Consider the following 72089-nt stretch of genomic DNA (forward strand, 5'->3'; position numbering starts at 1 on the left):
AAGTGACTGAGCTTTAATAAGATTTTCGATTGGAATCACAAAAGGTTTGCATTTTATACAAGTTCAATACGTAAAGATTTGACTATAATTTATCATTCTACTTTACAAATGAAAACATAATGTATTTTTGTTATTATATGTGAGTGACTATGTGGTTATAAGGTAAGTTGTTCTCACTCGAGTTTTAATGGTATGGTATGATAAATATTGTTATGAATTGATAATTTCTTTCTAATCTCATGTTGTGCAAAAATCATGGCTATATGTTCATTTTGGAAAGCATGGATCAGCATGACTATTGAGATTTATATGTACATGAAAGCAAGATTATCATGCCTATTGATTTGCAATTAGATTTGTATGCCATGATGCATTACATGGGGTTGGGACAATTTGTAAGAAGGTGATAACTCTTGAAAAGAGTTATATTTCATTCCTTTAGACCTAGTTAAATGTTTGTACTTAGGTACACTTAGTGGCATTTTAGGACATTTTATTAGTATTTTTACCATTTGCATTAGGAGCTTGGACTATGTTTACATGTTACATACTTTTAATTGCGTGTGGAAGAGTTATGTTTGGTGGTTTGGCAGGTGCAGGATGGGAGAAAGAAATAAAGGAGTAAAGGTTTGTCGGGGCAAAAGGTTGGACAGTGTGCCACTTTGAATACCATGGCAATTTAGGAGGATGACCGAGTCAACATTCAGCGCATACTGGTCTCAGCCCAACTCTACTTGTACCAGAAAAAATTTGCCTAAAAAAGAGGAAAGGATATCGTGGGTTGTTGAAGTTACCCTAGGAAAAAATGCTTATAAAAAGCCAAAGGAGGAAGCCCTCAGGGAGAAAGGGGGAAGAGAGTCGAAGGAAACAATAGAGGATAGTGGCTAAGTAGAGACGGAAAAGAGGAAACCGAAGGCAATCCCTCTCAGCCACCATAGGATACTATGCTATTGGATTGCAGATTGATTTGGCGACAGCTATCTTCCTAAGTTCTTACTTTATTTCTTAATTTGTTCTTACATGAATTAATTTGATCAAAATGATTTTGGATGTTATTTCGAACTTGAATTTTAATAACTAATCTATGAGCTAAATCTCATAGGGTTAGGATTACATGATGAAAAATTTTATATTTTTTAGTGGTTGAAGCGTATATTTTATTTAATCTACTATTTCATTCAATTGTTTTTATTTTCTAAATGTATATGTATATCCTCTAGACATAGATCAATGTGCAACATGCCCATAAACTTAATCAAATTATGAAAAGGTTGGATTAGTTTGGACCAAAATTGAATGATACAAGTGAGTATTCGACCGAATACTCACAGCATACTCTAGACATAGAGCAATGTTTGTATAAAATAAAGACAAAATAGTGCAAGGTACTGTGATAAAGCCTATAGACACAGGCTAGGTAACTTGAGATCTTGCTCTCAAAAGAAGCAGGTCATTTTAGGTCTCTTCTGAGCAGTAAATAAAGTACAATTATGTTGAGGCATTACTAAAAGTAAGGGTAGATTCTTAGTAGTTCCAATCTTCCAAATCAACATCGTATACCTTCAATCCATTGCTACAGCATCTTTGCCATAGCATTCTTAGTTAATTAATTGTTAGTTCAATTATTCACATAATTGTCATTGCATTCTTATTCTTGTTTTGCCTTAGCATTTTCCAATATTAGTTAGTATACATTTCGCACTCATCCTTCTTATTTTAATTCATCATTGCATACTTAACTCAGTTTTGCCATGACATTAATCATTATCATAACTTGCCCATCTTACTCATCACTTTATTACTTGATTCAACGTGTATACTTGCACAATTTACATATCATATTCACACGCGACATAAGGAAGATGTGGCCATTTAATTGCATATTGATAAGTGTAACACTTAGGTTTGTGCAAGTGTACATAGTTGTTATCAAGTAATAAGTAAGTATCGAGTTATCGTCTCCACAGGGATTGTATTTGTGCTAAGTCACTTAATTTGTAAAATTATATTAATAATTTGGTACATAAAAACACAATATAGTTGAGAAGTGGTGATTAAAATATATTTAACTAAATGCAATGATCCCTAATGCCAATTATCCTAAGTATGCAAACTATATGATTGAAATAAATTTTAGTAAAATTAAACACAAGTTGCAACAATTATAACATAAATAAACTAGGACAATTACTTTAATTAAACTCAATTTATTATCAACATGCTTAATAACATTAGGAAAAACATTCCATGGCAATTCAACCTTTCATGAGTTTGGAAACCATATTAGGTTCTTTTGGAATCCTTTACTTAGTAAATATGCCTTTTACTGATCCTTATTTACTAAGGGTTTCTTAGCATTCGTATGAGCTAACAGGGACGTGTTAGGTTTGAAACAATTTAATCATACAAATCCAAAAACTATGCAGATAACAAAGCTTGGTTAGAGTTGTTATGCAACCTACAATTTAATCGTGTTAGGATCTAAATTGAGCATGCACATTTCACTTATGTGTCCATTAGCCGTCGTTTGGTTAGGATCGCTCAGCTAATTCAGGTGCATTTCAATCACGTAAGAACGAAATACAGACTTGATTTTAATTTAAAACATGATCGATTGAGGCACAAACATTATAAGCATGAATCAAATAAATATTATTTAATCAAAGCAATCATCCTAGCTTAAATAAAATTAAGCTAACATTGTTGTAAACAAGAACAAAGAACACATAGCAAACATCTTTATATTAAGTTAAAAAAAAGAAAGATTAAAACCAATTCAGAGTGGCTATCACCCAAGACTCTGACTGACGAGACTCCTTCGTTCCTTTGCTTTGCTCCTTTGTTGATGGTTTTCCAAGGTGGCCGACCAAGATTTCTTTAAGAGTCTTAATTGCTAAAATCTCTATAAAGAGATGATGCTAGGCATGGGAATGGAAAAGGCTAAGAGCAAAAGAGAGAATGATGCTTGATGGATGCTTGAGGGATGATGAATGAAGGAATGAGAGAGTCTTATTTATAGGTGAGGAGGCAGAGATAGTTTGCTAAAAATAGGAGTTTCCATCTTTTGAAGCATCTTCCATGGGTGGCCGACCATAAATTGAGCAAGTTGAGCTGATTTTTCCTTGATTTTTGGTCAATTTGAGTGCCACAACAACTCAGGACTGGGACTCGGTCAAGTGCAAATCTTCAGGTAAATCTCTAATTTCTTTAACTCTTTAAGGACCTTGTGCAATTAAACCAAAGAATGGTTTATGGACAACCATGTGCAGCCAAATTTTGGGGTTGACTTGGTCTCCAATTTGGACGGTTTTGTAATCTAACAAAGCTATCAGACCTATCCAGAATAAATCAACAAGTTAGAGGACCAAAGAATAAAATTTATCCAATTTAATTAATTAATTAAAAACCCAAATTATTAATGAAATATTTTAAAATTACTTATTAAATATAATTTTATATTTTATTATTTAATTTAATCATGCATGGCCTACTTTATGTCTTAAAAAATATAACATATTCAAATTAATATAAAATAAGTCATTTATTGCATGCAAACTATATAATAAAGCATAAAATCACATTTTAATAATTTCTATCTCCTAATTTCATATTTTCACATATTTAATTAATTTATTAAACAATTACTTAGTTTTAACAATGACTTTAAGTAAAAAGGTGATAAATTACATAGGAAAAATCCTATATATTTTTCCGTTTACAATAAGCCATCATTGTCAAACAACCTGGGGTGTCGGTTCATCGTTGTTGAGCAACCAAGGATGACTTAAATCTGATGGTTTATCCACAACCTACATGTTTTGGTAGCTTGTCTGCAAACTTGGTGGCTTTGTCCAAAACTATATGTACTGGCAGCTTGTTTGCAAATTTGGTGGCTACGTCCACATATAGTTGGTGTGTTTTGCATGGATAAGTTTCGAGGAACTCCTTTTGGTGTGTAGTGGTGATTGGTAGGATGTTTTAAAAGAAATTGCATAATGGTTTTATCAAATTTTCATGGCCATAATTGTGTGCCAAAAAGATGCAATTTTGTATATTGTGTATGTGTTTATTGATATTTAATTTGTTATAAAATTCACACTAAGCTTTTATTTCACTCTTTAAGTTTTCATAAACATTTTAGATGATTCATGAGTGTAGGACTTAGATTCAGCATATGGAGGGGTCTCTCGGATGAAATATTTTATAAAATGGTTAATAAACCTTTTGGGTTGTTATTTTGGACATTAGACATTGGACTATTTACGGGTTCTTTTTACTTATATTTTATAAACTGTCATGCATGCATGATTGATGAACTTATAAGTGCTTCAAATTGTTTATATCAAATATTTTAATGATTTTATCGAATTTTTAATAAACTTATAAATTTAAGTTTTACTTCTATGTACTTTCAAAGTTCGCTGCGAAATATTTTACCAAAATCATTTTTAAGAAATAATTAAATTAATTTAAGTTTTAATGATGCAAATATTTTACCAATATCAAACTTATAAATTCTTTGTTTTACTTTTATGTACTTTTCAAATATTTGTGTTGTAATAAATGTTATTCAAAAACTAAATTATTTAGTATTTAAATTTTAAGTTTTTATAAAAACGACTTTAACTTACTTGTTTTTAACAAGTAAAAGTTTCACAACGAATTTAATATGGCTTCCGAAATTTGGCCATAACGTCTAGGTTGGGTTTGGCAGTTACATTTAATGGTATTAGAGTCGAGTTCAAAACTCAGACTGTGGATTTTTAATCGAGTCTCCATGAATGTTTTAAAGATTATTTTAAAAATATGTATTATTGTTAAATTTCAAAACCAAATTACCGAGACTTTGAGACTCCGATGTTGATTCCTCTTTAAATGATGTACTTATTGAGATTTAGATTGAAATTTTATGCTATTAAAGTTCTTGAGCATAAGACTGTAAATACATGTGAATAATTAAGAATATTTTTTAAATTGTAGATATTATAATTGAAAATTTTTAGGTAATAATTAGTCGAGGTTGTACACTCGAGGTTGTTAAGAATAGTCGATGGCAAAACCGTGAGGTTCAGTGTCGTGTTGCTCAAGAAGAGTCATTTGCTTCTCAAGGACTTGTGCCTGACCCTGAGACAAATGACACTATGGATATGCTTGTCACTGGAGAAGAAAACCAAAAGACTAGGGATGATGCATGTTAGTGATAATTCTATAGATAGTTCCTCAAGACAATTTGTGATAGTGAATAGGAAGTCCGTTGGTAGTTTAAGGCGAAGTAATGTCTGGAACTGTATTGGAATTAGAGTTGCGCAGTGGAAGCATGGTGGTCAGTTTGGGAAGAGGAGTTACGAATTTTATGTTAAGTGTATAGCATGACAACAGGAATTTCAAGGACAAAATTTTTTTAAGGAGGGGAGAATTGCCACATCCTAAAAATCGGGTTAGTAGAAATTGATGTTAGTGAACCAAGAGTGGCCATGCCCCAATTTTTAAAATTTATCTTTGTGCATTAGATAATAATAAGTATCTAGTCTAGTGATAAAGTAGCGATGGAGTTGTCCTTGAAGATCTGAATTCGAGTCCTTTCCCTCACATCATTTTCTATTTTGAGCGATTTTGCTTCAAAATCCTAGTTTGTGTTATGCCTTGTTAAAAAATAAATGTTGTTAATTCTTTAACAAAGCAATTGAAGTGGTCTAATGGTTAAGTACCTTAAGTAACTCCTAAATGATCCAACTTTAAGTCTCCATGCTTTCAATTTTTATTAATTTTAATGCACAAAGTTGGTCATCCTTTCCCATGCAAAACCATCCACTCTAATGCATGTAACTTCTATTTTTATTTTGTTTAGTAACTCTAAATTTTTTTAGATTTGAAAAGGTAAAACTCCTAAAGTTATTGTGATTAACTCTCCCTAACACTCTTGTCCCCCTTTTGAATGCCTTATTTGATGAGTTTGACCTTGTGACCATCCGTCTATATCTCCCTCATTTTTCATTTGTTTTGATTTTGTTTCATCTTCCTCTCTTTGCTCCTCCCTTTCCACCACCTTGTGCCACCCAAAAAGGTTACTCCTCCTTGAATTTTCTTCTATTTTTACTTCATATTTCAACTACTAACCGAAACACCACCCAACAACCACCATATCACCAGCATCCAACTACCTTAGCACCACCACACCAGCACCACATCAAAACCGTACCACCACTCTTGTACCACCACCCAAAAACCAATTTATTTTTTTGTTTTTCTTCCCTTCTATTTCTATCTTTTTTGATCATCACTTAGGGACCTTATTTCCTTTCTGTTGCTGAAATTTTAAGTTCTTCTTGAAGACTTCTTGAACTTTTGAAATCTTTGTCAATATTTTGGTAATGAAGTATATTCTATTACTTCTCTTAACTTTAATTCATAATATCATCTATTCTATTTTCTTTTCATGAAAATTAATTCAATTTATTGATTTATTTCACCAAACTAGATCTCCGCACCAACTCAAGTCATCAACTTTAGACACGTTCTTCTTGGATCATCTTGGAATAAAGAGTATGTAACCCCTTAAACTCGGCCTAGACATTTTGGCCGAATCTTGAAGATCACATTGGCTAAGTTGTTGGCACAGAAAACCCTTTTCACTATTTCCTCTTGAAACTTTTGTCCTTATTTTTAAAACGTCACTTATTTCGCTTAAAGAAATACCATACGTTGTCTATAGATTTCCTTTCAAAAGATTTTATTGAAATCGTCAATCTTTAGAAAGACTCGAGAATAGATAGTTTTCAAAAATCGTCATTTTCAACGTAAACGTCACAGTGAAAATTAACATAATTAAAGCTCGTTTTGTCATTCTAAAAATGTGGGTTTAATATATATAACTTGTAAAATAATATTTTATTTAGTAGGTAGCATCGAGTTTTGAAATCAAAGTACTGTATTTGAAAACACTATCGTTAAGTTGAATTTAACATTATTGGGAAAAATCTATTGATTCATAAACCCTCTTGAGTGATAGTTTGAAAACGTAAGTCATGCAAATAATCCAAAAACCATAAATCCAAAATAAATTCCCAAGCCAAAGCCCACAATAATAAAACACATCCCAAAATCTATCAAATACCAAATAGTGTAGTTTCTCTAAAAATGACCAAGTGCACCTCCGTAAGCCGAGCCCATCCTAACCTCAATTATTATCTGAAAAGTCAGAACAAAAAGGGGTGAGCTTAAAAAGCCCAATGTGGGTTACAAATCATAATAACAGAAATTTATATAGAATATCATCAATTATTATAGATCATATACATACATAAATTTCAGTCATAGAATCACATTTATCAAAATGCACAATGACGATGTCAATGCAACACATTTTCAAAAAATAGTGCGATTTTTTAGAAAATAGTTCTTACTCATCTCTGCTACACGCCATAATGAGTTCCTCAGAACTCTTCCATCCAATAACACAAATAATGTGGACAAGCCACCAGATATTGCAGTCGAGCTGCTAGAAATAGAATATTGGGGTCGAGCCACCAAATAATGCATATATATTGCCAAATACAGAATTTTATGGACAAGGCACCAGAAATTTGCAAATATACTTTAGATACTTCATCCGTACACATTATCGTAGCCCCATGCATGTCATATGGCCTACAGAACATATTTTACAATAGACATGCTTTACATGTGAATCAGATCTATTTTTAGTTTAACACAGTGGCATGCTAAACATGTGAATCAGAATCAGATTTATGGCATGCTTAACATGCGATTCATAATCAGAATAATAGCATGATTAACATGTGAATGGAATATCAATAAAACAATATCATGTTTAAAATATATGTATTATCCAAAATCGCCATATATCACATATTATAAGTATTAGGAAATCACACATCAAATCTTTTAACAGAAAAGTCACATAATCGCATATTTCATCACATACCTGAAATTTCAGAAACATTTACTTAGAATCCTCCTTTAACGAATTTTACCAATCCATAAGAATACTTTTACGTATTCGCCCAATAACACTTTTCATTGATTTGCTTAAACATTAATTAAATAATCCTTATATGTAAATATTTTATCCTGAATAAAAATAATATTAACTAATTTTATCAAAATAAATCCCCACACTTAACTTCGCAAATTTAATGGCAAGGATTTCAATTCCAACTTCAAACAGAAGAGTTCGATTCTCAAGCCTCTATGGTTAAACCATTCACACGTACTAGAATGGGTTACTTAAATAAATAACCTTCAACATTATTATATGGTGGAATACTTACATAATCGATCACCTAATCACGCTCTACCACAAGTGGGGTATGGATTCCGGGATTTGAATAACACTTGAAAAAAATTAATAAACTGAAATGGTTAGAGTTGTCTTAATCAAGTGTATATGTAAAAATATACCAAAGTATATCATGAAATGAATATCAACAATACTTAAATAGTATCGGAGGAAAAGGGCCCAACACTTACCATGAAATGTTGATTAGAGAGGAGGATTCCTCACTAAACAGAGAATAACATGATATAAAAATAAAATTTAGAAAAATGAGATGTGCAATAATCCTTTAATGAACAAAAATCAAAATTGAGGGTTTAAAGAAATGAAATATGAAAAGAGGAGAAGAAAAGAAGAGAATTCGAGAATTTTTTACGGCAGAGCGATGGTACGACAACAGCGACGATGACAAAAGAGAGGCGATGGTTCAATGGTGGTGAGATAGAGGTTTGGTGGCCTTTAGTGGTGGTGGAGTGGAGGAGAAATGAGAAGAAAAGGGGTGATACAGGTTGTAAAATGAAAGAAAATGAGAAAAAAAAATGGAGTAGCAAGGAGGAGGATGTCAATGAGAGGGGAGGATAGCAAAATGAAATAAAAAGTGAAATGAGTATGTCTAGGTGCATGGCCAACCAAGATAAGAGTAGGTAGGGAAAATGGTATGTTGATGGGACAAAGGCATGGATATGAGATCATGGGAGTGAAAAGGGGAACAAAAGGGAAATGTTTACCATGAAAACAAGGAAGGAATCTTCCCAAGCTTGGTAACAAATGGGTTGTATGACAATAGGGGTTTAGCACTTAATTTGTCAAAAAATTTAAATAAAAAGGTTAAAGTGTACGAGTTTGAATATGGGACTGATTGGAATTAATTCACACACTTAACCACTAAGTCATTTAACTCCTTATGTCATGAACCAATGTAAATAAATAAATAAATAAATAAATAATGTGACGTGACAACTCTACACCCCTTAAATTAAATTTCATCCTCAAAATTTACTTGGTCCACACAAGTGAGCGTAGTGGTGACACATCGACTCTTCGAGTTCCCAAGTGGCTTCGCTAACACCATGATTCCACCATAAAACTTTCGCAAGAGGAATCTATTTTTTCCTCAATCTTTTGATCTCATGGTCCAAAATCTGAATTGGTTCTTCCTCATATGACAAATCAGGTCTCACATTGACCTCATCAATCGAAATCACATAAGATGGATCAAAACGATATCTCCTTAACATAGAAACATGGAAAACGTCACGGATGTGGTCTAGTTCTAGAGGTAAGTCTAACAGGTAAGCCACTGGTCCAACCCTCTTAAGAAATCTATAAGGTCCAATGAATCGAGCTCACCTTGCCTTTGTGTCCAAACCTCAATACTTTCTTCCTCGGTGAAACCTTAAGGAAGACTTGATCCCCAACACTGAACTCAATATCTCTCCACCTCAATTCAATGTCGTACTTTTGTCGATCAAATACTGCTCTCAATCGATCCTAAATCAATTTTACCACATTCTTGATTTCTTGCACCAAATCTAGACCCAATACCTTATTTTCCCCCAACTCAGTCCAACACAAATGTGTATGTTATTTGTGACCATACTGTGCTTCATAAGGAGCCATTTGAATGCTTGATTGAAAATTCTTATTGTATGCAAACTCGGTTAACAGCAATTGTTCCTCCCAACTACCACTAAAGTCAATCACACAACCTCTGAACATGTCCTTTAGAATCTATATAACTCGCTCTGGTTCTGAGCTCAGTTTTGGTCCGGTGCTTGCATCTATTCATTCTGCAGCGGACATTCCTTGATTTTATGATCTAAGGATCCACATCTAAGGCATGCACCCAAGCTCCTCCAACATTCACCTGGATGTCTCTTGCCACAAGTAGCACAGTATTGGGCTCTCCCACCATCAGTAGTGGTAGCAACATTCAGCCTACGTCAGTCGTCTCTAGCTCGCTTATTAGGTCAAGGAGCCTTGACAGTAGAATCAACATCTTTCTTTGCAAAGACTCTAGCTTTGTCCCTCTTTTTGTGTGTGAAACACTTCACTTCTTCCACTATCTTGGTTTTCCCCACTAACATCTTGGAAACCCTTTCCCGATAAAGGGACACCAGCACCATCAGCTCATATCTTAGCCCGTTCTTGAATCTGATGTGCCCATCTTGCTCAATCATAGCCATCTCCTAAGCGTGTCAACTCAGCCGTAGAAATTTAGCCTCATATTCAGCCATAGATTTGTCCCCCTATTTGAGCTCAATAAACTCCAGTATACAAGCCTCAATGTAACACTTACCCACATATTTATTCTGGAAAGCATCCAAAAAAATTCCCAAGTTAGTCTCTCAGCCTAGGTAGCCCTCATAATAGCTTGCCACCAGTGGCAAGCCTTATCCCTCAGCAGCGATACTATACACTTCAATTTCTGCTCTAAGGTACATTCCATGTCATCCAGAATTCTTTATATAGCCTCTAACCAGTATTTCGCTACGGTGAGTGTCGTCCTAGCGACGCCTATAAACAACTCAACTCTGTTAGATCAGAATCTATCCACAATAGTCCCACAATTTCCAGATCCACCTTGGGCCCCAGCAACACGCTGTAGCACCCTAAGCATGGCCTACAACACAGCATCGTCAGCAAGCTCCTGATGATCCTCCATAATAGCTTGCGTATTTTCAACCTAGTGAGCCACTAAGTCAGGTTCAGATGTGCACACTTACAATGCAGACGAACCAATTTGGGTTCCATGACCTAGCTCTCCATGTGCTCTCGTACCTGGAGAACGAACGCCTTGAGTACTCATCTGTTTATCGAATTCTTAAATTTTATGAAGTTTTATCTAACAATTAGAAATAAGTTTTCATTATCAATTTAGAATGTTTTTAGTTCTAAAATTTTCGTCACTATAGTACCAGTATCTATAGTTTTTAGAATCTAGAGTTTCACAGTATAGTTTTCAGAATCAAAAGTTTCACAGCTAATAGAATTCTACAATTTCACAATAAAAATTCAGTAAGTTAGAAATACTTATCAGGGCCAACTTCGGAGTCTCAAATTTTCAGAACAAATCAAAAAAATATTTTTTAACAAAGGGATGGAATTTTCCCAAAATACCCTTTTGACAAACATGCATGTATTTCAAAAACAAACCATATATCAAATACCAAATAATGTAGTTTTTCTAAAAATGACCGAGTGTTCCTCCGTAAGTCGAGCCCATCCTAAACTCAATTATTATTTGAAAAGTTAGAACAAAAGGGCTGAGCCTAAAAAGCCCAGTGTGGGTTACAAATCATAAGAACAAAATTTTATAAAAAATATCATCATTTTTTACGGATCATATATACATAAAATTTAGTCATCGAATCACATTTATCATAATGCACAATGACAATGTCAATGCAACAAAATTTCTGAATTAGTGTAATTTAAAAAAAAAAGCTCATTCCCATCTCTAGTACACACCATAATGAGTTCCCCAGAACTTGTCCATCCAATAACGGACCAATAATGTGGACAAGCCACCACATATTGCAATCGAGCTACCTGAAATAGAATGTCGTGCATAAGCCAAAAGAAATTTGTAAATATACCGCCAAATCCTTCCTCCGTACACATTATCCCAACTCCATGTATGTGATATGACCTACAGAACAGATTTTACAGTAGGCATGATTTACATGCGAATTAGATTTATTTTCGGTTTGACACAATGGCATGCTTAACATGCAAATCAGAATCAAATTTATGGCATGCTTAACATGTGAATCATAGTCAAAATATTAGCATGCTTAACAAGCGAATCATAGTTAGAATAATAGCATGGTTAACATGTGAATCAGAATATCCATACAAAAATATCATGTTTACAATACATGTATTATCCAAAATCACCATATACCACATATTATGAGTATTAGGAAATCACACATCAACTCTTTTAATAGAAAAATTACATAATCGCATATATCATCACAGATCTGAAGTTTCAGAAACACCTACTTGGAATCCTACTTTAATGAATTTTACCAATCCATAAGAATACTTTTATATATTCGCCCAATAACACTTTTCATTGATTTATTTAAACATTAATTAAATAATTCTTATATGTAAATATTTTATGTCGATTAAATATAATATTAATTATTTTTAGCAAAATAAATCCCCACATCTGACTTCACAAATCTGATGGCAAGGATTTTGAATCCAACTTCTAACGAAAGAGTTCGAATTTCAAGCCTCTATGGTTAAACCATTCACACATATTAAAATAGGTTACTTAAATAAATGACCTTCAATCTTATTATATGGTGGAATACTTACGTAATAGATCGCCTAATCGCACTCTACCACAAGTAGGGGTATGGATTTCGAGATTTGAATAGCACTTCAATAAAATCAATAACTGGAATGGTTAAAGTTTTCTTAATCAATTGTATACATAAAAATATACCAAAGTATATAATGAAAGGAGGACTGACAATAATTACGTAGTATCGGTGGAAAAGGGCTCAATATTTCCCACGAAATGTTGATTAGAGAGGAGCATTCATCACTAAACAAAGAATAACATGATATAAAAATAAATTTTAGAAAAATAGGATGTGCGATAATCCTTTAACGAAAAAAATCAAAATTGAGGGATTAAAGAAATCAATTACGAAAAGAGGATAAAAGATAAGAGAATTTGGGAATTTTTGGTGGAGGTCGACGACGGTGGCACGACGACAATGGTAGAGGAGAGGTGGTGGTGAGATGGAGGTTTGATAGCCTTTACTGGTGGTGGAGTGGAGGAGAATTTAGAAGAAAATGGGTGATTTAGGTGGTAAAATGAAAGAAAATAAAAAAAAATTGGAGTAAGGAGGAGGATGGAAAAAAGAGGGGAGGAGAGCAAAATGAAAAACATAAAAAGTAAAATGAGTATGTCTAGGTGCATGGTCGGTGAAGGTAAGGTTAGGGAGGGAAAATGGTCTATAGAGGGGAAAAAGGAATGGAAAGGGGATCATAGGAGTGAAAAAAGGAATGTTGACCTCATAAACTAGGAAGGAATCTTCACAAGCTTGGTACCAAATGGGCTAGACAGCAATAGGAGTTGACCACTAGAGTTGTCAAAATAAATTAAATAAAAAGGATAAAGAGTAGGGGCTTGAACATTAGACCAATTAGAATTAATTCACACACTTAACCACTAAGCCAATTAACTCATTATGTCATGAACTAACGTAAATAAATAAATACATTATGGGGTGTGTGAGAGTAAGTTTTATAAGTTGAGAAGTTAGTGGATGATTTTATTTTGGAAAATTCTTTTTTTAGAGATAAGAGAATTCTATCCACGGATGGTTTCATTAAGTGCGAATCAAAGTTTCTATTCTTTAGGATTGGAAGAGATCGAGCTTCAATAAGATTTCCTATTTGAATCACAAAAGGTGTGCATTTTATACAAGTTAAATACGTAAGGATTTTACTATAATTTACCAATCTATTTTACAAATGAAAACATAATTATTTTTCTTATTACATGTGAGTGACTATGTGGTTATAAGGTAAGTTATTCTCGCTCGAGTTTTAATGATATGATATGATAAATATTTTTATGAGTTGATAATTTATTTCTAATCTCATGTTGTGTAAAAATCATGGCTATATGTTCATCTTGGAAAGCATGGATCATCTTGACTATTGAAAAGTATATGTACATGAAAGCATGATTATCATGCCTATTGATTTGCAGTTAGATTTGTATGCCATGATGCATTACATGGGGTTGGGAAAATTGTAAGAGGAAGATGTGGCAGTTTAACTGCATATTGATAAGTCATTATTGCCGAGAAACCCAGGGTGGCGGGTAGTTGTTGTCGGGCAACCCAAGATGACTTAAATTTGGTGGTTTATCCACAACCTACATGTTTTGGGAGTTGTTCTACGAATTTGGTGGCTTTGTCCACAACTATATGTATTGGCAGTTTGTCTGCAAATTTGGTGGCTTTGTCCACATATATGTTGGTGTGTTTTCGATAGATGAGTTCTGGGGACTCTTTTTGGTTTGTCACAGTGACGGGTAGGATGTTTTAAAAGAAACCGCATACTATTTTTATCAAATTTGCACTGTCATAATCATGTGCATAAAAGATGTGATTTTGTATGTTGTGTTTGTGCTTATTGATAATTAATTTATTATAAAATTTACACTGAGCTTTTAGCTCACTCTTTAGTTTTCATAAACACTTCAGATGATTCATGAGCGTAGGACTTGGATTCAGCATGTGGAGGGGTCTCTTAGATGAAATCTTTTATAAAATCATTAATAAACTTTTTGGTTTGTTATTTTGGACATTGGATTATTTATGGGTTTTTTTACTTATATTTTATAAACTGACATGCATGCATGATTGATAAACTTATAAGTGTTTTAAATTGTTGATATCAAATATTTTAATGATTTTACCTAATTTTTAATAAACTTATAATTTTAAGTTTTATTTCTTTGTATTTTCAAATTTCGCTACAAAATATTTTACCAAAATCATTTTTAAGAAATAATTAAAATTGATTATGTAAATTCTTTGTTTTAATGATATAAGACGATAACTCGATAAAATAATGAACTTTTCAAATATTTATGTTTTAATAAATGTTATTTAAAAAATAAATTATTTAGTATTTAAATTTTAAGTTTTTAGAAAAACGACTTTAACCTAGTTTTTTTAACAAGTAAAATTTTTACGACAAATTTAATGTGGCTTCTGAAATTTGGCCAGAACATCTAAGTCAGGTTTGGGGGGTTACACTAATAGATTTGAAGGGGTGATTTAGGACTACCGTAAAAAGAAGTTTGTAGTTCAAAGTGCTAATGGTAATTCAATAGAGATGAATGGTGTTAGAACAAATGGTTCAACTCATATATTTCAGTACTTCAAGCTAATAAACTCCTTAATCAACGTTGTAATAGGCCAATTTTGGTTTGGGCCCAAAACCCAAAATAAATAAAAATGAAAAACTAGTCAATCCAGTAGGCCCAATCAGACCAACCCACTATTCAATCAAACCCAAACAACCTAACACAACCCTAGCCCACGAACTAAAAAAATTTCAGCCAAAAAAAGAAACCCCAGCCGCATGCCACTACCGCCTCTGCCACCCCTTCACGCCGCCGCACGCCAGCGCCCCATCCACTCACATCTAACACTACTCTGACACCTGCAAAGAGAAACCAACAAAGCAGAAAACAACAAACAGACAATCCAAATCGCAAAACGACAAAGATAGAAATTTAGGGGTTTTAAAATCGGCTATAAAAGCTGAATATGAGCACTGTAATTGATTCTGGATCTTTTACGAACATACTGATTCTAAATACAAGAAAAGAGTTTGAACAGATTCAAAAAAAGCGTGCTTTTCTTTTTTTTTATTTCGAAAAATCAAATATTAGTACAAAAAAGAAAAGAGTTGAGATCTCTTACCTTTAACGCCGTGGTCGGAGGCTTCTCCAACCTTGTGGGTGACTGAGACGGTGGGCTCGTCGTAAACCCCACCGGCGGTGGCCGGGAGCCGAAGGGTCCGTTAATCTTTTTTCTTTTTCATTTGTCTTTTTAACTTGGAGGGTCTTTTGGACCGATTCAACCCCAAATCCGGGCTCCACTCTAAAGGAAGAGCGAAAAGGGCGGTTTTGGATTTTTCGGCCACCGCGAACTGTGGTACCGTCACCGGTTGTCGGCTACCGGTGCAGTGGCCGATGGCCGGACCTCTAGCCAGATTCTGGAGAGGTTGAGAGGTTTGTGAGGGTGTTAAGTTTTTTTTTCTTTAAATTGAATGGTTGAATGAAAAAGAAAAAAAAAACTTTGCTTTTCTAGTGGGACCATACGAAGTCATTTTGAGCCCTGGTTTTAGGCGTCAAAACGGCGTCGTTTTAGCATCTATCTGTGCACGACCTGACCCGTCAGAGGGGATCCGCACGTTTTCCCTTACGGGATATTTGAGCAATAGATCCCTCTCCTTTTGCGGTTTACCTCAATACAGTCTTTTGTTTTTTCTAATTTTAGCCACAAAGTAATGTTTCTGTTTCAATTTGGTCCTAGGACCATGCGCAGGCACCAGTACTACAATTGCGTCGTTTTGAGCCAAATAAAAGGGGGTATTTTCACGATTGGCCCCTCCGTGTTTTATGCGAATTGCAATTCTATCCTTTTTTTAGTTTTTAAATTTGCCTATGTAATTTGGCTACTATTTCATTCTGGCCCACGTTGAACGCTGCGCATGAGGAAAGGGATTATTTTCCCAGTCAGTCCCTCGTTCCTGGCGCGCATTTCATTTCAGTCCCCTAGCAACCCTATTTTATTTATTTGCGATTTTGACCCCGAATTTCAACCCGATTTCAATTCGGTCTAGAGCCTGTTTAATTAAATTTTTATGTTTTTTTTAAAAAAAAAGAGTTTTATTAAGTATTCCAATTATTATTTATTTACTCACTTTTAATTTTTTGGTCAAATTTACATTAGTTTTTATCTTATTATTTCATTCATTTTTTTAAATTGGCTTGTTTATTTTATGTTCGCCATTATTATTGCAATTTTATTTTATTATTTGTTTATTTGCTATGTTTCAAATCCTTTCGAAGTTTAGATTTGTTCTTATTATGGCTTTTGTCGTTATTATTATTGTTACTATTATGTTACTATTTGTATCATTATTCTTATTCGTGCATGCTAATATTAGGATTTGTTTATATCAAAGTCATGCGTGTATATTATTATGCGTATTATGTCGCGATCATGTGGATGCATGTTGTATTATTGTTTAGTAGTCATGTATAGTTCCTTTTACGTATAAAATGATTTCTCTAAAAAAACCTAATAAATTAAATGCGTTTTTTTAACTTTCCACTATTATTTTACCTAAATTCGTAACAAATCTCAAAATAAGGCAATATTTTACGTTTGGAAATTCGAGAAGACGTGCCCTAACGTGCTGGGTTTCGATTTCTTGTTCGACCAAATAGCCAAATATCCTTTTAAAATTTCAAATCCAAGCAATATTTTACGTTTAGAAATTCGAGAAAATGTGCCCTAATGTGCTGAGTTTCGATTTCTCGTACGACCAAATAGCCAAATATCCTCTTAAATCTCAATCCATGTCATTCGAATATTTTTTAAGAATCGTATTTTTAAAACTCTTCAAAGTTTTCAATCTTCGACACTAAGACACTAATTAATCAACTGGGTACCAATTTTGTGCGTTGCGATGGTGCTAATCTTCCTCGTACGTAACCGACTCCCAAACTTGATTTTTTCAAATTTCGCAGACCAAAAGCATTATTTTAATAAATCTAAACTGTTTATTAAAACAGCCGTTTTACGAGGTGACCCGATCACACCTCATTAAAAAAGATTGGTGGCGACTCCCATTTTCATTTTATTTTCAAAATCCAAGTCAACCCGTTTTATCAAAAAATGGTGTCAACAAACGCTATTAAGCTTTTCTGGCTTATGTTATTAACATGAATACTGGTAATAATCAGATCAGTAAGATTTGAATTGTTTGTGAATTTCATGATGTGTTTCTCGAGGAATTATCGGGATTAGGACCAGATCGAAAAGTTGAGTTCGCAATTTAAATGTTCCCTGGTATGGCCCCAGTGCCAATTTCTCCTTATCTGAAGCTGAAGAAATTAAAAGTTCAATTGCAAGATTTACTGGATCGCAGCTTTATACGCTCTAGTATATCGCCCTAGGGAGCTCCAGTATTGTTTGTTAAAAAGAAAGAAAATTTGATGCAGCTTTGTGTAGATTATTGGCAATTGAATAAGTTGACAATTAAGAATTGGTACCCTCTACCTCGTATTGATAACTTATTCAATCAATTGAAGGGTGCTTCAGTCTTTTCCAAGATCGACTTGAGATTGGGTTACTATCAACTGAAAGTGAAATATAGTAAGCTACCTAAAACGGCATTCCATATGCGTTACTACCATTACAAATTCTTGGTAGGTCCTTTCGGTTTGACAAATGTTCCAGCGGCATTCATAGATCTCATGATTTGTATTTTTCAGCCTTATCTAGATCAAATTGTGGTAGTTTTCAACAATGACATTCTAATCTATTTGAAATCTAAAGCTGAGCACGAATAGCATCTCCAAATCATTTTGCAAGTGTTGTGAGAAAAGCAATTGTACGGGTAGCTTACGAAATGTTAATTCTGGTTACCTAAGGTTGTGTTTCTTGGACATGTTATTTTGGCTGATGAGATTAGAGTTGATCTGAAAATGATCGAGGCCATCATGCAGTGGAAAGCACCAAGAAATGTGTTGAAAGTTTGTAGTTTTCTTGGATTAGCCGATTATTACCAAAGATTTGTTAGTGGGTTTTTGAAAAAAGTCATGCCAATGACTAAGCTATTATAAAATAATGTTTTGTTTGTTGGAACAATCAGTGCTAGGAGAATTTTGAGAAATTAAAACAGATGTTAACTAAAGCACCACTTCTAACCTTGCTAGAATTGGGGAAAGATTTTGTGGTATATAGTGATGCTTTATTGAGCGGTTTGGGTTGTGTTTTGATCCAAGACAAAAAAGTGATTACATATGCGTCTCGCCAGCTAAAAATGCATGAACACAACTATCTGACGCACGATTTAGAGCTAGCCATTGTGGGTTTTCGCTCTAAAGATCTAGAGGCACTATTTTTTTGGTGAAAAGTGTCATATTAATACCAATCACAAAATTCTTAAATACCTCTTAACCCAAAAGGAGTTGAATTTGAGACAGTTTCGTTAGGTTAAACTTTTGAAAGATTACAATTGCGTTATCCATTACCACCCCAATAAATTTATAACACCCCAGAATTTAGGCCTATAAGTATTGGGCCTTAAGCAAGGGAAAAGTTAGGAAAATTTGCATAAATGAATGTCTGCTTCAGTGGTTAAGTGATTTAGGAGTGTTTGGAAGTGTCTGAGAAGTCATGGGTTCAAACCTGGGCCTTAGCAAAAATTTTTGTTTTAAGTGGATAAAACCCTAGAGGCTTGGATGTAGGCCTTTTAAATTATTGTGTTAAAAAGTATCATAAGGAAACATGTGGTCTAGTGGTTGTGGCGTCATTAAGGTTGCAAGGGAGCCTCGGTTCAAGTCTTTGCTCTTGCAATTTATTTTGGTTTTTCTTTTAAAGGAACTTGGACTTTGGCCTTTAGACCTTTTAGTTAATTGAAGACAAAATGTGAAACAAAAGAGTTTGTGACAATGAGGCAAGTGGTGTGTTGAGCTATTGAGGGGGTCTTGGGTTCGAATACCATTGCAAGAAAAAAGGATAATGACCGAAATACCCTCGATGGGTAAAATGACAGAAATACCCCCATAGGGTAAAATGACTAAAATACCCTCGTAGGGTAGAATATCGAAATACCCCCATAGGGTAAAATGACCGTAATATCCTTGTAGGGTAAATTGACCACAATGCCCCTGTAGGGTAAATTAACCGTAATACCCCTGTAGGGTAAAATGATCGTAATGCCCTGGTGGGTAAATGACTATGTTTGCCCATCGAGGTCAAATGATTGTTTTGTCTGTGGTTAAATGACTAATTTGTCTGTGTTTAGTGTGATTGATTTGTCTGTGATTTGAATGACTAATTCTGAGCATCGCATTCTGCATACACGACATACTGCATGGGGTTGGGATACTATTATGGAGGAAGTACTGTACTGTTGTCTCTGCCACAATCACTGTTACTGGTGGCTTGGCCACATATACTATTACTGGCAGCTTTGATGCGATACTGTTGCTGGCAGCTTTGCTACAATGCTATTGATGGCTTTGTGTCGATCATAGTACCGTTACTGATGGCTTTGTGCCGATCATATTACCGTTACCGATGGCTATGTGCCGGTCATTTCACTGTTATTGATGGTTGTGTGCCGATCATGTTACCGTTACTGATGGTTGTGTGTCAATCATATCACTGCTACTGATAGCTTTGTGTCAATCACATTACTGTACTTATGGCTTGTAGCCATTCTGTTTATAGCTTATAGCTATCTTGTTTACAGCTTTGAGCCATTCTGACTACTGGCAGCTCTGCTGCATTATTACTACTAGCAGCTATGTTGCGATATTGGTGTGAAGGTTGGGTGGGTCGACTTTGTCCCCACATGGTGTGTTGGGTTGGTACGGCTGGTGTGTTGGCTAGATTGGGACGAGTTTGCATACTTGCACCATACTGATACTGTATCAAGCTTAAGCCCATACTATTTCTGTATTGGGCTAAAGCCTACACTATACTGTTAAAGGGCTCTGGTCTAGACTGATTCTATTCTGTATGCCGACTGTTTGATAAGGGATTACACACTGAGTTTTCATAAACTCACCTTCTCCTCTTAACTGTGCAGGTAATCCTCAGTCATAGTTGATTCAGTGCTGTGACGGACTCGAAGGTGGCCACACAACCGCATCATCTTTTGTTTTTAGCTTTTGATTTATAAGTAACTGAATTTGGGTATTTTTATGTAAAAAGGCCTCTTTCAAGTTATAAACTTTAAATTGGAGTTTTTTTTATTTAGTTTGATATAAATTGATAGTTGTAGAATAAGACGGGTTTTCAAAAGGTAACTGTTTTCAAAGACACCACGTTTTCGCAATAAATCAGATTTTGGAAAATTTATAACGTTTTAAAAGTGATTAGTGTTTAATGATGCACGCTTGGAAATGAACAACCCGTTTTGGAATCATCGTTTAGTAACAAAATGATTAATTGATTTTAAATATTTCAACAACAACAAGTTTTACGCTAAACACCTCAATGACACTGCCAGATTTGGCCATAACTCCTAGGCCGGGTTTAGGATGTTACAAAAGTTAACGTTGTAGTTTACGCGTTGAGTAGAAAGGCAGTAGATGAGTTGCAGGCGGTGCTCGCTCAACTTAGTATTAGCAATGACAGTAATTTAAAGGCTGAGTTGAAAGTCAAATCGATCTTGTTTGACGAGACTTAAAAAGTGTAATTAGCTGATGCTAAGTTGTTGGGGAAAAGAGAAATGGTTCAGAATGGTTCGATAAAAGTTTTCAACTTAGATGATTGTGATTGTTTCAGGTTTCATAATCGAAATTATGTTCCAAGCATTACCGATTTGAAAGAATTAATACTTCACGAAACTCACGATATCTTTTTTGCCATGCACCCTGGTGGAATGAAAATGTATCGTGATTCACAGAAATTATATTGGTGGCCTAGAATGAAAAGAGAAATAGTTGAGTTCGTGGCTAAATGCCTAACTTGTCAACGAGTCAAAGCGGAACATTAAGTCCTACTGGACTTCTTCAACCTATTTTGATTCCTAATGGAAATGGGAGCGCATAATGATGGATTTCTTATCAGGTTATCGTTGTCTCCGAGCAAAAGAAACGCAGTTTGGGTGATAGTCGATTGACTTACAAAATCATCCCATCTTGTTGCAGTTAGAACCAATTGGTCACTTCCGCAGCTTACCAAGGTATACATTCCAAAAATTGTTAAATTACACGGTGTACCTATATCGATTATATCTAATCGAGATCTCTAATTTACTTTGAGATTCTGGAAATAGATGCACGAATCTTTAGGTACAAAATTAAACTTCAACACTACCTTTCACCCGTAGACAGATGGACAATCAAAACATGTTATTCAGATTTAGAGGATATGCTTCGAGCTTTCTCAATTGATTTTGAATCAAACTGGGAACACTGTTTACCCTTGGCTGAATTTGTGTACAATAACAATTTTCAGTCAAGCATTCAAATGGCTCTGTATGAAGCATTATATGGTTGTAGGTGTTGAACACATATTTTTTGGTTATATTTTTATGAAAACAAAGTTGTTGGACTAGAATTAATTTGGGAAACATAAGATATAGTTAAGGTGATTCGAGATAGATTGAAAGCAGCTTTCGATAGACAAAAATCATACGTGGATCTGAAACGTCAAGACATTGAGTGTTTCGTGGGTGATAAAGTGTTTTTAAAGGCTTCTCCAGGGAAAAGGTCTTATGATTTGGCTGAAAAGGAAAGTTGAGTCCCCATTTTATCGGACCGTATGAATTCACTGAAAAGGTTGGACCAGTTGCGTATCAGTTGGAATTATTGGTAGAGTTACAGAAAATACGTGATGTTTATGTATCGATGCTCGGGAGATACCGATCAGATCCGTCTCACATTATTTTGGCAGAATATATAAAAATTCAGCCTGACTTGTCTTATGGAGAAGAACCAATTGAAGTTTCTGCTCGCTTGGTGAAAGAATTGCGAGAAAAATGCGTTCCACCTGTGAAAGTTTTGTCCTATAGCCACAGTGTCGATGAAGCAACCTGGGAACCGGAAGAAATGATGAGATCCCGGTATCTCCACCTCTTTTTAGGTAAATTTTAGGGTCGAAATTTTTTTAAGGGGGAGAATTATAACAACCCAAAAGTCAGTGGTGTTAGAAAATATGGTTTCATAAATCAGACTCGTAAATATTTTTATTAAACATTTACATACTTATATTATAAGTGAATTGAATTTCGGTCAAGTAAATTTGTCGAATTAGTGCTTAATTATGGTATATAGACTAAATCATAAAAGTGTCAAAAGTTCAATTGTTATTAAATTATAAGGTAGAACATGACTAAGGCACCTTTAAAGCAATTAAACCAATGGTTTAATATTAGTAGATGAAAATAAAGTGTTTAAAGATTAAAAATGTTATAAAAAGTATAATACAAAATAATTAAAAGACTAATTAAAAGAAAAAAAATGTTAATTAGTGGATTGATAGAGAATGTAACCATTCTCTTTTCACTTTAGACATTTCAAAACAAATAAGAGAAGAAGAAGAAGAAGAAGACGAACGATTAGGACTTTAAACTTTGAAGCTTCAATTTGATTAGTTCAATTTAGTCTTTTTCTTGTAATTTTTATGTTTTCAGAGCCATAGTAGCTTAGGCTAGTTGACCCATGTCATATTTTTCGTTACTGTTATAAGGATGTTACCATTGTTGAATAATTGGAGCTTGAAGTGTTATTTTGATAGATATTAAGGTCAAAAGTGAAAAAGGACTAAATTGTAAAGTTAGTTTATGATTTTGTGAAATAGGGACTAAAAAGAATAATTTGTGGAATTTGTGGTACAATTGAAAAATAAGAAGTCCTATAGGGACTCTAGTGAATCCAACATAAAATTAGAGGGCTAAATGTGAAAGTTATATTAGTCTTAGTTTTAGGGACTAAATGGAATAAAATGCAAAAGTTGCATAAATTAGAACTTAAATGTGAAAATGGTTGTATAGTGATAATTTTATGTTTTGTTTTTACCCCGTAGCTAACAACGACCCGGATTGCTCGAAAAAAAATAGATAGTCGTCAACGAATAGCTCAGAGTTTACGATTTGCATTTTCATAATCCAATTACTCGTAAATTGCTTCATTGTGAAATGTTTGTGTATGGTAAGAATATGAGGTGAGTTATTTGTGATAATGAAATGAATTGGGTTGAATTGAATTGACTGATATATCTAAGGACTAAATTGTATATTTATGAAAAGTGTATATATTTACGCAAATGTGAAGTTGAATACATAATGTGATGATGTATTGTTTCCATATGTTGAATAAATGTGTTGTGATGAAAATAAGTGTGTATTAGGATATTTTTGGATAATGAAATACGAAATGGAAACCCTACTAACTATTCGAGCAAAGTCGGATATAGTTGAGATGCCATAGGATAGGAAGAGTTCAGGGTTACTTCGATTATGAGTCGATGAGGTACGCAATACCAATTTGCTTCGATTTAATTGATGAGACATTGGGTGTCAACTTATTTATAGAACTAACCACAATTATTTGCTTCGAATTTATTGAATGAGGCATTGGGTGGTAAACTGGTATGTTGGTTGGATTCGTGTATCAGTCAGAGTCCGAGTCATGTTAATAGGGAAATAAGCGGTAAAATCGAGATATTATTATTGAAATTGAAAATGATGAGAAATGAAATCGAAATGTAGAAAAGAATATGAAATGGTGAATGGAAATGTGAATAATGAATGGTGATGACCAATGAATGTTTATGAACTTGAAAGGCTAGATGGAATATGTCTATATATGGATTGAGTTATCATATGTATTATGAAATATAATTGCCATGTATTGATATTAGAATGATGAATTGGTTGTAATGAAAGGATTGGTAATTTGGCATTTGTGATTGATTATATTGCATGTCTTTACTTGAATTAAATTTTTCATCTTAATGATCTCTATTTTGTTTAAATATTCGGATTATAAAAGTACCACTGAGTTATACTCAACGTACGGTTTTTTTTCCCATGCGTAGGTTAGGTACTTAGCAATTCGATCATCGATTCAACATCCAACAGCAATCCCAAACTCAAGTGTTGGTGATGTGCTTATTTTAGGTCTTGGCATGTACCTAGAAAGTCTTTTGGTTATTATGATCATTTTGTATCTTGATGGTATTTTTGGATATTATGTATATAAGTGTATGTATTTATTGACAGTAATGGTTATGTGGTTGATGTCTTGATAGGTTGTTTCGGTTATATGCCTAATGTTATAATGGTTGAGATAATATCATGCTAAGTAATGTGCTTTAGTTGATGTTTGGAAATAGTATAATGGATGATATACTTAGGTGATGCCTTAGAAGTGATTTGGTAAGTTTGATTTTATATCTATGCTTTGCTTGACTAGATTTGGTAGTTATAGTATCTAAGCTAAAAGGATAATATGAAATCAAATGTGAAATGGTTGAATGGTTATTTGGTGCTTAAGAAGTTGATGGTTAATCTGTCATTTAGTGATTATTGAATTGGTATTGGTATGTTCTTTTGGTTGTGCTTGGTATAATGGAAATGGTTAAGGTGACTTAAAGGCATATTGGTATAGTTGTATATATATTCATTTGGTTACTTTTAAATTGTGAATTGAGGTACTAATTTTGGAATATTGGTTAGGCTCATAGGATGGTGATTTTAAATGATGGTTTTGGCATGTTTTGATTTGCTTTTGAAGTGGTTGAATATGGTTTAAAACGGATGACTTGTAGCCTAAGTGAATTATGCTAGAAAACTTGTTTTGAATGGTAACGACAAGTACACACGGCCTGGAACACAATAGTGTGCCATACACGGGCTCATGGCATGACCGTGTGGTTTGTAAAAATTTAGGTGATTATGGTGCACACGGTATCAGTTAGTTGCACAGTCTAGGGACACAGTCGTGTGGCCTATCTCGCACTGTCTTAGCTCTCGCACACAGTTTAGTGACACAGTTGTGTGGTACATCACACACAGTTTTAGCTTTCACACACTGCCAAGGGACACGGCTGTCCTATTTTCAGATTTTTTCTAGCTTTTTGAATTAGTTTCAATTTGATACCTAATAGTTGCATGCTTATTTTTAACCTTCTGTAAGCTCGATATTAAACCGAAATTGGTTGAAGCACATTTTAATTTGATTATTCATGAATTGTATGATAATTAATTGATATTTTAAGGTATGATTTGTATGCAAATGTTTGTATTTCTTTGTAACATTCTATTACTCAAGTTCAGCAATCGGATCGGGTAAAGGGTGTTACACTTTAAAAATTCCAAAATCAATAGCCATCAATTTTATCATATCCACACACATAAAATAAATTTATAAATTCTTAATTAGTACTTTTGAAAAAGTCCAAATATCTTTTAATGAAGAATTTACACTTTTAGTCCCTTCCTCTTATCACTTCATTTTATTATACCAAATATGGAACTTAGTGCATTTGATCTTCATATAGCATCATAAAAGGCCACAATACTAACCAAAAATGCAAAAATTACATTTTAATCCTCTTCTAGGATAAAAATGGAAAATTTACAATTTGATCTCTGTACTTTTCAGTTTATTCAATTAGTCATTTTTCACATTTTCACATACAAAGGTTTTCTTTATGGATTTCCAACCACAAATCGTTATAGTTCCTTTAAAAATTCTCCTTATTAGTTTTATTTTTTAATTTTCTCAGAATCTCACTATGGCAGATCTTGAAACAGTGCCACATAATGTACTAGAATATAATTCTTCACCTTCCACCACAACATTCTCAATCAAAGAATTCTTGCCTATCTTTAGAAAGAGAAGGAACAAATGCTAGAAACAAAAAAGGAAAGGAAAGTTATTGCACAAAAAGAAGATGATCCACAATAAACGAAACAATAAAGTACCAACTCTAGATTGAATCAACTACTCCCTCTATAAGAAAATGAATTGACACACCGAGAAGAAATGATGGCTGAAAGAAACGATACCTCCCCAAACACAACCAAGATAATAGGCAAGAGGATTGGAAAATAATATTGACACTTCAGAATGAAAATCACTCCAAACAATGGGCACTATCATCACCAACATAGTTGCCTTAAGCCAGGTCACTTTATAACTTGTCTTTCACCTATGGGGGGGATTGTAATACCCTCATATCCTATATGGTACATAGTTTCCTTAAGCTAGGTCACTTTATAACTTGTCTTTCACCTATGGGGGGATTGTAATACCCTCATATTCTATTTGGTACCCAGATCCCCTCCCCTTGTTAGAAGAATCTATTAACATAAATACCTCTTATGCCCTTGACCAAGCTATAACGGCATAGCCCTCTCATTGCTTCACCCAAGAGGCCCAAACCTCATGTCCTCACTTAAGCATCAATCCTCAAGACCCACATAAATCTACAAAAGATATATTGGGAAGTCCCCCTAAAGACACCCATCAATCTGTCACATTTGATAGCTCCCTCGTCTAGTCCCTTCATGTCACATCCAATAGCACCCTAGATTGACACTCACCACCCTACCATGGCACCTAAGCTTGATAAATGGGCATACCCTCGACCTTCCTTTCTCTATAAGTATCCTTTAATGTCAAAAAAAAAAGAGGATCCAATGGACCTAACTTTGCAAAAAAAATCCCATCTACTGACTCAATTGATCCTCCAAAGAAAATGGCTCTTCGCTCCCCTCATAGTGTAAACCACAATCGCTAATCAATCCAATTTTCGCATTGTAACAAAAAGTACTCATCTAACATTAGAGATTAAAAAGCTTGTATGGTACAGAAGCAAAGTATATCAAACTTGATGTTATCTAATTTCGACCTTTTGATTCATTTATATTTAGATATTGATAAAACACAGTTGATAACATTCAATTTAGATCCCGTTTAATTTTATAGCTTCATCAAACATTGTTTTGAGAAGAATTATATCAAACAAATACTTTTTTTTTCAGATAATTACAAATTTAGAAATATGGAAAACACGAAATTTGATAGTAACGAATAACAGTTTTATTATTTCAACAGTAAAATTCTTCAAAATCTTGTTTGGTTAAGAGATCGGTTACAAGCTTCCACTCTGAGATATTCTTGTATGGTGTTTGTGATCATTGAAGGTAGTAGCCACGGGAGAATTTGGTGGTAATGGATTAAAACAAATCAAAGCACCATGCAGCTCGACTCCCAAAACGAACGTCTTAAACATTACAACAAATCAAACTTTTGAGTTTACTTCGGCTTATAAAATCATTATTGGGTAAAGTGGCATGGTTAAAACCAAAGAGTGTCTTTTAAAGTTTATCTAAATCAATTGTTTTTTTACTAGAATTGAATGGAGATGTAAATCATGAAAAATAAAAATTAAATAAACACCTTTAAATCAATGGCTTTGATTGGTAGATTTATGTTGCTAAAGTGAATCACTCTCCTGTATGTCAATAGTATTCATCTCTACCATCTTTAATTCTACGGTGTTTGGTTTTTTATTTAAATTCATTCATCTTTAGGGCCAAGTAAGAAAATCAACCCCGATTAAGATATTTTAATGATTTATAGAAAATAAGTTCAAAAATCGCGATTACCTGAAATCAATTCAAATTCTATTTTTTTTATTTAATTTATAATTAATTTTAATTTGTATGATATAAAAATAAATACTTTATATTTAAAATAGTAAAAATAACTTAAAGTTCTTTTATTAAAAAATTCTTAAAATTTTGTCAAATAATATTCAAAAGTCATAAAACAAAACTCATTTTATCAAAATAAATTTTTAAAAAATAAAACAAAAATGTAATATAAAAATCAAGAACCGAATCGAAACAAATTATAGTGAACAATTCAAAAAATTTTAAAAATCCAATCGAACCAAATCAACATCATCCCTATCCGTGATGCTAATGGAAAGAAAACTGCTCATTTACACCTTGTTTTGAGGCTCATGCAACTTATAGGCTGATTTTTTCTTTAATTTGCAACACAAAAGATAAAGTATAAATCAAGCATTTATAAAGCTTGTCCTCACGTTTTACAATTCACAAAATTTAATCTTAAAAACAATACATAAAAACTAGTCTTGCTCGCTGCTTTCAACAGTACCATCTCTAAAATTTAAACTAGTACAATATACTTTATTATTGCACCTAGCATTGTGTATAAATATAATTAAATAATTTTAAAATCTTCATATGATTGAAAAACAAATCATTCTCACATATTTGATAAACAGAAAAAAGAAAAAAAACACTCAAATAACTTAAAACCCCAAAAAAGAAGGTAAAATTGGAATCTCATGAAAAATATGTTCTAAAATTTGAAGTTAAATATTCATATATCCATGTTATCAATAATCATACTAAGGTTACATATTATATTTAATTACTTTTTGTCATGACATTACCGAATCTAAACAAACACACTATCCACCAAATCGTAGGCACAAGATGAAATTCAACAACAACGCTAAATTTTGGTTACTCAGCAGTCCATGGTCAGATTTCAAAAGGAAAGTGGATTAAATTACGCAATTTTTCACCCAGAAGGTTTATTTACTGTTTGATAGCGTGACCTATTATTTTCTGGAAATTAGCATGCAAATCCATTTTATAACAAACGAATGTACTGCTCTATTATTCCTAAAAAGAATTTAAAAAAGGATGTAAAAAACTGTACAGCTTTTTCTAAGTTATATGTAAAAGCGTAAATACTTTGTCACAGCATTCCCTAAACCACAATTAGAAATGACAAAACTGCAAGCCACCATGGCAGGCTGCTATCCTTTTTTTCACCTACTTCGGAGCCAAACATAAAATTACCTTAAATATCGTCAACTCATGAACAAACAAGCAGAGCAGGCATCCACATTTTACATTCAAATACCACACCGACTACAATGGTTTCTGCTTCTCAAGCCGCGTTTGCTTGGACTGGTAAGTCTGACCTGGAATACAGACCACGCCCGCGCCCCCTTCTTCCCCGGGCACGACCAAGACCTGCAAGTTGAAATCATACAAGCATGATGAAAATCAAATCAAATAGCCCCAATGATGTTGGAAGGTATATCAAAACAAACACCAATACTATCCAATATAAAGTCATCCGATGTAACATATGGAAAAGGATGACATTTCATATCATAATAAAATTAGGCATCCATCCTTTGAAGACGTTTATAATAAACCAGCCCCTCCTGGAAAAGAATGTTGGAAAACATGATTTAAGGCAAGAAGGGAGATAGTTCACCCCACTAAATGGTTCTACATTGAAGAGAACTATAGAAAGCAAGAGAAAGTTAAATCTCAAACTTACCGCATCCTTGGGCAAGCGTTGCATCAGACTCACCATAGTCATAGTACCCTCCAACACCATAGCCTCGTCCTCGACCCCGGAAGGAATTACCTCTTCCACGTCCTCGAGCTCGGCTACCAACACTACGCCCACCCTCCCAACCATCACCATTATATCCCCCTACTGCACCATAGATTCCTGTACCCATCAAAGAGGTAAAACACATGTAATGAGCATACTCACCAAGTTATACAATAATACACAACATGACAACTTCAATTCTGCAGCAATTGATCAAAGGAACTTCAGTTGCAATTTCAAAGAGGATAAAATTCTTTCAAAGAGACAAAATTATTCATTCTTCACCCCACCCCGTTTTTTTGTGTGTGTCTGTTAATAATATAAATGCTCTAGAAAGTCCATAGGTTTTATAAGAAGAGGCAAAACTAGAAAGCTATGGATGCAAAGAATATCGTAGATCAGTGCACCAATAAAACTAAAATAAAAACAATAAATAATAGCCAAATAAAAAAGTAAAGTTGATGCATGATTTCACCGTCCACAAAAAAGGAGTCATTAGATGCACTAAGGTTGCTTTGAGATAATTATTCTAAATGCAATTAGTAAAAGGCAAATGAAAAGTTGACATACTCAAATAGAAAACTATATATGTTATAGTAAGAATACCTCTACCAATAGATCTTCCTCGAGCACCTCGCCCCCTTCCTCGCGTCCCTAATGTTGCCTCCGGAGCTAGATGACATCAAAATATTAGATATTACAAATACATTCTCTCCTTTTTATCCCCCTTTATATAAGCTTGTTTAGCAACCAAGGTTGCTTACCTCCATCTTCTTCAAATTCATTTAAGGGTTTCACTTGATCAGTCGAAAGAGGAGGTTGATATCTGTATTTTCAGTGTAATTAGATATGACCTAGGGTTTAGGTTTCAAACCAAAGAATGGAAAAACTCATATGGATTTTCTCGATGAGAGGTTGAATAATTGGTATTCAGCAAGTCATATCATATATAGAAAATCAGAAAAAGAATATATATATATATATAAGAACTATACATTGAATAAAAAAAGACATTTCTTCAGATAAAACAAAAGCAAAGGGCAAGCAGTCATCGTAAGTGCATTAAGGTAGGGTTGAGCAAAATTCAATTCAACTCGAAAAAATCGAAAAAAAAAAGTTCGAATTTCAAATTATTTGAATGGAATTAATCGAGTTAATTGAACCAACTCGATTTTTTTTGAATTTTGAGTTTGAATCAAGTTGAATTTTCAAGTTCGAATAATTCAAATAAAACAAATATTAAACCATTTTACTTCCTTTCCCCAACCCAAACCCTTTTACTTTCCCCCAAAAATTTAACTTCCCCCAAACCCTAAAACTTTTTTCTTTTTACTTTTCCCTTAAAACTTTTACTTCCCCTCAAAAATTTTACTTCCTCCCAAACTCCCAGAACTTTTTTCTTTTTACCCTCTCCCCAAAACTTTTACTTCCTCCAAACCCCAAAAATTAATATTTATCAATTTCTGTAAAATTTAAATTATTGATGATGCCATAAAATATTCGTGTCAAAATTTTCTTTTGGTATCAATTTCGCATTATATATTTAAAATAATTTTTATCAAAAAATCACATTTTTTACATTTAATATATATTTTTTTAATTTCAAAATGCATGGTGACAAGAACCAAAAGATAATTGAAACAACTAAGCAAGCAAAGAAGCTAACCTGTATATAAAAAATTAATAAATAAATTATAAATGATGAAAGTTAATAACAAATTTGATTACGGTGGACAAATTTGATTACAATGGGTGGCAATGGATAAAAGGACCCAAAATCATTTTTTTAATTTAACTCAAACAAATATATATTCGATTTGATTCGATTCAAATTCCATCTCACTCGACTTGATTCGAGAAAATTTCAAATCAAGTAAGGATGCTCGATTAACTCGAAACTTTTTAATTTGATTCAATTCAATCGAACGCTCACCCCTACATCAAGGAGGTCTAAAGCCAAAGACAGAAATCTGACCACCACCTTCTAAACAATTAAAAATAAGCAGGAGCATACACTGACTGTTTAAATGTAAATAGAATTTTAGGTCTCAGTTATTTACCCTGTGGAGGACACATCCAGCTCCTTCTTTGATAATGTAATAGTGATCATCGATACATGACGAGTAGTCTCCAGACTGTAATAAGACAGAAAACCAATCACCATGATTTATATCCTCTAAAACATGGCAATGCAAAGTAGTAGCATAAAAGTGTCAATGTTTCGTACAGAAGGAGGCCTTCTTCTAGTGGTTCCCACATGTCGGTTATATCAGTTGATCCAATTGAAGTATTCTGATGAAGATCAGCAATTCTCCTCTGCAAACAGAAACCTTGATATAAATAAACAAAAATGGCATATGCAGATATGAACTACTTCACATGTATTTGAGAAGAGTGAATTAGAAGTAGAGACATCTTCATGCTACCTTGATTAGCTCTGCAATCATCACAGTCTTATTAATGGCTCTTCCCATTGCTTTAAGAACAATCTCACTGGAACCTTTCTCCTACATAAAATTAGAGAGGCAAAACCAGATAAAAAACAATTTAGTTTTGTATTAAGTAATTCAATGCCAAGTTTTTTTCCCTCTAGGAAAATTTCAAAGGAGAAATTTTTCTAAACTTCAAATTGCAATCATCCAATTAAATCTTTCCATTAACTGGATTAACTACAGAAAGCATACTATTCAAATTTTACTAGAAAATACAATTTCCATTAAATAATTTCAAGAAAATCTCCTCGGTCAGTGATATAATTTCCATAACCGATTGCTATAACCATACCAAAGACCCGTTAGCCATTAAGAGCACAACCAGTCGAATAGAACAGTGGCCCAAATTCTATTTGATATCTAAATCATAAATTAAATAAATACCCTAAAAGGCATACTGAACTTGAGGGCAACCCGGAGTACATTTTTATCACAACATTGCCACTCTACACTGGTTTTACCACCATGAAAATGAAGCATTTGCATAAACCCAATTATCACAAGATTGACACCATGAAACATTTTTTATCAACATAAATTTCAAAAGTTAGATATCCATATATCTGCTCATCTATTCTATGTACTTAAACATGGGTATGGGGATATGAATCTCGGAATAAAAGGAAAAACTTCAGAAAAAAAATCAAACAAAAGCCTGTTAGACACATAGCTACTCATTCTATAGGAAGCATTTCATCCAAACAATTATAACGCACACATATGTAACATTTATTGCTGAAACAAAGCAAAACAAGAAGTGAAACTATCGAGTTAAAATTAAAAGAGAGAGTAGAAACAGGAAGTTACTTGGAGGATAGTGGTGGCATAGGTAATATAATTCCTCATTCTGCCTTGTGTTGTTAGCCTAATTTCATTTTCGTTTATGGGAATCTCTGCTTTTGGCTTCTCCACCCTCTGATACCTATCCATCTTTCTCAATCGCCTCTTCCCCCACTTTCAAATCTGAAACAAAAATCAATTAAACACACACAAACACACACAAAACCCAATAAAAAGAAACTCTGGGTTTTGTTGGATTTACCTTATCTAAATGCAAATAAAGCAAGAGACTGAAACAGGAACTGAGACCAAACACCTTTATTTTATTGTATTGTATTTTCTTTTTTTTCTGTATATCTATCAGAAGTTTGAATGGGAATAATGGTTCTCGAAGTTGAAGGCTCAGGCGATAAGGTCGGGTAGCTTGAAGCGGTTTTTAATTATCAATAAGTTTAGAGTGGAGATTTTGTATGTTTACGGTACTTTGAGAGAGAGTAGGGCTTTTCTTCACTGTAGTCGCGGTCTTTCCGCCGATTGGACCGCGCTCTCCCATCGCCATTCACTAAGCCTAAAAGCCTCGCTCGCCTGCTTTAGCCCAGCCCATCATTCCTCTTTTCTTTTAAAAATATGTTTTCTTTTAAGATTATCTCCATGTGGAGTTTATGGTTGATATATGCGCTGCAAATCTTTGTATGTTGCAACTGAATTTTAGATATATTGGATTAAAGTACCTTAGACAGGTCATTGTCAAATTTTTGGCAGTTTCTAATTGAGTTGAAATTATTTTTTATTGAAATTATTTTTTTACCCTCCACCGTAATAAATTTGTTAGACATTTCTTGACATCCTTTGGTGTCAAGTATATATATATTTAGGTTTTCGCTATATGCCGTAAAGCTAATTTTATTAATGAATTTAAGAGTTTACTAATTAATGTAAACCTAATTCTAACTAATGTTTTGTATTGATGCTCATATTCATATGTGTCAGAGATTCTTTTTACTAATTAATCTAAATCTAATCCTATTTAAATAGAGTTGACATCTATGGTTGGTGTTTTCTTTATAATTCTTTTTTATATTAGTTATGAATACTCTTTCCTCATTTTGTTTTTTATACCCCAATGAAGTTGTTTATAATTTTAGATGGTGTCGAAAAAATGCGATTTTAGAATTTAATTCCGTAATTAAGTTAGTAAAATTACGAATAGGAGAGATTATATGTTTAAATTGAAAATATATCAGTGGTCGGTAAAGATATTAAATCGAGAAAATCGATAATTATAGTCCAATGACTAAATTAGAAAAATTCAATCACTATTAAATTTTAAATTGGAAAATGCTTGAGGACTTGACTGGCAATTAACCAAAAGACTTAATGGTTATTTAACCATTTATTCTATATGGATAGTCGAAAATGCTGATGACCCGCCCACTTATAATTAATAAAGCTTAACCATTAAATTAATCATTCTTAAAGTTGAAATTTGGGCTAATTAGGTTTGATTAAATAATTAATCAATATATTAGTGGGAAAGAGAAAACTAGGAAGCGAATGCTTAAAGAAGAAAGAAAAATTCTTCGATGTTCTTTAGGCATTCGGTCAAAGATTAATCAAAGTAATTAAGTTGTTTTTTTCTTAAGGATTTTATGAATTTTGAATAATGAGAGTTTGTTTTAGCTAACCTATTTATTGATTTCTTCAATTGTTAGATGTTTAGCAAATTACCATTAAGGTATAATTGATGAATTTAAGCTTGAATTTGAAGAGATTGCTAAGTAGTAAGCTTGGATTATGTTAAGGATTAAGTTGGTAATTAAGTTAAGCTTTATAGATAATTTTATGACATTAGGGACTAAATTGAAAGTTAAGAAATTATGCTATAAATTAAAATTACAAGGTCCCTAATGAAACAATATTAAATTAGATTTTGATTCGATGTTAAATATCGAAAAATATGAATATTTCGGAATAGAGATTAAAATGAATAAAATGCAAACTATTCTTGATTATGTGATGTTCATGTGATTGGGAGAAAACTAATATCGTTTTTATACTTGAATTATTGTATGTAGCTAAAGATGATGTTGAGCTGTCCCGAGATAAAGAAAAGGCTACAGTCATAGACGAATAGCTAATCAAGGTTTGTGCTTCCATGATTTGAATTCAATACATATACATATATTCATATGACTTGTTGCATGCTAGCTTGATTAAGGTAATGTACATACTTGTCTCATGAACTTGGTAAGTATTACATGGTTGGTAACTTGTGAAAGATGTGGTGATATGAAATTATATGAATTCGATTGAGCATGATATAAATTGTTATTATATGAAACTCTGATATGTGATCATGAATATATATATGTTTAGAATATTGGTTACCCTATTAAAGGTCTCGGGCAGAGTCGGGTATAGTTGGCATGGCATAGGACTAGTCTATGGGATTATACTTTGGTTTATACCTATGAGGCATAGAGCGCATATTATACTTTGAATGTTTCGATGATGTAACCTCCCAAATCTGGCCTAAACGTTATGGCCGAATCCTGAAGACTATATTGGTCACCAAAATAACACAGAAAAACTTTCATATATTAAATCATGCTATAAAATCATTTGCCTTTTTATGCAAAACTAGTGAACTTGGTTATTTGCCTTTGTTTTTAGAAAACATGTTAATTTTAAAAAATCAAACGTCTTAGAATTTCGTTTGTAAAGATTAATTATTGCAAAAAAAATAAGTTGTATTTTATTAAAAAAATTATTTTCAATATTGCAGCGAAAATTAGTGCTAAAATCATATTTTCACTAAAAACTAATTTTTTATTCATAATCATTAAAACATTGAATAAGCAATTTAAAACTTCAAGTCATGAAAAAATAAAATAAAAATCCCCAAATAAAGTCTCATGTCACAGTTTATAAAGAAAAATATTACAGTTCCAAAATAATCATTAAAATAAAGTTTAAAGTACTTAAAATTAAAATAATCTAAGAAGCTCCTCCGATAGTCGCGTCCAAGTTCTAACCTTGAGGGTTATCTATAAAATCAATAAACTAAGGATTGAGCTAATAAACTCAGTGTGAGTCTTAACTCCAGCAAACAGTAAGTATAACATTCAAGCTAGTAAATATTCAGAATATCATGAATAGTACAAAATATACAGTTTATGCAGTGCATGAACATGTTAATGCCAGTGTTTTCAGAAAAAGGTCTTACCCAACTCCGCTACACACCATAATAAGAGTTCCCCAGAACTCATCCAGCCAATAACACACCAGTTTCTAGATAAGCCACCAGTAATGCATATAAACTACCAGTCCTTCCTCCTTACATAATTGTTCCAACCCCAATGTAGTATGACGTGTTTTTAATGATAATAGAACAATATAGTAACGATGATTAAAATATGCAATCAATAGCAGAATTAGTAAGCATGATTTAGACATGCGATCAATAACATAAACAGTGTCATGAAATATCATGCATTCGGTAAAACAGTATAGTGGGCGATTTAATGATGCTTTCAGTGTTAACAGTACTATAAACCACATTTTTAATATGTGACTAAAATTTCAGTTATAATATACATGATCTATCATGTAGTCAATCTCAATAGCCAATCAGTAATATGTTTTAATATCACATATTATGCGAAATATCATCGAGTCATATAATAACACACATTCATATATGACATCACATATTTTTCAGATTAGAGGTACTTACTTGAATTCAATCCTAATAAAGGATTTATCTTCACCTAGAATACTTGTCGTATTCATTTAGCCAATAGTTTGAATCAGACTAATACAATTATTATTATTTTTAATCATAGATATATGGTTTTTATGGAAAAACATATACAACTTTTGTACGTTAAAACCCACACCTGAAATAAGGCCTTGTGTCACTAGATCTACTGTACCACACTTTAACAATACCAATCTAGTCAGATCTCGCCTTGATTTGTTCATGACATAATGGTACCAATACCAAAATATTATCGTGTTAATTTCGGCCATAACCAATAGAATCCTCTTATTAAAATGATTAAGGACTACTTACTCCATTGTTCTTTCCAACGATATCCTAAAGGTTTCTCTTGTATTAAAATAAATCCAATTTATCTGTAGTCACCCTTGAAGTAAACAATATGAAAATACAACATGTTAGATTCGACCCTTCCAAAAAAAATATTTCAGAATTAGACTATTCCAATCTTTACTTACTTTAAAATTGCTATATTAGAAGACTTAAGATTCAATCAGAGAATTTTGAGAGAATGAAGGAGGGACAGTTAAGGAGAAAATAAAACAAAATAAAGGTGATTATATTAAGATAAATCGAATAGAATGAGAATAAAAATAAAATAGAATTGAAATAGGAAAAAGAGTGATAAAAGTTTGATTTGACCAAAGAAAAGGAAATAGGAGAAGAAAGGAAAAATATCGGGTGGTGGTGACGGCAACAGTGGCGGTATGGTGGCAAAAAATATAGGATGGGAAGGAAGGGATGGTGATTTGGTGTTGCAATGGTGACCAAAGGTGGTAACATGGTGGAAAAAATATGAAAGATGGTGGTAAGTGGAGAAGGAGAGAAAAAGATGTTAGGGGAGAAAGAAAATGAAGGGGAAAATAAAATAATTATTTGATTTAGGTGCTAGGGACAGCTAACAAGGAATGTAACACCCCGAACCCGAGACCGACACCGGAGTCGAACACGAGGTGTTAACAGACTTTAAACCCCTTATAAAAAATATTTCCCAGACACTGCCAATCTGCGTACTAGTCGCTTTAAAAATCATATCTTGAGTTTCACAACTCGAAAATCATTTTCGTGATTTTTCCCTGAAACTAGACTCATATGCCCATCTACATATTTTTTTCTAGAATTTTTGGTCGGGCCAATTAGTACAGTTTATTAGTCAAATTCTCCCATGTTACAGGGATCGACTATCCTGACCTTTGCGCATTACGACTTGGATATCTCCTTGTACAGGGCTCCAATACTGATGCCGTTTGTTTCTATAGAAACTAGACTCAGAGAGGAATCTATACATATATGGTATGACTCCTAATTATCTCTGGTTAATTTATAATGAATTTCCAAAGTCGGAACAGGGAATCCAGAAACCGTTCTGGCCCTGTCTCACGAGAACCTGAATATCTCTTAACATACTGTCCGTATGATTGTTTCGTTACTTTATTTTGAAAGTAGATTCATCAAGGTTTGTTTACATAATTTATTCACTATTTAATTCCATTCCTACTATTTTTAGTGATTTTCCAAATCTACATCACTGCTGCTGTCAGCATCTGCCTTTAAGGTAGACTTTACCTATTTCATGGTTTCCATGATTCAACTAGCCCTTTTTGCATAAATAGCACAATTTATGAAAGTGATTAACCATCCCCGTGGCCAATCCTTGTCAAGCATATCCACACCAAATGATTATAACATTATACTCAAACACATATAAGCCATTTTCGCATGGCTATCCAAAATTTATACAAGTCCAAAGGGTCCACGACCCACAACAAACGGGTAGTCCTATACATGCCATTTCGAAGTTCAACCAAAATTGTACCAAAAGGGGGGCTTTGATAGTGTGGGCGACTTTGACTTCAAGATCCCGAGTCCGATAGCTGGAAAACCAAATCTATAAAACAGAGGAGCAATGAAACGGAGTAAGCAATTTATGCTTAGTAAGTTTTGAGCAAGGAATTCCAGCACAACAAAAGTATAGCATTCATATAGCTAAACGGATAATTTCATATGCACAAATTTACGATATCGTACTTGCTTCACATTATCAACCCTTATGTACATACACAAAAGATCAACTCAGCCAAAGGCCGGTAGCTCGTTTATCAACTGAGCGAATACTTATTTGTAAGGGCTCAACTAAATTCAAGCACATACGAAACATACCTCAATGCTGGGATGTTTCGAGAGTATTAACTGGAATTTTACAGCAAGTTCATTCATTCCCAAATCACGTACCTTCGGAATTTAACCGGATATAGCTCCTCGTTCAAATGCCTTCGGGACATAGCCCGGTTATAGTAATTCGCACAAATGCCTTCGGGACTTAACCCGGATTTAGTAACTCGCACAAATGCCTTCGGACTTAGCCCGGAATTAGTATCTCGCACAAATGCCTTCGGGCTTAGCCCGGAATTAGTATCTCGCACAAATGCCTTCGGGCTTAGCCCGGAATTAGTATCTCGCACAAATGCCTTCGGATCTTAGTCCGGATATTGTCACTTAGCACAAGCCTTCGGGACTTAGCCCGGACATCATTCAAATAACCATGCACATTTAACAATAAATCATGGCCCATTCGTATTTCATTTTCGTTAGCAAAACTCAAACACAAGACATTTATCATTCTTGCAAATTCGGCTCAATAGCCACACAAAGAGCATGATTTTAATTTGCTTAAAACATGATCTAATCACATCATAATTTAAGCTCTCTTACTCAAGAACTTACCTCGGGTGTTGTCGAACGATTCCGATAGCTATTCGACCACTTTTTCCTTCCTTTTATCGGATTTAGTTCCCCTTTGCTCTTGAGCTTAATTAAACAAATAAATTGATTTAATCATTTGAGCATCGAAAAGAGGAACACAAGGCACTTAGCCCATATTTATACATTAGACATTAAAGTCACATATGTACAGAATCATGAATCAAACTCAACATTTTAGCTAATTTTTCCCCCTTGGCCGAATATGCATGTCTATTTTGGGGCCGATTTCAACACTTAATACATTCTACAAGTATGGTCACTTGTATTGACTAAACACCCTTTTGTTTCAAGTTCAAAACTTGGCTAATACACACATATACACACTAGTAAAGCATCCTCTCCCTTTCCATCAATTTAACACATGCATTGCTCATTAACATGCAAAAGTTATATTCGGCCTTAGCACACAACTTGCTAGCCGATTCTTCTCCATTTAGCAACCAATGCACATATGTGCTCACTCAAAAATGCTAAAAAGGAGGTTCAAGAATCATCAAGCCACCATCACATGCATCATTAACAAGCTTCATATTTAGCATGCAATGGCATTAACACAAACTCCACCTAGGCCGAATCTTAACTCATCCTCATGCCTCATCACCACAACATCAAACATCAACCAAGAATGATGCATCCATGGCCGAGTGTCATTTCCATCACATAGCAAGATTTAGACCATGGGCTAGGTAGAACTCAAGCTAACAACTAAAACATGCATGCATCTCATGGAACATCATCAAACATACCTTAGCCTAGCTACATGCATGGCCGAACCTCTTCAACCTTTCTTCTTCCTTCCTCCTTAAAATTTTTGGCCAAGGATGAACCAAAGGATGAGCATTTTTTTTTCTTTGTTTTTTTCTTTCTAGTTTCGGCTAAATGTAGATGAGAAAGGATGAACAAAAATTTTCTCCTTTCTTTTCTTTAGCTCACGGCAATGGGGGGGGAAACAACTACACACATTTTTTTTTGTATTCATCATACTCCTTTTCATTATTTTATGCCCATGCCCCTTATTTTATTTTTTTCCTACATACCTCACTAGGCCAACATGTTCCCAACATGTTTCCACCCATAGCATGGCCAACCACTAGCTCAAATTTTGGGTAATTTGACATGCAAACCCATCATTTTCACAACATGCATTAATAGACCATTTTAAATTAGCCTATCATATTTTCACCATGTCTCATATCAATCCCTATTTAATAATTTCTCATGCAATTGGCAAAATTGGAGAATGAAACTTCCACATACTCATGTACACACATAATAAGCATAGAATATGGAAATCAATTATTTTTATGACTCGGTTTTGTGGTCCCGAAACCACTTCCCGACTAGGGTCAATTTTGGGCTGTCACAACTCTCTCCCACTTAAGAAATTTTTTGTCCCCGAAAATCTTACCGGTAAATAGGTTTGGGTATCGTTCTTTCATCGAGCTCTCGGTTTCCCAAGTAGCTTCCTCGATCCCGTGTTTGAGCCATAACACCTTCACTAACGGAACCCTTTTGTTTCGCAACTCCTTCACTTCACGAGCTAGGATATGCATCGGCTCTTCTTCATAACTCATATCGACTTGAATTTCAACCTCTGATGGGCTAATTATGTGCGATGGATCAGATCGATAGCGTCGAAGCATCGAAACATGAAAGACGTCGTGAATCTTTTCAAGCTCAGGGGGCAAAATCAATCTATACGCAACCGGACCAACTCGTTCGGAGATTTCGTACGGCCCAATGAATCTCGGGCTCAACTTGCCCTTACGGCCAAACCTGAGTACCTTTTTCCAAGGAGAAACTTTAAGGAACACTTTATCTCCCACATGATATTCAATGTCCTTTCGTTTCAAATCCGCATACGATTTTTGACGATCTGTGGCTGCTTTCAGACTTTCACGGATTACCTTTACTTTCTGTTCAGCATCCTTAATCAAATCAACTCCGAAAATTTTACTTTCACCGAGCTCGGTCCAAAACAACGGTGTACGGCATTTACGACCGTACAAAGCCTCGTAAGGTGCCATCTTAATACTTGATTGAAAACTATTATTGTAAGCGAATTCAATCAAAGGTAAATACCGTTCCCATGAACCACTGAACTCGAGGATGCAACATCTCAACATATCCTCAAGTATCTGAATTATCCGCTCAGATTGACCATCGGTTTGGGGATGAAAAGCAGTGCTAAAATGCAGCTTGGTACCCAAAGCTTCTTGCAATTTCCTCCAAAATCGCGAGGTGAATCTCGGATCTCTATCCGACACGATAGAAATAGGTACCCCGTGTAATCTCACAATCTGAGAAACGTACAATTCAACTAGTCTATCCAATGAAAAATCCATACACACGGGGATAAAGTGAGCCGACTTAGTCAGTCTATCAACAACAACCCAAATCGCATCCTTCTTACTTGTTGACAATGGCAGTCCAGACACAAAGTCCATTGTGACTCGATCCCATTTCCATCGGGTATCATGATCGGCTGAAGTAATCCTGAAGGCACTTGATGTTCCGCTTTCACTTGTTGACATATTAAACATCTCGAAACAAAGTCGGAGATGTCTCGTTTCATACCATGCCACCAAAACCAACGTTTCAAATCGTTGTACATTTTCGTACTCCCCGGGTGACTTGACATTCGGCTACAATGGGCTTCGTTCAGAATCATCGAAATGAGTTTCGAACTCCTTGGAATACATAAACGACTTCTGAACCTCAAACAATCATCATCATCAATTTAAAACTCCGATTCCTTGTTTGGAGCACACTCAGCCCGTTTTGCAACCAATTCATCATCAACTTTCTGGGCTTCACGAATTTGATGAATCAATAATGGTTTGGCTTTTAATTCAGCTATTAACACATTGTCGGGTAGAACAGACAAGTGCACATTCATCGCTCGTAAAGCAAACAGTGATTTCCGGCTTAAGGCGTTCGCAACCATATTAGCCTTTCCCGGGTGGTAATCAATGACAAGCTCGTAATCTTTCAACAACTCAAGCCAACGTCTTTGTCGCAGATTTAAGTCTCTTTGAGTCATCAAATTTTTGAGACTTTTGTGATCCGAAAATACATGACACTTCTCACCAAATAAGTAATGTCGCCATATTTTTAAAGCAAATACGATGGCAGCTAGTTCAAGATCATGGGTCAGATAATTTTTCTCATGTGGCTTTAATTGTCTCGATGCATAGGCCACCACTCGACCTTCTTGCATCAATACGCAACCCAACCCAAGTAGGGATGCGTCACTATAAATGACAAACTCTTTGCCTGATTCGGGTTGCACTAAAATTGGAGCTTCAGTCAAATAAGTTTTTAGTTGATCAAAACTTTTCTGACATTTCTCCGTCCATTCGAACTTAACATCCTTTTGAAGTAGCTTCGTCATTGGTGTGGCTATCATCGAGAAACCTTTGAGAAATCGTCGGTAATAACCGGCGAGTCCCAGGAAGCTCCGAACTTCGGTAATATTTCTTGGAGGCTTCCAGTTAAGTATGGCTGAAATTTTGCTCGGGTCAGCTCGAATACCCGATGCGGATACCACATGACCCAAGAAGCTAACCTCTCTTAACCAGAACTCACACTTACTGAACTTAGCATATAACTGCTTATCCCGCAAAATTTGCAACACTAGCCTCAGATGCTCAGCATGTTCGGTCTCATCTCTTGAATAGACCAAGATGTCATCAATGAACACAACTACGAACCGATCCAAATATGGTCTGAAGATCCGATTCATCAAATCCATAAATACCGCAGGGGCATTTGTGAGCCCAAACGGCATCACTAAGAACTTGTAGTGACCATATCCCGTTCTGAAAGCAGTTTTGGGTATGTCCGAATCTCGAATTCGCAACTGATAATAGCCCGATCTCAAATCTATTTTTGAGAACATTGAGGCTCCCTTCAGTTGGTCGAACAAATCATCGATACGCGGTAACGGATATTTGTTCTTTATCGTCACTTTATTCAGTTGACGATAGTCAATGCACAACCTCATGGTTCCGTCCTTCTTTTTCACGAACAATACTGGTGCACCCCAAGGTGAGAAACTTGGTCGAGCAAAACCTCTATCCGTCAATTCTTGCAACTGAGCTTTCAACTCTTTTAACTCGGTTGGTGCCATACGATACGGAGCTATCGAAATCGGCGTAGTCCCAGGTACAAGCTCAATACCAAACTCTACCTCCCGAACAGGTGGTAAACCCGGTAATCCTTCAGGAAAAACATCCAGGTATTCACAAACCACCGGCACAGATTCGGGTTTCTTGTCTAATTCTTTGTCATCCAGTACATACGCAAGGTATGCTTCGCACCCTTTTCTTACATATTTCTGGGCCAACATTGCTGATATTACAGCTGGCATCCCCTCCAAGTCCGTAGACTCAACTCGGATTACTTCATTATTTGCGCACCTCAAATCAATAGTCTTGCTTTTGCAATTCACAACCGCATCATGCGCAGTCAACCAATCCAAACCAAGAATAACATCAAATTCATCAAACGGCAAAAGCATCAAGTCCGCCGGAAAACAGGAACCTCGAATTTCTAGGGGACATTTCTTACACACTTTGTCGACAAGCACGTAACGACCCAAGGGATTTGACACCCGAATTACGAACTCAGTAGACTCAATAGGTAAAGTCTTACTGGATGCTAAGGTTTCACATATGTAAGAATGAGTAGAACCGGGGTCAATCAAAGCAATTACATTAGTATTAAAGAGAGTAAAAGTACCGGTAATAACATCAGGCGAAGAAGCATCCTCGCGGGCACGTATAGCATAAGCTCTAGCAGGCGCACGAGCCTCGGATCTGGTCGTAGCATCTCTAGATCCTCTCTGACCACCACTAGCATTGCCCGTATTTCCAGATGGTCTACCTCGAGCAGTGGTAGCACCCGGTTTCCCACTCTGATTTTCATTCTGTTCAAACAACCTCGGGCAATCTTTAATGAAGTGGTCAACTGATCCGCACTTGTAACAGGAGCGGTCAGGGAATCTACAACTCCCCGAATGCCATTTACCGCAATATCAACATTTCGTTCTATCTCGACGTTCATTCCCAACACTGGCGACCGAAGTGCCTCGTGTACCCACAGGGGGTCGATTACGATCTCGTCTAAAAATGCCCGAAGTGCCTCTAAACTGGCCCGCATCATCTCGAAATTTCTTCGATGCCTGTTGAAGAGACTTTCCCGAAGATCTTTTACGAAACTCTCCAGTTCCCACATCAACTTTTTGTTTTTCTTTTCTAAGCTCTTCGGCTTTACAAGCTCGCTCGACCAGTACTACGAACTCTCGTATTTCAAGAACGCCAACGAACATTTTTATATCTTCATTCAGCCCATCCTCGAAGCGTTTACACATGATAGCCTCGGACGAAACACATTCCCGAGCGTATCTACTAAGTCTAACAAATTTTCGCTCGTAATCAGTAACTGACATGGAACCTTGCTTAAGCTCAAGAAATTCCTTCCGTTTTTGATCAACAAATCTCTGACTGATATACTTTTTCCGAAACTCAGTTTGGAAAAACTCCCAAGTTACTTACTCTCGGGGCACAACAGAAGTCAGAGTACTCCACCAATAATAGGCAGAATCACGTAGCAAGGAGATAGTACACTTTAGGCATTCATCGGGTGTACAAGATAGCTCATCGAGTACCCGGATAGTGTTGTCCAACCAAAATTCAGCTTGCTCGGCATCGTCGCTATCCGTAGCTTTAAATTCAGTAGCCCCATGTTTTCGGATTCTGTCAACTGGGGGCTTATTTGACCTTATTTGGTCAGTTACCGGAGGTATTGTAGGTGCGGGGGTGGTATTAGTTGGGAATGGAGGTTGTGGGACAGCCGTATTAGTTCGAATGTATTGGTTGAACCAATCATTCATCACACTATAGAAAGCTTGTCTAGCTTCATCATTCGGGTTACTAGCATTAGGTTGAGAGTCCGCCGGTGCTGTCCCTTGTGTGGGAGCAGGCGCTACACTCTCAAGATCATCAGCTACCTCTCGGTTGGGATCGGGATCCATTACTATAAATAAACACATTTACAATTGTCAGAAATCACCACACTATCAAGTAATCACATAAAATGGCATGTATAGCTAGACCCAACGCATTACGGTAGTCCTAGAATTGACTAAACCGTAGCTCTGATACCAATCAAATGTAACACCCCGAACCCGAGACCGACACCGGAGTCGAACACGAGGTGTTAACAGACTTTAAACCCCTTATAAAAAATATTTCCCAGACACTGCCAATCTGCGTACTAGTCGCTTTAAAAATCATATCTTGAGTTTCACAACTCGAAAATCAGTTTTGTGATTTTTCCCTGAAACTAGACTCATATGCCCATCTACATATTTTTTTCTAGAATTTTTGGTCGGGCCAATTAGTACAGTTTATTAGTCAAAGTCTCCCATGTTACAGGGATCGACTACCCTGACCTTTGCGCATTACGACTTGGATATCTCCTTGTACAGGGCTCCAATACTGATGCCGTTTGTTTCTATAGAAACTAGACTCAGAGAGGAATCTATACATATATCGTATGACTCCTAATTATCTCTGGTTAATTTATAATGAATTTCCAAAGTCGGAACAGGGAATCCAGAAACCGTTCTGGCCCTGTCTCACGAGAACCTGAATATCTCTTAAAATACTGTCCGTATGATTGTTTCGTTACTTTATTTTGAAAGTAGATTCATCAAGGTTTGTTTACATAATTTATTCACTATTTAATTCCATTCCTACTATTTTTAGTGATTTTCCGAATCTACATCACTGCTGCTGTCAGCATCTGCCTTTAAGGTAGACTTTACCTATTTCATGGTTTCCATGATTCAACTAGCCCTTTTTGCATAAATAGCACAATTTATGAAAGTGATTAACCATCCCCGTGGCCAATCCTTGTCAAGCATATCCACACCAAATGATTATAACATTATACTCAAACACATATAAGCCATTTTCGCATGGCTATCCAAAATTTATACAAGTCCAAAGGGTCCACGACCCACAACAAACGGGTAGTCCTATACATGCCATTTCGAAGTTCAACCAAAATTGTACCAAAAGGGGGGGCTTTGATAGTGTGGGCGACTTTGACTTCAAGATCCCGAGTCCGATAGCTGGAGAACCAAATCTATAAAACAGAGGAGCAATGAAACGGAGTAAGCAATTTATGCTTAGTAAGTTTTGAGCAAGGAATTCCAGCACAACAAAAGTATAGCATTCATATAGCTAAACGGATAATTTCATATGCACAAATTTACAATATCGTACTTGCTTCACATTATCAACCCTTATGTACATACACAAAAGTTCAACTCAGCCAAAGGCCGGTAGCTCGTTTATCAACTGAGCGAATACTTATTTGTAAGGGCTCAACTAAATTCAAGCACATACGAAACATACCTCAATGTTGGGATGTTTCGAGAGTATTAACTGGAATTTTACAGCAAGTTCATTCAATCCCAAATCACGTACCTTCGGAATTTAACCGGATATAGCTCCTCGTTCAAATGCCTTCGGGACATAGCCCGGTTATAGTAATTCGCACAAATGCCTTTGGGACTTAACCCGGATTTAGTAACTCGCACAAATGCCTTCGGGCTTAGCCCGGAATTAGTATCTCGCACAAATGCCTTCGGGCTTAGCCCAGAATTAGTATCTCGCACAAATACCTTCGGGCTTAGCCCGGAATTAGTATCTCGCACAAATGCCTTCGGATCTTAGTCCGGATATTGTCACTTAGCACAAGCCTTCGGGACTTAGCCCGGACATCATTCAAATAACCATGCACATTTAACAATAAATCATGGCCCATTCGTATTTCATTTTCGTTAGCAAAACTCAAACACAAGACATTTATCATTCTTGCAAATTCGGCTCAATAGCCACACAAAGAGCATGATTTTAATTTGCTTAAAACATGATCTAATCACATCATAATTTAAGCTCTCTTACTCAAGAACTTACCTCGGGTGTTGTCGAACGATTCCGATAGCTATTCGACCACTTTTTCCTTCCCTTTATCGGATTTAGTTCCCCTTTGCTCTTGAGCTTAATTAAACAAATAAATTGATTTAATCATTTGAGCATCGAAAAGAGGAACACAAGGCACTTAGCCCATATTTATATATTAGACATTAAAGTCACATATGTACGGAATCATGAATCAAACTCAACATTTTAGCTAATTTTTCCCCCTTGGCCGAATATGCATGTCTATTTTGGGGCCGATTTCAACACTTAATACATTCTACAAGTATGGTCACTTGTATTGACTAAACACCCTTTTGTTTCAAGTTCAAAACTTGGCTAATACACACATATACACACTAGTAAAGCATCCTCTCCCTTTCCATCAATTTAACACATGCATTGCTCATTAACATGCAAAAGTTATATTCGGCCTTAGCACACAACTTGCTAGCCGATTCTTCTCCATTTAGCAACCAATGCACATATGTGCTCACTCAAAAATGCTAAAAAGGAGGTTCAAGAATCCTCAAGCCACCATCACATGCATCATTAACAAGCTTCATATTTAGCATGCAATGGCATTAACACAAACTCCACCTAGGCCGAATCTTAACTCATCCTCATGCCTCATCACCACAACATCAAACATCAACCAAGAATGATGCATCCATGGCCGAGTGTCATTTCCATCACATAGCAAGATTTAGACCATGGGCTAGGTAGAACTCAAGCTAACAACTAAAACATGCATGCATCTCATGGAACATCATCAAACATACCTTAGCCTAGCTACATGCATGGCCGAACCTCTTCAACCTTTCTTCTTCCTTCCTCCTTAAAATTTTTGGCCAAGGATGAACCAAAGGATGAGCATTTTTTTTTCTTTGTTTTTTTCTTTCTAGTTTCGGCTAAATGAAGATGAGAAAGGATGAACAAAAATTTTCTCCTTTCTTTTCTTTAGCTCACGGCAATGGGGGGGGGGAAACAACTACACACATTTTTTTTGTATTCATCATACTCCTTTTCATTATTTTATGCCCGTGCCCCTTATTTTATTTTTTTCCTACATACCTCACTAGGCCAACATGTTCCCAACATGTTTCCACCCATAGCATGGCCAACCACTAGCTCAAATTTTGGGTAATTTGACATGCAAACCCATCATTTTCACAACATGCATTAATAGACCATTTTAAATTAGCCTATCATATTTTCACCATGTCTCATATCAATCCCTATTTAATAATTTCTCATGCAATTGGAAAAATTGGAGAATGAAACTTCCACATACTCATGTACACACATAATAAGCATAGAATATGGAAATCAATTATTTTTATGACTCGGTTTTGTGGTCCCGAAACCACTTCCCGACTAGGGTCAATTTTGGGCTGTTACAAGGAAAGAGGAAGGAAAATATGGAAAATAGTAAAACAAGTAGAAGAAAAGGAATGAGGGGGGACACGGGGAGTGAAAAGGGGGATAAAAAAGAAAGGATGAGAAAGATTAGGGAGGAAAGAATCTCCTTTGTATGGCAACAAATACGGGTGACAAAAGGGGGTGTTGACCAAGATGCTTGTGCCGAAATTAAAAATAAAAGTAGGAGAGGGGACTCGAACATGGGTATTAAGGAAAACTATGTTTTTTCTTAACCACTAGGTTAGCACATGATCTTGCTCATGAATTAACGATAACTAAATTTAAATGGGGCATGACAACTCTAGGATTTGAAGCAAAATTGCAAAAAAAATAAAAATGATGCGAGGGAAGGAATTCAAACTTGGTTTTCAAGGATGAAATCATGAACTCTTAACCATCAGGCCAATAACTCACTTATTACCAAACGCACTTAGATAACCTTAAAATTCAAGGCATGACCACTCTAGGTTCACAAACCCGATTCTACTAACCTAATTTTTGGGATGTGATAGATGAGGTACGAAGCAAAAATTACTCCAGTTTATATCGATGAGGCACAAAGTGCATATTATACTTCGAACATACCGATGAGGCACTGGGTGCCAGTTATATTGGTGTGATGGTTGGATGATTTATGTATCTGTCTTGACTCCGTTCCTGATTAATAGGGATCATGAAACATATACCATGCTATGTGATATTGGTTATGAAATGTTAATATTGAATGGTGTATCTTGATTATCAATGTTAAAGTATCAAATGATGGAATGTGAAAGATCATATGGTTCGGTTAAAATGAGCTCTAAGGGCTGATATGGATACAAAACGAAATAAGTGGATTTGAGTTAGAATTGAGAAAATGAAATAAAGTTTGTGACCTGATATGATAAATATGTAAATGTGATATGATGATATTAGATATTATATGTTCATGCATAATATGCTAAATGAAATATGGTATGAGGATTGACACATGAGATATGAAATGCAAAATTTGATTTAGTTGATATCAAGATCACAATTTGATTGTATTCAAAATCTAATTTCTATTCGATTATTGGTTCAAATTATGTTAGCACCACTGAGTCCTATTGCTTATTGTATGATTTGTTTATTTTCGTGTGCAAGTATCGTAGATCTCGAAGTTTCAAAGTGGTCAACACCATGCAGATTCAACCCTTGACTTAGCAAGTTTGGATAGTTTTGTTATGTAAGTTGCAAGTGGAATGTACTTAACCTTTGAGTTGGTCATTATATTAAGTTGTCACTTTGGTACTTAGAGTTGAAAATGTTATCCTTGATTATGAGAATATGAGTTGATAGTAAGTATGTGATGCTGTAATTTGATTTGGAATGTAGCTTGTGTTGGATTTGGTGCCCTAAGTTTAGTATTTTCGTCTATGTACACTTGTATTTTTCGAACAAATTGATTTAATAAAAATCCATTAAATAAATTAAGGCCCTTTGTATATTGTCCTCAATGGTTTTCGCATGCAAAGCAAAATGAAAGCAAATATTAGCTTAATGGTTAACTCACATTTAACTAATACTAAGCGATATTACGTGTTTGGATCATAATACAGAAAGACAACTTATAATAATAGATGAACCTAAACATGTCCTTAGTCTAATTGGAAATGAGCAAATCGATTGAAAGACTAATATGTCGTCTATCAAGTCCAATTGTGGAGATGCTTTTTCTTGAGCATTTGAGCGGGTGACTCACATAAGATAATAAACATAGATGTAGCTGACTAGAATAATAGTACATCGAACTGAATAATTTGATTTGCAGATTAACTAGTCCAAAAATAATATTATTTTAATATATGTAATATTTAATTTAATTGAATACTTAACTTAATATTATTTTATTAATTTAATATTAAAGCGATTATCTTAATATTAAATTTAATTTAATATTTATCTTGCACATAAATATACTATTAATTTAATAGATTTAATTTTAATTTTAATCTGATATTTATCTTAATAAGTATTATATTAATTTAATATTAAAGTGATTAAGTTTAATCATAGTTGAACTCTCTAAACTCTCCCTATATAAAGAAAACCATGAGTCATTATATTTCACACACTTCAATTCAAGTGAAAGTTGTAGGGAGAAAATTCTCTGAAGAAATTATTTTAGAAAATTTCTAGAGATATTTTTCTTATTTACAACTTGGCTCAGAAGTTTAAAGAAATTGTGAAATTAACCCACTGGTAATTTTGTAGAAAATATTTTGATTCGAAGAGATCCCACACTTGGCAGACGTGAGCTTGAGGATAACAGAGAAGACTACTCGATCGAAGCGTTCATATTAAACAAATCAAAAAAGGTATAATTTTGATTAAGTGTTTATTACTTTAGATATCACAACCAAGTTCTAGTTTTGGAAAAAAAAATTAAAACTCTATTTTTTTCTTAAACTTATTTTTCATTATGTTTTCCAAACTCAATTTTTAACAATTGGTATCAGAGACAGTTTGTGCTCTATTTAGAAGAATAACAGATAATCAAATAGATTTTTCTTCTTCTTGAATTATTTGATTACATAGAAAGTGACATTTTTTAGATCTTATGCATGTTTTGAGTTATATATAAGAATGGATTTGATATTATATATTTGTTATATAATAATTATTTTTTTCCAAGGTTGTGGTTCTTAGGAAATAGGCTGTGGACTATCATCTCCACGTAGGGTTAGTTTTTTTTTTTTAAATCCATAGATTTCTTGTAAGCCGAAAACAAACATAATGTAATTTTTTTAAAAGGAGTCCATGATGAGGAGAAGATGGAGGGATGATGGTTGAAGACCTAAGGAATGTCTTATGGTGAAAAACTATGTAATTATTGTTTTTCATTTATTTTATAGAAATAGAACTATGGAAACCTTGGTTGACAATTTTATTTTAATTACTCATCTCATTTTATACCTTTTTTTTATAGTTGTTTATAATATTTATATTATGTTATATTATAAGTTTGATATATATGTAGGAGATGATCCACAATTGATCGATTAAAAAATAAGAAGTGTGGAAATGAGAAAATACATGCGTTGTATTGTTCCATTCACCTTTTTAGGTTATTCTATTACTGTGAGAAGTGTGGTAATGAGAAGGTGCATGTGTAGGATTGAATTTGGTAAGGAAAGACTTAGTTTTTAAATGGTCAAATATAACTCACCTTCCTTTCTTGGGACCCTACCTGATGTACAATTCACATTCACTTCTTCGGTTTTTCCCTTAAAAGAAAACTGTGGAGAATCAAAATTGTTTGTTTTTATGATTGATTGATTCTTATGAATAAATGAATGTGAATATTATAAAATTTCCATAGCATGTCATGCATATATTAGAAGCATGTTTTACAGATTAGGTAAGAATGTCACTAGAACTATTGTATGATCATTCTTGAAATTTGGGATAAAAACCTTGCATGTTTTTTAAATATTGAGTGAGAGAATGTCCCTGAACAAGACCTAAAACCTCCATTGATGGTCCTTAAGTGATAGCATGATAAATTTTTGAGCTGATTCCTACATTGGTCACACCCCAAGGTAAACATTATCATGTGGGTTCACTAGATGAGGTTTTCTTTTAATGACAACTAGTCATGCATGACTTTCGGTGAGATTGTCTCAAGATGAATCACAATTGAAAACATGTGTTATGATGAGTGTTGAGTCAATGATTACACACTTAAGATCATCTCTTATTGAATACTTTCCCAAGAAATGATATTTAAGCTAGAGATGATAGCCAAACGTTAAACGGTTGTTGGTTCATGTGGAGTCTTGAGAGTAAAGATGCACGAACTAATTGTATGTAATCCATGTTCTTGCTAGTTAATCATGGGACTCCAAGCGACATGATTGATGGGTGTGAGAATGATTGTAACAAAAAAAAATATTTTCAAGGTTTTAATAGAAGGCACATGCATCATACTGCATTCTTGATATGTTGCTGAAATTAAAATATTTTCTTAATACAAAGATAGTAATTAGTGAATCTTTATTATTTTTCAATTCAAATATGCCCTCTACTACTCTTATTAGCCTTCTTATTGAGAATAAATTGAATGGGGATAACTTTCGAGAATGGAAATGAAACTTGTTGATAGTTTTCAACTGTGAGAAACACAAATTTATCCGTTACGAACCTTACCCACCTGAAGCTCAACCCAAAGCAAGAAATCATTGGAGATATATTGACTCAATTGCTTGATGTTATGTGTTTGTGAGCATGAGTAGTGTACTACAAAAGCAATACGAGAATTTTCGTACTACCAAAGAGATCATGACAAATTTGGAGGATTTGCTCGGCAGCCAAGTCGCATTGGCTCAACAATCTGCTATTACCAATTTGATGAACTTTCCAAAAAACCCGACACTCCGTTCAAAGAACATATTCTTATGCTTATGTAATTCTTTACGGAAGCAAATGACAATGGGGTTGAACTAGATGTGAACACTTAGATTGAAATAGTGTTCAAATCCTTGACCAATAAGTTCGCTGGCTTCAGGCTTGCTTAAAACTTGGGAAATAAGATGCTTACCTTAACTCAGCTCATGAAGGAATTATAATATTATGAGTTGATGCTGAATGGTGGTAAGTCAGCTTAGGAGAAACCTGAGGCAAACTTAGTTGTCGGCCCCTTATCCTCTAAGGGAAAGTAGGAAGTTAAGGGAAACAAGAAACCGGCTAAGTTTTTTGTTCCACCTTGTGTGGATAAGAAGAAGACAAAGAAGGAAAAGGATCCTAAATAGATCAAATGTTTCTTCTACAACAAGAAAGAACACTTCAGCTCAAACTATAATGAGTATTTGGATTACCTAGCCGAAAAGGGCAAAGGTATGAAACTCTTTATGGTTGAAGCTTGCTTAGTGGAAGAATCAATTGACAACAAGGTTATTGATTCTAGAGCAACTAACAATGTGTGTATTTTTTACAGAGGTTTAGCAAAATTTTAACACCTCTAACCCATCTTTGATGTTGGGTTAGGGTTACAAAGTATTACGACAGTTAACAAATTCAAAAACAAAAGAAAATAATTCAAAAATAAATTTAAATATCAAATATTCATAACCAATCATTATTCATATCATATATACAAATACGGGCTTTAAATTGAGCTTACATAACCCAAAAATAAATTTAAAAACAAGTAGGGACTAATCTGAAACAAAATAGAAAAATATAGAAAAAACTAAAAACAAGGGTCACACGGCTGTGTGACAGAGCCCAGATTATGTGTCTTAAACACATAGTCGTTTGGCAAAACTGTGTAACAACCTTAGTCAGTGTAACTTAGGGTCACAAGGTCGTGTCACCAGGTTGTGTAACTCCCTGAGGCCGTGTGGGCAATCCTACACCAAAAATCAAATAGGCCACATGGCCATGTGGGGTTACCGTGTGTGGCACACGGCTGTGTGATAGCTCATGTCCCAGGCCTTCTACACCTAAAATAACTTCTAAAATAAGCTAATTCATCAACCATTTCTTAGGTACCAAGCCAAACCATTTCCAACCATTTTCACACATTCAAAACACATTTAAACATGCTTAAAACATAATAAATCATACAACCTAAGTGCATAATCAATATGCCCTCATTGACACACAATTCAAACATTCAAAACATTTCACATTCATCAAAAATAAACATGTACGTATCATTTTTACCATAGCACCTTACCACAATCAATCTCACACAACATGATTTAAACCACTCTTACATCCATCAACATACTTAAACCAAAAGTACCATTTAAATAACACCTTAACAACATTGGCATAACCAAAGCATAACACAACATAGTTATATGTGTTAAACTTGAAAACTCCTAGTACATGCCACTTATAACCAAAAAGCAAATGATTAAAACTTCACCAAGACGTTGATTAGATAGTGTGAGCTAGATGTGCTCATGGGCTGGGCCAGGCCAAAAAAAAAAATTAGGCTCATTTGCTAGGCCTGACCCGGCCCAAAAAATGAACCTAAAATTTTGCCCAAGCTCGGTCCAGATAAATATGCTAAAACCCAGGCTCGGCCTGCCCATATTAATATTTTTATATTATTTTTATATAATTTTTAAATATATATAATACATAAAAAATACTAAAAACATTAAAATAAATATTTCCTAACAAATTGAAAATAAATTTTAAAAAATATGTATACTTAAATAACACTAAGATAGATGCAACTTAACAAGCAAATGCCTCTAAAATAATAACAAAATTAACACTAAAATAAGTGTTATACAATATCCAAACAATAACAACAAAATAATAGTAACATAATAGTGAAATGGTAACAAAATTGGGAGAAAATAACAAGAAAATAACATTAAAACAACAAAAAAGTAGATTTTTTTTGTCCTTTTGTGAATTCTAGTGGGCTGGGTCGAGTCTGGGCCAAAAATGACTTACTCTAGGCTAGACCCATTTTTTAAACGAGCCTTTTTTTGCCCAAGCCCATTTTTCGAGCCTATATTTTTGCCCAAACCCTCTCACTTTTTGGGTGGGCCTTCGAGCCGGATGGCCCAGCCCATGAGTAAGTCTAGTGTGAGCAACGAATTGAACTTCCAACTAGCAATAACTTCCGATGACCTACAAGAAATCAAACACAACGATTGTAACCAAATCTTTGCTAGTAAGTTTGTATTTAACTTAAAAACTTTAACTTACCGTATTTAATACAATTTAAACATTTCATAATAATTTCATACACAATACCATGATTTCATTTATCCTCTATTCACATCACAAAGCTCACAAGGTTAGTGAGTTCATATATGAAACATGTAACATTAACATACCATAGTACATAAACAAATAAACATATTTGATACATAAATTAATCATCTCATATTCTTTCAACATTTCACATTTTCATTTCAAGAATCCATTTCCTAAATCTATTTCCATATAACCAATTCGTATAACTCATTCATATATCCTTTCATACCTATGAACCATAGTGAAATAACATTGGATAGGTGGGAGTATGCTCACACGAATTATGAAATGGGCCTGCTCACACGAGCTATGGGTCGGGATGTTAAGCTACACGATGCTGCTCACACGAGCTATAAAGACTCTGCAACAAATGCAAGACCTCATCCATCGGTAGGACATCCAATACTAGCACCCGAAACTATAATAGCCCTAATGACATGTCATTTGTATCCTAAGCACTCATAAGGTTCAAACGAGCCATGTTTCATATCCAAATCATATAATTATTTTTATTTCATCTCAAGTACTTATCCATGTAATTTCCTATTTTCAATTATAACTTTCAATTTAGCTAATACTATAATTTAATCCAATTCACCACATAACATATATTTAGCAAATGAACTAAATAACTACACACATAACTACATATTAAATCTCAACAACAATAATCAATTAGTTTAATTTAACTTATAAACTTACCTACTCAAAAATGGCTGTGAATGCAAGACTGATGTTTACTCCGCAAACTTCCCTTTTCCACGATTATTGTCTGGTTGATTTGTTTATTGATCTATATAATAAAATTTAACTCAATTAACCATTTAAAAAAAATAGCTTGGACACTTCAATTTATGCATATACATATTCTTGTTAAATTTTACAATTTTGCCATGAAATTTCACCCTTTTTAAAATTTAGTCTCTAAATCAAAATGTGCAAAATTTTCACAGTTGACCCAAAAAGACTAGTTTCGAGTTCTTAATGGTCCCTAAATAGACCCTAAAAAACTAAATATTTTTAATTAAACCATGCAAATTTTGGAATTATAACAATTAAGTCCTTAAATTCAAAACTAACCAAAATTACTTTACAAAATAGTTTAAAATCATCATCAATCCTCAAAATAAACCATTAACAACTAGAAAGCTTCAAAAACATCAATGGCCAAATTGCAAAACTTATCAGTATCGAAAAATAGTCCTCGATCTAGATAAATTAAGCTACAATGATTTAAAAAACATCAATATTACTATAAACGAACTAAAATTTCACTCACATGCAAGGTAGATTTTATAGCCAAACTTGAAGCTTCTCCCATGGAGTTTTGTTCTAAAATTTCGGTGGTTGTCTAATGAAGATGATGATGTTATTTTTGTTTTGAATTTTCAATTATTTTATTAATTACTAATTTAACCTTTCATTAAAGTTACAATTTTATTAAACACTTGTTCATAACCGTCCATTAAAAATATATATGTTCTAATTACCATTTAAGTCCACCTAATAATGTTTCTTTACCAAACTAACAAATTTAAACAAATAGTGATTAACCTTTTTTTTATCTTTTACAATTTAGTCCTTTCTACTTAATTAACTATCTAAACGTTAAAAATTTCTAACCAAAATTTAATACGACACTATAATAGACTTGCAAATATTAAATAAATATTTACTGACTCGCTAATCAAAATTGTGGTCTCAAAATCACTATTTCTAACACCACTAAAAACGGGTTGTTACAACTCTCCCCTGTAAAGGAAATTTCATCATAAAAAATCTTATTAGAGAAAAGGTTCAGATATTTCAATTTCATAGTTTCTTCCGGTTCTTAGGTAGCTTACTCAACCCCGTGGTGTTGCCAAGGAACCTTAACTAAACCTATACGTTTATTTCTCAACTCTTTGCTCTCTTGAGCCAGAATTTTAACCGGTTCCTCACTATACGACATATCAGGCTTTAACTCCACATCAACCGACAAAGTCACATGTGAGAGATCATGTGTGTACTGCCTCAACATGGACACGTGGAACACATTGTGAATTTTCTCAAGTTCTGACGGTAAAGCTAAACAATAAGCTACTGGCTCAATTCTCTTGATAGCTTCATACAGACCAATAAATCGTGGACTAAGTGTTCCCTTTTAACCAAAATGGATAACCTTCTTTCAAGACGGCACTTTCAAGAACACTTTATCGGTAACCTGAAACTCAATGTCTTTTCTTTTTAAATCGATATACGAAGTTTCACGATCAGAAGTAGCTTTCAAACAATCTCATATCATCTTTACTTTTTCTTCGATTTCATGATTCAAGTCGGTACCCAAAAGCTTTTTCTCACTCAACTCGGTTTGGTATAACAGAGTTCTATATTTTCAACCATACAAAGCTTCGTACGGGGCCATTTTAATACTCTACTGCAAACTGTTGTTATAAGCAGATTCAACCAACAGAAGAAAATTTTCCCAGTTACCTTCGAATTTAAGAATGCAACAACGAAGCATATCTTCGAGTATTTGAATCACTCTCTTATACTAGTTGTTTGTTTGTAGATGATATGTTGTACTGAAAGTTAATTTAGTGTCCAAAGCTTTATGTGTTTACCTCAGAATCGAGAGGTGAATCATGGATCGCAATTAGCAATAATTGACAATGGTACACCGTGTAATCTGACGATTTCAGAAATATATAATTCTACTAATTTATCAATTGAATAATCAGTGCGCACGAGATTGAAATGTGCAAATTTAGTCACATGATCAACAACAACCTAAATTACATCTTTCTTTCTTGGTGATAATGATAACCCTGACACAAAGTCCATGGTAACTTGTTCCCACTTCCATTCCGGAATCATAATAGGCTATAGGAACACCAAAGATACCTGATGCTCGACTTTAACTTGCTAAAAAATCAAACATTTTGATACAAATTTTGAGATCTCACATTTCATACCTGGCCACAAGTATAATTGTTTCAAGTCACTGTACATTTTATTACTACCAGGGTAAATCGAATAAACGATGTAGTGAGCTTCCTTCGAAGTTTCTCGTTTAACTTCAGAATTCTATGGAACACACAATTTGTTTTGAAAGTTGATAACTCTTGAAAAGAGTTATATTTTAAGCCTCTAGATTGAATTAATTGTTTGTAATTAAGTAAATATGTTTGTATTTTTTAGATATTTTTAGAACATTTCATAACAGAACTTGGATTATGCTATACATGTTATTATTTGTTACTTCTATTATTGGGGAAGAAAGGTGTTGTTTGTGGTGAATAGCAGGTGTAGGATAAAGTAGAGAAGAGAAAAAGAGTAGGAAAATGAAGGAAGTGAAATATTGCCATGACAAAATGTTGGTTAGATTACCAAGACGAATGCCATGGCAATTCGAGGAAGATGACGTAACACTCAATCCACATCACTCTCAGCCAGCTGTACTTGTACCAGATAAACCACCTTAAAAAAGAGGAAGCAAAGGCTATATGCTGAGAGGGAGGGACCTAGCCTATAAAGATGGAAAGAGAAAAGAGAAAAGGGGGATCGAAGAGAGAGAGAGAGAAAAAGGGAGACAAAAGGTTTTTATCTCTCTGTATCATATTCTCATGAAATCTTAGAGAAAGAGAGGAAAGGCTAGTAGCTTATAGAGGAGAAGAATTACAAACGTAAGGAAGGGGAAGAGAAATCTACCTTGGGTTTTGCATTAAATCTCATTATTAGAGTGAAAGCTAAAGTAGCGAAAGCTTCACATAGTTTTGCCTTTATTTTTTATTTGAACTTGTGATTCGTGAATTTAAACAATGATGTTGAATGGGTTTTTTTATGGATTCGAATATTCAACCCATGAGCTAATTTTCTTTGGGTTAGAATTATTTTGGACGAATTTTTATTATCTTTAACGCTCACGGTTTGTTGTTGAGTTGGATACTATTTCAGTCGATTTGTGATTATTTTTAATGCATGCATGCAAGCTCTAGACATAGATGACTATGTGGCATGTTATTAGATCTAATTTAATTCTAAAAAGATTAATTAGATTGGATTATAATCGGTTGATATAGGCAAGTATTCGAAAGAATATTTGTAGCACTCTAGACATAGAAATTGCAACCTGTATAGGGAAAAGGAGAAAAATCTGGATTGATATCGTCAACAGTACAAACCCTTTCCTCCTTATCCTTTGAGAATTTCCACAGCATTTTAATTGCCCTAGCATATTTTAAGTCAAAATTGATTTTTTTAATCCTTCATTACATCTCTTTTTCAATTAATCACCCATTTCTTTTGCATAGTTTAATTACTCAATTTCGTAGTAATAGCATAACCAATTATTTTGGTCAATTTTGATCCCTTTGGAGACGATAGTCACCCATCACTTTATTACTTGTTTCAACGTGTATGCTTGCACATTCGCATTACACATTCACACGTAACAAGTTTTTGGCGTCGTTGTCGGGGATTGACAATTTTAGTGAAATATTTGTTGTGTTATTATATCTTTAATTTTACTAGTTTAAATTAATTAGTGTTTTGATTTTTTTTTGTTTTTCAGGATTCTTGTTTGTGCATGAATTGAGATATTTCTGCAATTGGAGAGTATTCTTTTGAACCAGAAATTGAAAAAACCTTGAGAAGAAGGTGAAAAGAATTATGAGAAATGGAATGAATTAGAAATGATCAGGTTACAATAGAGGCATTACATCAGGAAGGAAGGGATGTTGATATTCCTCGAATAATAGATGACAGAGACAGACCCATCAGAGAACATTTAGTGCTGATCCTAGATGATTTGAGTCTAGGAATTGTCAGGTCGCATATTCAGGCTTAGCATTTCGAATTAAAGCTAGTGATGTTTCAAATGTTACAAACAGTGGGGCAGTTTAGTGGATTGCCTACTGAGGATCCAAGGTTACACTTAAGACTCTTTTTGAAAGTCTGTGATTCATTCAGGCAACAGGGTGTTCTTGAAGATGCTCTGAAACTGAAGTTATTCCTTTATTCATTGCGAGATGATGCCAAAGCATGGCTAAATGCATTACCGTCAGGTACTGTGGCATCTTGGAATGAACTTTGTCAAAGGTTTTTATTGAGATATAATCCTCCGAGCATGAATGCCAAACTGAGAAATGATATTACGTCCTTTCTACAATATGAGGACGAACCATTACATAAAGCATGGAAGCAATTCAAGGAATTAATTAGAAAATTCCCAATGCATGGTTTCCAACATTGGACACAAATGGAAATGTTTTACAATGGATTGAATGTGCACACAATGATAGTGGTTGATGCATTTGCCAATGAGGCTTTACTCGATAAATCATATAATGAAGCATATGAAATTTTGGAGAAGATAACAAACAATGATTATCAATACCCCACTACCAGAGTAGGGACTGGCAGAAGAGCTTTTGGAGCAATGGAATTTGATGCAATCACTTCCTTAATAGCTTAAGTACCGTCTTTAACAAATACGATTAAAACACTGAAAAGACTAGTAGTAGTGCAGGAAATAAAAGCAGCCAAGTTAGCACGTGTTTACTGCAGAGAAGATCATGTTTTTGATGAATGCCTATCAAATCCAGCCTCAATTTATTATATGGGAAATTTCAAACACAACAACAACAACCCATATTTGAACATATATAATCTGGGGTGGAAGCAACATCCTAACTTCGATTGGAGTAATCCAGGGGTGGGAAATTCTAGCAATGCTATTCGACAAAATGTTGTGGGTGCACCACTTGGATACAACCAACTCATGCCACAACAAAATGTTCAGTAAAATTCAACTTTAAGTTCTTCATGGATGGAAGATCTATTAAAAGAATATATGGTCAAGAATGATGCTATCATTCAAAGTTAAGCTGTATCTTTAAGAGCTTTAGAGAATCAAGTGGGGAAAATTACCAAAACATTAAGCTCAAGATCGCAAGAAGCACTGCTGAGTGATATCGAAAATTCATGATCTCAAGGAAAGGAACAGTGTAAAACTATTACACTCGGAAGTGGTACGCAGCTATCAGGAGTTGTTAATGACACCACTATTGAAGAAAGTAGTTTAGATTTCACAAATAAGAAGAATTCAGAATTAGAAGTGGAGCAGGCTACAAAGGAAAAGAGCAACCGAAAAATATTGAAGTAGATTCACCTTGTATTGCCAATAAAAATGGTACGGGAAAACAACCTCAGTAAATGGAAGAAAGGACACCATCACCTTTTCCTTAGCGTTTCCAAAAATCTAGGCAATATTTTCAATTCAAAAAATTCTTGAATGTCCTGAAGCAACTACATATCAACATACAGTTGGTGGAAGCATTGGAACAAATGCCCAACTATGTGAAATTCATGAAAGATATCTTATCAAAGAAGAAACTATTGCTCTCACTAAATGATGCACAGCAATACGGAGAAACAAATTGCCACAAAAACTGAAGGATCCAGGGAGTTTTACTATACCTTGCTCTATTAGAAACCATTATATTGGTAAAACACTACACGATTTATGTACGGGTATAAATCTAATGCCTATGTCTATTTTAAGGAAGTTTAGGATAGGGAAGGCAAGACCTATAACTGTCACTTTGCAACTAGCTAATCGCTCATGTGCACATCCAAAAGGTAAAATAGAAGACGTGTTGGTAAGAGTTGATAAATTTACTTTTCCAGCATATTTTATTATTTTGGAATGTGAGGCTGATAAAGAGGTACCAATAATACTTGGGAGACCTTTTCTAGCAACTGCCAGAACATTAATTGATGTTAAAAAAGGTGAATTTACTATAAGAGTTAATGATTAGCAAATAACTTTTAATGTTTTCGATGCTATGAAGTGTGCAAATACATATGAAGAATGTCACACTATGGAGATTGTGACACAATAGTTCAAGAAGAAATTGTTGATTTTTATCACAATCATTGTAATAATGATGTAGATTCAATTGAGTTAATTGAAGCAAAAATGATTGAAGAGCTTGGTGAACTGATGGATGTTAAGCAAATCGAGACTGGAGTGAGGAGAAGTTTTGAATGATTAAATTTATCTGACTGATCTTTTAAACCACTTTGGCCATCCATAGAAGATCCTCCTCAATTGGACTTGAAGCCTTTGCCAACATATTTGAAGTATGCTTACTTGGGAGACAATAACACATTGTCAGTAATTATTTCTGTGGCATTGAAATTAGATCAAGACGCTCAATTATTGATAGTTTTAAAGAAATCTAAGAAAACATTGGGATGGACGATTGCAGATATCAAAGGAACAAAATATTATTGGAGGATTGCCATGGAAAATCTATCAACTAGTAGAGAAGATTGAATCCCATTATAAAGGAAGTTGTCAAAAAGGAGATTATCAAATGGTTGGATGCTAGAATCATATACCCAAATTCAGATAGTTCTTGGGTGAGCCCAATTCAATGTGTACCAAAAAAAGGGGTGTCACCGTGTAAGTAATGATAACAACGAACTCAGTCCTACTAGTACTGTCACGGGATGGAGGGTTTGTATAGGCTGTCGGAAGCTCAACAAAGCAACAAGGAAAAACTATTTTCCTCTTTCATTTATCGAATAGATGTTAGATAAATTAGCTGGGAAAGCCTTCTATTATTTTTTAGATGGTTATTCAGGGTATAACCAGATTGCCATAGCTGCTCCTAGTCAAGAGAAGGCCACATTCACATGTCCTTATGGAACTTATACGTTCCGACGAATGCAGTTTGGATTACGCAATGCCCCTGCAACATTTTAATGTTGCATGATAGCAATATTTTTGGACATGGTGGAGAAACTTTTAGAAGTTTTTATGGATGACTTCTCAGTGTTTGGCGATACTTTTGAAGACTGTTTAAAAATTTTGGAGTTAGTTCTTTGTCGGTGTGAAGAAACCAACGTTGTTCTCATTTGGGAGAAATGCCACTTCATGGTCTGTGAAGGCATTGTTTTGGGACATAAAATTTCACATCAAGGAATTATCATCGACAAAGAAAAAATTGAAGTTATTGAGAAATTTCCACCACCCTCCATAGTTAAAGGTAATCATAGTTTTCTTGGCCATGCAAGATTCTATAGATGATTCATCTAAGATTTTTCAAAAATATCAAAACCCCTGTGTACATTTTTAGAACACAACAAATCTTTCAATTTTGATGATCAGTGCTTACAAGCATTTGAGGAGTTGAAAAAGTGGCTACTTACAATACCAATAGTCATAACAGTAGATTGGACTCTACCTTTCAAACTTATGTACGATGCCAGTGACTTTGTCGTAGGGGCAGTACTTGGGCAGAGAAAGAACTAGGTATTCCATGCTATCTATTAAGCAAGTCGTACGTTGACTGATTCATAGTTAAATTATACTACCACTAAGAAGGAGTTATTAGCTATGGTATTTGCCTTCGACAAATTCAGAGCTTATTTAGTAGGCACCAAAGTTACAGTTTATACGGGCCACTCTGCTATTAAATATTTGGTGACCAAGAAAGATGCCAAGCCTAGGTTGATTCAATGGATATTGTTATTGCAGGAACTTGATCTTGAAATTAGAGATAGGAAAGACATAGAAAATCAAGTGGTTGATCACTTGTCTCGAATTGAAGCAGGAAATGAAGACGGTAATATTCAACATATTCAGGATGATTTTCTAGATGTGTAACTGCTAGTTTCTATGACATTACCATGGTATGCTGATATTGTAAATTTTTTGTTAGTGGAATGCTACCAGCTGACCTCACAAATCAAAGATGAAAAAAATTCTCCATGATGCCAAGCAGTATTATTGGGATGAGTCATTTTTATTCAAACACTGTACAGACCAGATAAATCAAAGGTGTGTTCCAGATGACGAGATTCAAAGTATTTTATTTCATTGTCATTCAGTACCATCCGGAGGGCACTTAGGGGGCATGAGAACTGCGAAAAAAATTTTCCAGTCTGGTTTTTATTGGCCAACCATGTTGAAAAATGCTCATGAATTTTGCCAGGCTTGCGATCGCTATCAAAGAATTGAAAATCTATCGAGGAGGTATGAGATGCCCTTGCAAACTATTTTAGAAGTGGAACTACTTGACGTTTGGGGAATTGAATTTATGGGACCATTCCCACCTTCTTGGGGCAATGCATACATACTTCTAGCTATTGATTATGTCTTTAAGTGGGTTAAGGTTGTTGCTTTACCAACAAATGATGCCAAATCGATACTAAAATTTCTCTATAAGAATATTTTTACCAGGTTTGGTACTCATTGTGCTCTAATTAGTGATGAAGGTTCACACTTTGATTGCAAATTAGTTGTTATGCTCTGAACATGTATGGAGTTAAACATAAAATTGCCACAACATACCATCCCTAGACAAATTGGCAGGCGGAAGTCTCTAATAGAGAGATTAAACAAATTTTGGAGAAGGTAGTCAATCCCAACTAGAAAGATTGGTCATCTAAATTGGATGAAGCTTTATAGGCATATCGTACTACATTCAAGACACCATTGATGATGTCGCCCTTCAAGCTTGTTTATGGGAAACCCTGTCATTTGCCCATTGAACTTGAACATAAGACATATTGGGCTATTAAGAAATTGAATACGGATTTGAGTGCTGCTGGTACCAAACGCCTGTTGGAGTTGAATGAGATGGAAGAATTTCAAGCACAAGCCTATAAGAATGCCAAGCTATACTAAGAAAAGAATAAGCGATGGCATGATAGCAAAATTTTGCCACCACAATTTGGACTTGGACAACAGGTCCTATTATTCAATTCCAAACTTAAATTATTTTCTAGGAAATTGAAATCTCATTGGTGTTCTCACCAAGCCACCCTGATGATGTCCTCACCAAGGTAGTGAAAGAGTTTTATGCTCATCTAACCTCTCTAGACATTGATTTTATATATTTGCACAATGTCTCGGTGATGTTCGATAAAAACTCTATTAATGCATAATATGGGTTAATTGACAGCCCTGATGAACACGCTCAATTTGTCAAGACTATGACCACTGAAGGACTCCAATAAGTATTGACAGATTTATTTGTCAAGGGGATGAAGTGGATAGTTTCTAGAAATGACTGTTTTCCATTGATTGCGTATCATCGAAGCCTCACTGCAGAGTCTGGTATATTTCCTTAAAACTCGTCTCATCCCTTGTACTCATAACTCAATCATTTCCTTGATTGTGATAGGAAAAAAGATCAATGTTGGAAGCATTATTGTTAGAGAAGTCCACTACTGCTCTCAGAAGAATACTAGTACTTTAAATTTTTCATCCTTCATTATAGCACTTTGTCAAGAGTGAAGGTTCCTAATCAAATGAATAAAGACACAATCCCCAACAAAGGAGCCATCAAAAAGCAACTCACCCTATGATTTTCTGGGGAGGAAATGCCAAGGCATCTAAGATCCATATCCACATCTACATCACCACCACCTTTGAATACTGATATTGCTCCATCAACATCTCATAGTAACTTTGAGCAAAAAGTGATTGATGCGCTTGAGATGTTGTAGTAATAATTCTAGAAACTAGAGAAAGACCAACAAAGGCTGGCCACTGATTTTGGCTGAGCTTAAGAGGAAATGGCTCTATTTTGGGGGTATGTCTGATGAAGAGATAAGGCCATAAAGAAATCTCTTCAGAAGAACTTTACTCGACCCATGCCTCCATTCCTTATTTTTCCTAAGGAATTGTTGTTGGAGCCAGATGATGATGATGATGATGACGATGGCGAAGAAACCATTGTGGAGAAGAATACCACAGAACAAGAAGGAGAAGTGAAGAAAATCAAATCTGTCCATGTTGAGTCTGCGAAGGGTGACGATGATGTGACTCAAGCTACTACACCTACAGACACCACCATTATGCTGACTACTACACCTATGATAGAACAAGAACGTGCAATTCATCAACTGATTGATGATCTCACGAAGTCAGACACTGATGACGAAAAAGAGGTACTTATTAACCAGTTAAAATGGAAGTGCTTCAAGAGAGCTATCGAAAAATCTGTTTAAGTTGATGCTGGTGAAGTAGAAAGGTAGTAGCGCTACAAATGTGCTGCCAATAAAATCTATCCAAGCTTTTGTTTTTTTCTTTCATTTTATACTATATGTTTCATGCATTCATATTTAGTTATCATGACATTTTTTTTCTAATTACTAGTTGTTGTTTTTCATTTTGACATATTTCATTGTTCATGCATTAAGGACAATGCATCCCTTAGGTTTGGGAGTGTGTTGTGTTGTACATAAAGTATACCATAGATAGATGTTTTAATAGTCATGCATTTTGTAATTTATTTCGTCATTACATACAAATGCCAAATAACTATCAAACTATGCTGAGTATATTGATAATGGTGATGTTCAATGAGGATAATAACTCTTCAGCTAATTTAGAAAATTCTGGAAGTTGATTAAACATGTTTAGGTTAGGATAGTTGTTTGAAAATTGATTCCTAAAGGTAGAATAACTTAAGTATCAATGCAATTAAATCTGTAGTAGGGTTCTTTTAATGCATTTAGAATTTCTTGAACCTAAATTCAATAATTTGGTTACAAATGAGAAGGAATACCTTAGCAATAGTTTTACACTCCAATGTTTGAAACTGTTGAGTAGGTCAGTAATGCTTTTTTTTCTCCATCATATTGTTGATTAGAAAAATGAATTCAAATAAGAGTGAGTAAATTTTTTTAATAATTTAAGGACACTCCACTGTAGTAATACGCTGATTAGCTAAGGAGGTATTTGTTTGCTCCATCCATCTCTTTAGTTAAGAGCCTTAGCTTTATGAGTGAAATGCATTCAAATTGTGGCATGATATACTACCAGGTAATCTAGTGTATACTCCATTGAGATTGTCAAGTAAAGAAACCATGTGATAATGTGAATTCCCTATAGAAAATAATATTTGTAATGATTGAATAAGTGAGAATAGTGAAACTGATTTTAGAGGAAAGATATTCTAAATTCATTAGAAGAGGTCTGCTATAGTTAGGCTTGCATAATTATTTAGGAACTTTTATCTTTAGGAAACATTTTCTGCTCTTCATTTGCTAAACAAGCCTATAAAACTCGAACAAATTTTTTTGTTAGAACATTGCTGAGAATAGAGGTATTAAATATACTTCATATGATTCAACAGTGCAAATGGTTACTGTGTGTTTTGGCAAATATTCATACATTCATGCATAGTCATATACATATTGCTTGAGGACAAGCAATAATTCAGGTTTGGGGGTGTGATAACTCTTGAAAAGAGTTATATTTCAAGCCTCTAGATTGAATTAACTATTTCTAATTAAGTAAATATGTTTTCATTTTTAGATATTTTTAGAACATTGCATAAAAAAGCTTGGATTACTCTATACATTGTATTATTTGTTACTTTTATTATTGGGGAAGAAATGTGTTTTTTGTGGTTAGAAGCAAGTGCATGATAAAGAAGAGAAGAGAAAAAGAGTAGGAAAATGAAGGAAGTGAAATATTGCCATGACAAAATGTTGGTTAGATTGCCAACACGAATGCCATGGAAATTCCAGGAAAATGACGCAACACTCAGTCCACGTCACTCTCAACCAGGTGTACTTGTACTAGATAAACCACACTGAAAAAGAGAAAGCAAAAGGAATATGTTGAGAGGGAGGGACCTACCCTATAAAGAAGGAAGGAGAAAACAGAAAAGGGGGATCAGAGAGAGAGAAAATATGAGAAAAAGATTTTTATCTCTCTGCATTAGATTCTCGTGAACTCTTAGAGAAGAGATGAAAGGATAGCAACTTATAGAGGATTAGAATTATAGACGCAAGGAAGGGGAAGAGAAATCTACCTTGGGTTTTGCATCAAATCTCATTATTAGAGTGAAAGTTGGAGTAGCGAAAGCTTCCTGCAGTTTTGTCTTTATTTTTTTATTTGAACTTGTGATTCGTGAATTTAAAAAATGATGTTGAATGGTTTTGTTATGGGTTTGAATTTTCAACCCATGAACTAATTTTCTTCAGGTAGGAATTATTTTGTGTGAATTTTTATTATCTTTAATGCCCATGGTTTGCTGTTGAGCTGGATACTATTTCATTCGATTTGTGATATTTTTAATGCATGCATGCAAGATCTAGACATAGATGACTATGTGCCATGTTATTAGATCTGATTTAATTGTAAAAAAATTAATTATATTGGATTATAATCGATTGATACAGGTAAGTATTCGAAAGAATATTTCTAGCACTCTAGACATAGAAGTTGCAATCTGTATAGGGAAAAAGGAGAAAAATTTAGATATCATTCTTGAGTTCTGTAGACATACAAAAACTCAGAATGATACCTTAAAGTCTGGCTTTCGAAATAAGCAGACTTCAGTAGTGATTCCCTAAGCAATAGAATGGTTAAGATTTTGCCATGGCATTATTATGTTATAAAAAGAAGCCTGAGTAATTCCAATCTTTATCAGTCAATAGTACAAAACCATTCCCACTTATTCTTTGAGAATTACCATGTCATTTTAATTGCACTAACATATTTTTAGTCATAATTAATTTTATTAATCCTTCATTACATCTCTTTATCAATTAATTACCTGTTTCTTTTGCACAGTTTAATTAGTCAATTTCATAATAATAACATAACCAATTATTTTAGTCAATTCCGATCCTGGTGAGATGATACTCACTTATCACATTATTACTTTATTCAACATGACACGTAACAAAAGTACAAGCTATCATCAGCACCAATATGAAATTCAGTATCTAGCAGTTTTCTGACTTATTCCCGTTTGGCAACCAACTCAAGATCTTGTTTTATGCCTTACGAATATGTTGTAAAAATATCAATTTAGCCTTTAATTCAACCAAAATTCATCCATCATCAACTAGTGTCAAATAAGCATTCAAAGCTTTCAATGCAGACAATGATTTTTTACTCAGAGCATCCGCAACAACATTAGCTTTTCTCGGGTGATAGTCGATAATTAAATCGTAGTCTTTTAACAACTCCAACCATATACGTTGTCACAAATTCAATTCTTTTTAGGACATTAGATATTTTAAGCTTTTATGATTGGTGAAAATGTGACACTTGTCTCCATAAAATAATGTTGTCAAATCTTCAATGCAAACACGATAGCTGCAAAGTCCAAATCGTGTGTCAGATAATTTTTCTCGTGAGGTTTTAGCTATCGGGAAGCATAGGCTACAAATTTTCCTTCCTACATCAGGACACAACCTAAACCACTGAATGAAGCATCACTGTATAATAAAATTCTTTACCGGACTCTGATTGAGTTAACACAGGGGCTTTGGTTAACATCACTTTTAATAGATCAAAGCTCTGTTGACATTTTTTAGACCAGACAAACATAACATCTTTTTGTAGTAGTTTCTTCAATGATAATGCAATTATCGAGAAACCTTAATCAAAACATTTGTAATACTTGGCCAAACCCATAAAACTTCTTACTTTAGTAACATTTCTCGGATGTTTCCAACTCAATATAGCTAAAATTTTACTAGAATCAACTCGTATGCCATCTACCGATACCACGTGACCCAAAAATCTAACTTATCGAAGCCAGAACTCACATTTATTGAATTTCACAAATAGTTGTTTCTCGCGTAATGTTTGCAATACAATACTCAAATGCTAGGCGTGCTCAATATCATCTCTCGAGTAAACCAGTATATCATTAATGGAAAAAAAATAAATTTATCTAAATACAACCAAAAAATTATGTTTAACGGGTCTATAAATGCAGCTGGAGCATTTGTTAAACTGAATGACATAACTAAAAATTCATGGTGTCCATACCTGGTTTGGAAAGCTGTTTTTGACAAATCAGTGTCTTTAACTCGAAGCTGATAATATCCATAATGTAGGTCGATTTTTGAACACACTATTGGACCTTTCAGTTGATCAACCAAATCATCAATGTAAGGCAACATATATATTTCTAATCGTAACTTTATTCGGTTGCTGATAATCAATACACTAATGCATCGACCCATCTTTTTTCTTAACAAACAACATAGGCGCACCTCAAGAAGATATGCTAGGCCAAACAAATCCTCTATTTGTCAATTCTTGCTACTGTTCTTTTAGTTCATTTAATTTAGGTGGGATAATTCTATAAGGAGAAATTGATATCGGAGTAGTTCCTAGCATTAACTCAAGAGCCAACTCAGCCTCTCTAACCGGTGGTAATCTTGGTAACTCTTCCATAAATACATCAGTAAAATCATAAATAGTCAGAACTAATTCAACCTTCGATTCTAAAACTTGAAAATCTAAAATATATGCCAAATACACCTCACACCCTTTTCTTACAAGTTTCTTAGTTAACAAAGTATAAATAATGTTGGTGATACTGTCTATTTTGTCTGATCAACATTGATTATTTCTCCATTCTGAAATTGCAAAATAATTTATTTTCATCTACAATTTAGGACTGCATCATGCAAAGTCAACCAGTTCATGCCAAGAATAACGTCGAATTCATTAAATGGAAAAAGCATCAAATCAATTGAAAAATCACAATCCTGAACTTTCAGTAGATAGTTTCTACAAATCTTATCAACTAACACGTACTAACCTACTGGATTAGTTACTTTGACCACAAATTAAGTCAACTCTATTAGTAGTTTCTTATCTATTACTAGTGCAGTGTAGATATATGAGTGAGTTGACCTTGGGTCAATCAAAGCGTAAATAGTAACATCAAATTGAGAAAATGTACCAGCGATGACATCAGGTGTTGAAGCACCCTCATGAGCTCAAATTGCTTAAGCCCTAGCAGGAGCTCGTGCTTTGGATTGTACTATAGTGTCTTTCATTCCACTTCTGTTGACTTTGGTATTTCCACTATTTTTAGGTGGCCTACCTTAAGAAGGTGCAACCCTTGATCATACATTCTAAGCTTTGTCCCTATCTGATCTTTTTGGACAATCTCTAAAGAATTGATTTAATGAGCCACATTTGAAATAAGATCCTTCCTTGAACTGGCACTCCCAAGAATGCTTCCTATTACAATATTGGCAATCAGTCTTGTTGGAGTTTCGAACACTCCACCACTGGCTACAAAGGTAGCCTAAGGTCTCAGATTACTTTATTTTCCAT

The 72089-nt window shown here is 34.4% G+C and overlaps 1 protein-coding gene, 1 long non-coding RNA gene and 1 other non-coding gene across 4 annotated transcripts; all 3 read right to left on the reverse strand.

Moving 5' to 3' along the window:
* Positions 1–6922: 6922 nt before the first annotated feature.
* LOC121224498 (uncharacterized) lies at positions 6923–13286 on the reverse strand. 2 transcript variants are annotated; one of them, XR_005922130.1, is made up of 4 exons: positions 12787–13286; positions 12629–12692; positions 11768–11948; positions 6923–7188 (listed from the first exon to the last, which is right to left on the reverse strand). It is a non-coding gene; the product is annotated as an uncharacterized lncRNA (long non-coding RNA). The 2 variants fall into 2 exon arrangements; XR_005922129.1 differs by having other exon boundaries at positions 12629–12710.
* A 15952-nt stretch (positions 13287–29238) lies between these two features.
* On the reverse strand, positions 29239–33959 carry LOC107945503 (uncharacterized). The gene is made up of 9 exons (XM_016879542.2): positions 33540–33959; positions 33305–33460; positions 32432–32512; positions 32233–32321; positions 32066–32140; positions 30770–30831; positions 30612–30677; positions 29946–30122; positions 29239–29629 (listed from the first exon to the last, which is right to left on the reverse strand). The coding sequence occupies exons 2-9, from the start codon at positions 33425–33427 to the stop codon at positions 29544–29546; spliced, it is 759 nt and encodes a 252-aa protein (XP_016735031.1). The 5' UTR covers positions 33428–33460; positions 33540–33959; the 3' UTR covers positions 29239–29543.
* Positions 33960–61103: 27144 nt separating this feature from the next.
* On the reverse strand, positions 61104–61210 carry LOC121224891 (small nucleolar RNA R71). The gene has a single exon (XR_005922633.1). It is a non-coding gene; the product is annotated as a small nucleolar RNA R71 (small nucleolar RNA).
* Positions 61211–72089: the final 10879 nt, after the last annotated feature.

The sequence above is a fragment of the Gossypium hirsutum genome, chromosome D12 (assembly GCF_007990345.1).
Source record: "Gossypium hirsutum isolate 1008001.06 chromosome D12, Gossypium_hirsutum_v2.1, whole genome shotgun sequence".
In the NCBI taxonomy this organism is placed as follows: Eukaryota; Viridiplantae; Streptophyta; class Magnoliopsida; order Malvales; family Malvaceae; genus Gossypium; species Gossypium hirsutum.

Coding starts and splice junctions, on each gene's coding strand:
- LOC107945503 (XM_016879542.2), bottom strand. CDS start 33,427: ATGGATAGGTATCAGAGGGTGGAGAAGCCAAAAGCAGAGATTCCCATA. Junction 30,832..32,065: donor CTGGATGTGTCCTCCACAGG/GTAAATAACTGA, acceptor CTGAAAATACAG/ATATCAACCTCCTCTTTCGA. Junction 30,678..30,769: donor TGAATTTGAAGAAGATGGAG/GTAAGCAACCTT, acceptor GATGTCATCTAG/CTCCGGAGGCAACATTAGGG.